Source organism: Bombyx mori, chromosome 2 (genome assembly GCF_030269925.1).
Source record: "Bombyx mori chromosome 2, ASM3026992v2".
Taxonomy (NCBI): Eukaryota; Metazoa; Arthropoda; class Insecta; order Lepidoptera; family Bombycidae; genus Bombyx; species Bombyx mori.
Window position 1 is genome coordinate 6,633,950 of NC_085108.1, and position 67,517 is coordinate 6,701,466.

Consider the following 67,517-nt stretch of genomic DNA (forward strand, 5'->3'; position numbering starts at 1 on the left):
TGCCCCACCCTTCGCATTACTGCTTCACGGCAGAAATAGGCGGGCAGGAAATATGTGCTTAGCAAGAGCGAATTAAAGATTAAAATGATCTTATCGTTAAGGATATTTGAGCAAAGTTATAATATTCTTGTATCGTCAATGGTCCTTGACGCGCGCGCGAGTTATCAAGTTAATTGGACGTCTTAGACTCGGTGGAAATTACATTCAAAGATGCTGTGAAGAATTCTTAAAAAAAATGTTTTTGATGGTATAATTAGAACAGTTCTGTAGCGAAAATAATGAGTATACATTATCACACACACATTATCGATACACAATATAATTCATATACTAGTAGTATTTATCGTGCTGGGAAGAATTTTATCGAGAATCCACAAACTAAGATGAAGTAATGTTGTCACGCAATGTTATTGACCCCATATATCAGCTGATTTTAAATACATTGCGGGTCGACTTTTTTTCATCTTATATTCTTTTTTTTTTTTTATTGCTTAGGTGGTTGGACGAGCTCACAGCCCACCTGGTGTTAAGTGGTTACTGGAGCCCATAGACATCCACAACGTAAATGCGCCACCCACCTTGAGATACAAGTTCTAAGGTCTCAAGTATAGTTACAACGGCTGCTTCACCCTTCAAACCGAAACGCATTACTGCTTCACGGCAGAAATGGGCAGGGTGGTGGTACCCACTCGCGCGGACTCACAAGAGGTCCTACCACCAGTAATTACGCAAATTATAATTTTGCGGGTTTCATTTTTATTACACGATGTTATTCCTTCACCGTGGAAGTCAATCGTGAACATTTGTTGAGTACGTATTTCATTAGAAAAATTGGTACCCGCCTGCGGGATTCGAACACCGGTGCATCGCTTCAACACGAATGCACCGGACGTCTTATCCGTTAGGCCGCGACGACTACAAAATTATATTCGCCAAAACGTGACAATTTACTTAATTTTCGTAACTCGTCTACCTAATCTCGCGTTCAAACTTGGCTCACGGGTGCTCATAAACGCTAAACCGCCAACACCACACTCCGATTTGAGCCACGAAGCATTCTCGATTGCATCTTAATAACCTATTCTACTCTCCAAGCCGCATACAATTTGTATGTACAATAGTTATTTTTGTAACCACGTGTGTGGTCTGAACGCGTGAGAATTTCAATACAGTGTAGATGTTATGTACGGGGTAGCGGGTTTGATTCTGTGCCTTGTTTACTAATGTAATCAAAGAAATTTGCTAACTTAAGCATACCCTACAAAACCCATTTGAAAGTCGTGGCCTTATAGATAAGACGTCCGGTGCATTCGTGTTGAGCGATGCACCGATGTTCGAATCCCAGGCGGGTACCAATTTTTCTAATGAAATACGTACTCAACAAACGTTCACGATTGACTTCCACGGTGAAGGAACAACATCGTGTAATAAAAATCAAACCCGCAAATTTTAATTTGCGTAATCACTGGTGATATGACCTCTTGTGAGTCCGCACGGATAGGTAACACCGCCCTGCCTATTTCTGCCGTGAAGCAGTAATGCGTTTCGGCTTGAAGGAAGCCGTTGTAACTATACTGAGACCTTAGAACTTATATCTCAAGGTGGGTGGCGCATTTACGTCGTAGATGTCTATGGGCTCCAGTAACCCTTTAACACCAGGTGGGGTGAGGTCGCCCACTCATCTAAGCAATAAAAAAAACATTCGAATTAAGACTTGATTATTTTAAAATTGGTAATAGAATTATTTAAGCCCTTTCTTGACCCAGAGTGGCCATGAAAAATACAAGTATATAAAAGTTATCCGAAGCTTAATTAACAAATCAGTCCTAAAAATTAGTTTCAACTAGTTACAATTCGTCTTAATTAGAGTATGTGTTCATTAATAAATATCGCTTGCAATGGATGGCAACTAAAAATGCGCTACAGAAATGTGAAATTAATTTTAATAATAATGTCCACGCGAAAATCGAAATTTGATAAACTTTACTTTCCATATGCGCTTTATGATATTCAGCGAGCTTTTTCTTGACCGCAAAAGCTCGCGTTTCGTTACGAATTACTCGTGTTGTTCGCCCAGTAGTCGAAATTCGACCATAATTAATTGAAATTATAAGTTTGAACATTATTTTGGTTCTATTGTCAGACTATACGTCTATAATCACAGATTTCGCGAAGGCTATAAACAAATAATCTTAAAGACAAACAATATTAATCTATTCTCAATTTGACCATTGACTTTAACAATAAACAAAAAATATTTATACGCGAGTGTGTCAAATATATGTGTAATTTTTTGTGTGTGTGTGTAATTTTTTTGTTGTTGATTTAATGATTTTTTTTTTGCATAATTTAATTAAAATATTAGCATTCTGCATTTCTTCTCTACATTCTCTATAAGTGTGGCAAATTTCACACTCCTTTATCAGCGCAATTTTCGTAAAAAGTGGTAGGTACAAAGTTTTTGCTTCACGTATTATTAATATATAGATAATAATATAAGTTCACCGAACACAAAATTTCAATTTGACCTATTATTTCATTCCAATCGATTGCAATGTCAAACAAGTGACATTCATCTCATTACGTATAATATTAATACGTGAAGCAAAAACTTTGTATCCCTTTTTACGAAAATTGCGCGGACGGAGGAGTATGAAATTTCCCATACTTATAGAGAATATAGAGAAGGGGTGCAGAAAGTTAATATTTTTTTAAAATAATGCATAAAAGATACATTAAACCAATAAAGAAAACATTACATATCCTGGCTGAGCCTTTGCTCGCCCACCTGTCCTGGTAAAACTGGAAAGGTCTCCGGGCCACCAGTAATCCTTCAATCATAAAAAAAAAACATTACACACACTGCCATGTATTTGACACACACACACACATATATACTCTTTGTTTATTGTCAAACTTTAGTTAATGCTTAAAGTATGTGGTCAAATTGAAAATAGGTTAATATTGTTTATCTTGAATATTATTTGTCTTGGCGAAAGCTGTGATTAGTATAATAGCCTTTGACAATATACCTAACCATAACAATGTTCAAACTTATAATTTCAATTAATTATAGTCGAGTTTCGACTACTGCGGGACCACTAGTTAATATAATAATTCACTAATTGAATATTTGTAACTAGTTCTGAACTGGTCTGTAGAATAAAACATTCGGATAGAGACATTACGTACGCGGCGTGGCGAATTCCGATAGAATAATTACGTAAAGGCGTACTCGATTATTAATAACTGAATTATCAAATCGATTTTTATGGAGAGAGCATTTAAGTGAATCGCAATTAAGCATCTCGAAGCGTGAACGTTAGATAAGGTTAGCGATGTTTAGATCAAATGTTCACGATTGACTTCCACGGTGAAGGAATAACATCGTGTAATAAAAATCAAACCCGCAAAATTATAATTTGCGTAATTAGGTACTAGTGGTAGGACCTCTTGTGAGTCCGCACGGATATTTACCACCGCCCTGCCTATTTCTGCTGTGAAGCAGTAATGCGTTTCGGCTTGAAGGGTGGAGCAGCCGTTGTAACTATACTGAGACCTTAGAACTTATATCTCAAGGCGGGTGGCGCATTTACGTTGTGGATGTCTATGGGCTCCAGTAACCACTTAACACTAGGTGGGCTGTGAGCTCGTCCACCCATCTCAGCAATAAAAAAAAAAGATAAAGACAGAATAAGTTTTGTTAATACGCTTTCATTAGCTTCAGACGTATGTATGTTAGTATGTAACGGAATCTTTGAACTTGATTTTGATCCCCTTCAAAACGTCGGATTAACTCGAAATTTGGCAAACCTATTAAGGACCGATGACAATTCAATATTTAAAAAAAAACAATTGAAAAAAATTGAAATTCAACTAAACAATGGAAAATAAATAATAGTTTAATAAAACTAAAAAAATACGCTTTTTTAGAAAATCATCATCATTCAGACAGCCCATAGAGTTTCTCGCCGGATCTTCTCAGTGGGTCGCGTTTCCGATCCGGTGGTAGATTCTGCGAAGCACTGCTCTTGCTAGGGCCTGTGTTAGCAACACTCCGGTTTGAGCCCCGTGAGCTCATCTACGCGTCAAGGAGAAGCTGAAATAGCCTCTCAAGGCTATCAGCATAGGTAGGACTAAAAAAAAATGTCAAAATAATCGTGTTCTCGATTATGAGTATAAGTTTCGATTTTCGATTTTCGTGATGATTGCGAAGGGAATGTAAGTAAATTAATTCGTGCCGTTGGAATTCTGAAGCTTTTTTGGAATTAATGAACTTACTCCCTCTTCTCCCGGCGTCCCTTGGTACAGTTCCTCCATTAATCCTCAAAGATGAGGCGGTGGAACGCGCCGTGATCTAAAACCGACCAAGACACAGTTCTCCGACAATCACGCTATTTTTATTTCGCACGAGTAGATAAGCTTACATCGCTTGCTCTAAATACTTTTTTTTATTGCTTAGATGGGTGGACGAGCTCACGGCCCACCTGGTGTTAAGTGGTTACCGGAGCCCACAGACATATACCTACAACGTAAATGCTGTCACCCACCTTGAGATATGAGTTCTAAGGTCTCAGTATAGTTACAACGGTGCCCCGTCTTTCGAACGAAAACGCATTACTGCTTCACGGCAGAAATAGGCAGGGTGTTGGTACCTACCCGTGCGGACCCACAAGACGTCCTACCACCAGTAGGTAACTTCCTAAGTCTCTAACCAAGTCTCTTACTTCCATTGCCCACCGGGCATGGTCAACGTGCCACTTCAAGACGCTTGCCAATTACATTCAAGTAAATTTGTGTAGGTAAATGAAGTCTTGATTGTAATTTAAGTCCCCGAAATAGTAGATGTTAGTTCGATTACAATTTAAATAATTTAATTAATCACTACAAACGACGCGCCAATTACTAATTGCGTGAACCTAAACACGACAACAATAGCTCACCTATAACTTAATTACTAAAGGGAATAAAAAAACCTTATTTAATAATTTATCAAAATGGCCGCCGACCCAGGTCTATCGATATAATAATTCTGTCAGGTTTTAATTGAAATTCTGTGGCGTGCGTACAAACGCGACCGCAGTATTATTGATACATTACGATCGCGCAAAAGAGCCGAACCGGCAATCCACGGCGGAATTACAAATCTCAACCGGCCCACTAAATACACAATCAAGTTAAATCAATCGGAATCTATGCGTCCCTTTCGGTATCAAGGCCTTACTGCAAGCCAGAGAGAGACGCTGCGTTTTTACATCGATCAGAAGGCGGCGACCGCCCAACATGAGGTCGGGGTAGGGTGAGAAGCTTGTTTGTTCGGGGGCGTGTCCCCCGAGACAGGCGAGGGGCGCAGTCGCCGCGCCGCCGCCGCCGCGAGCGCAGTGCCACGTCCGCGTCAAACGCAAAGTGACGTTTCAATTTGACAGCTCCGGCTGTCTGTCACGCGCCCGGCGTCTACACGACGAAAAAAAAAAAAGAAAACAAGTGTCGTCCGTCGTGTCGAGCGGCAAAGGATCCATGCTAATGAGCCTCCGTATCGATTAATATTAATGACATTCGAAACTCGCGTCAAACAGTCGACCGCGTCTCGAATTCGAATCGGTCGCGGACATTAGTGGAGGCATTTAAATCGCGCGCCACACGGAACCGGGGACCCGCATTGTGTTCTTCGTCCCAACGATGAACAAACACCGTCACGGCTGATAGAGACGCGTCGCGGGTGGCTCGCTGCGTGACAGGTGGAACACGAGAATGGCCTTCGAGGACCGCTGCAGCCCTAGCCAGGCTAACAGTCCGGGACCGGTGACGGGGCGAGTCCCGGCGCCGCACGCCGAGACCCTCGCATACAGCCCGCAGAGCCAGTACACTTGCACCACAATAGAATCGAAGTACGAACGAGGCTCTCCGAACATGACAATTGTGAAGGTGCAGCCTGACTCCCCGCCTCCCAGCCCGGGACGCGGTCAGAACGAGATGGAATACCAGGACTACTATCGCCCTGAAACGCCCGACGTAAAGCCACACTTCAGCCGGGAGGAGCAGAGGTTTGAACTGGACAGATCGAGGGGGCAGCGGCTGCAACCCACCACGCCGGTCGCCTTCTCCATAAACAACATCCTGCACCCTGAGTTCGGCTTGAACGCCATCAGGAAAACGAACAAAATCGAAGGTCCCAAGCCCATTGGACCGAACCACAGTATCCTCTATAAGCCTTACGATTTATCCAAACCGGACTTATCGAAATACGGCTTTGATTATTTGAAGAGTAAGGAAACGAGTGATTGCAACGCTTTGCCGCCTTTAGGAGGGTTGAGGGAGACGGTATCGCAGATCGGCGAACGCTTGTCCAGAGACAGGGAGCCTCCGAAGAGTCTGGAGCAGCAGAAGAGGCCCGACTCCGCGAGTTCCATCGTCTCGTCGACGTCAAGCGGCGCGGTTTCCACCTGCGGAAGCTCGGACGCGAGCTCCATCCAGTCCCAGAGCAACCCTGGCCAGCTGTGGCCAGCCTGGGTATACTGCACCAGATACAGCGACCGACCTAGTTCCGGTGAGTGCAAATTTTAATATCCTGCGCCATTTACTCTAATTAGATTTGCTGACGAGGCCCAAAGGCCGCGATGTTGTTTTATTTAGCACTAGCTGACCCGGCAGACTTCGCAGTGCCTCAATCGATAAATAAAAGACCTAAGCTTTTGTATAAAATAAACATAGGACAAAAAAAAGGAATCCGTCCGACGGGGACACATCCAAGGAAAAACAAAATTGTTATTTTTATTTAATTCCGAGCATTTTTTATATTTATCTACCTTTTAAACCTTCTCTGGATTTCCACAAATAATTCAAGACCAAAATTAGCCAAATCGGTCCAGCCGTTCTCGAGTTTTAGCGAGACTAACGAACAGCAATTCATTTTTATATATTTAGCATTAATGACAAAAATGTTATAGCAAATGTTCTTTAGTGGCTGACGGATTTGGCTCCTTAGATTTTGGGTAAAACAAGTTTGAAAGTGGTCATTGTTAGGCCATGCGAACAGGAAATATTATACTTTTTTATTTGCTGTAAATTGATTGATGCCTAGTCCTTACCGGAGATCCTGCGACGTTTGACCAGAATGACATCAATGTGACGTTACGCTATGCTAAGCTTTTGTTTTATTTAACTTCAAACTGGAAGACCTGTTCACGGCATCAAGAGGTAGGCAATTGATTGTATTATTTTTGGCTTGTTTGAGAACGTATGTTACGTGAAATATGAATATAAGCTTCATTACGTATTGTTAAGATAACAGCGTTCTTTGGTATGTATTACTGGTGGTAGGACCTCTTGTGAGTCCGCACGGGTAGGTACCAGGTAATGCGTTTCGGTTTGAAGGGTGGGGCAGCCTTTGTAACTGTACTGAGACCTTAGAGCTTATACCTCAAGGTGAGCGGCGGCATTTACGTTGTAGATGTCTATGATCTCCAGTAAACACTTAACAACAGGTGAGCTGTGAGCTTGTCCAACAATCTAAGCAGTAAAAAATATATGTTTGTTTATATGTAACAGAATCTTCAAACAACATTTCCACCGACTCCAAGACGACCAATTAACTTGACAATTCCCGCGCGCGTCAAGGATCATTGACGATACAAGAATATTATAACTTTGCTCTAATATCCTTATTAATGTCGATTAAATATGAAATCAATCGGTTATATTTCGGTATAATATATAAGCGTGTTCTTTATTTACTTTAAAACAGTATACATCTATTATTTTCTGGTCATATTAATGTGATATCGGTATTATGTTTTACTTTTCTAGAATCTTTCAGAATATATCCTTCAATATTTGAAAATCGGTCGAGCCGTTCTCATATACCGTCTTATAAATGGCAATTGACTTTGTAGGCAGCGGCTTGGCTCTGCCCCTGGCATTGCTGAAGTCCATTGGCGACGGTAACCACTCACCATCAGGTGGGCCGTATGCTCATCTGCCTACAAGGGCAATCAAAAAATTTAACAGAAAAATACTTATAGCTTAGATAAGTGAACGGCGTTAAGTGATCACTGGAGACCCTCACAATGCCGTCCACCACCTTGAGATGTGACGGCAAAGTCTCAGCAGTACATTAGGAAGGTTACTCCGCTTTTCAACCGAAAGACTTCGGAAGAAGTAGGTTAAAGGTGTTGGTACCTACCCGGGTGGTACCACCGCCCTGCCTATTTCTGCCGTGAAGCAGTAATGCGTTTCGGTTTGAAGGGTGGGGCAGCCGTTGTAACTATACTGAGACCTTAAAACTTATATCTCAAGGTGGGTGGCACATTTACGTTACGTCTATGGGCTCTAGTAACCACTTAACACCAGGTGGGCTGTGAGCTCGTCCACCCATCTAAGCAATAAAAAAAAAGTAGGTTGAAAGTGCTACCCATCCGGGCGGGCTCACAGGGCGCTGTACCGCCAATAGACTATTAATGACATAGTTATTATCACTTTAACGGGTTTTCTCTCATGATTTTCCAAATGAATGCGTTTCCGATATTACGGTTTTTGCACGCGCCATGATCACGGATGAACTGAAGACAGCTAAGAGCTAAGAGCAGACAAATGTCTACCATCTTCCTAGTTACGGGTGTTACCTCTATAGCAATTTGTGTCGTCGTGGCCTAAAGGATAAGACGTCCGGTGCATTCGTATCGAGCGATGAACCGGTGTTCGAATCCCGCAGGCGGGTACCAATTTTTCTAATGAAATACGTACTTAACAAATGTTCACGATCGACTTCCACGGTGAAGGAATAACATCGTGTAATAAAAATCAAACCCGCAAAATTATAATTAGCGTAATTACTGGTGGTAGGACCTCTTGTGAGTCCGCATGGGTAGGTACCATCGCCCTGTCAATTTCTGCCGTGAAGTCGTTGTAACTATACTGAGACCTTAGAACTTATATCTCAAGGTGGGTGGCGGCATTTACGTTGTAGATGTCTATGGGCTTTAGTAACCACTTACCACCAGGTGGGCTGTGAGCTCGTCCACCGATCTAAGCAATAACAAAACACTCGATGTCGCGTCCTAACGGCATAGATAGTTACTAGATTATTCTGGGAAAGTTAGCGATACCGTAATTCCGAAAATCGTGGTAAGAACCGACCTAATAACATTGTTTACGAGATGAAAAACTGCATTAACATAATCATCTCTTATTGTTATCAAAGAAACATTAGTGAATTACACTTTTTTTTTAATCAGATTGCTTCTGCCTCATTAATCCGTGCCGACGGCAAAGTTACGTGTTCACAATACCTTTATTATTATTTTTTTATTGCTTAGATGGGTGGACGGCTCACAGCCCACCTGGTGTTAAGTGGTTACTGGAGCCCATAGACATCTACAACGTAAATGCGCCACCCACCTTGAGATATAAGTTCTAAGGTCTCAAGTATAGTTACAACGGCAGTCCCGCCCTTCAAACCGAAACGCATTATGCTTCACGGCAGAAATAGGCGGGGCGGTGGTACCTATCCGCGCGGTCTCACAACAGGTCCTACCACCAGTAATTACGCAAATTATAATTTTGCGGGTTTTGATTTTTATTACACGATGGTATTCCTTCACCGTGGAAGTCAATCGTGAACATTAACTTGAATACAAAACTTTAATAATTTTAGGTTCAGTAATGACCTGTTTTTATTTCTGACTAGCTGACCCAGCAGACTTTGTAGTGCCTCAATCGATAAAAAAAAGAGCTAAGCTTTTGTATAAAATAAACTTAAAACAAACAAAAGCAATTTGTCCGACGGGGGACACACCAAAGGGAAAACAAAATTGTTATTTTTATTTAATTCCGAGAATTTTCATATTTATCTACCTTTTAAACCTTTTTTGGATTTCCACCAAAAATTCAAGACCAAAATTAGCTAAATCGGTCCAGCCGTTCTCGAGTTTTAGCGAGACTAACGAACAGCAATTATTTTTTATATTATATAGAGATAATCTTAATAGCGTCTGATTTAGTTATCAAAAACGAAGTTTACCTATATTAGAGCAATATTGCTGTTTGAATAGAAATAATGTTGAAAAACGCGATTCTCTTCTTTCACGACGCGTAATCTATATATTAATACGCGAAGCAAAAACTTTGTATCCCTTTTTACGAAAATTGCGCGGACGGAGGAGTATGAAATTTCCCACACTTATAGAGAATATAGAGAAGGAGTGCACAATGATAATTTTTTTTTTAAATAATGCATAAGAGATACATTAAATCAATAAAGAAAACATTACACACACTACATACCATGTATTTGACGCACACACGCATGCATACTATTTATTGTCAAACCTTTATTCTTGACGTCTGTTGTCAAATTGAGAATAGATTAAATATTGTTTGTCTTTATTAAAAAAAAATTATAGTGTAGTCTTGGCGAAATTTGTGATTATAGAAGTATAAAATACAATCATAATAGTGTACAAACTTACAATTCCAATTAATTATAGTCGAATTTCGACTACTTGGGACACTAGTTAAAACTAATTATATTAACCAGCTTCAAAAAAGGAGGAGGTTCTCAATTCGACTGTACTTTGTTTATTTTTTTGTGTTTCTTACCTCATAACTTTTGACTGGGTGAATCGATTTTGATGATTATTTTTTTATTAGAAAGATGGCGCTTTCCGTGTGGTCCTGTTTCAATTTAGTCCAGTTCTGATAATGGTATCCATGAGAAAATCATATAAGTCTTAAATTTGCATTAAGTACGTGCGCGACAAATAGATAAATAACTCAATATCATCTGTTACGCTTGCGGGAAAATTTCTTAACCCGTCGAACGCCACATTAAAAATCGGGTATTTTCAGTTTCAGATTTATTCCCAGTTATTATTTTAGTTTTTTAATCACACGTGTACCATTAAAATTTGATGTATTTTTCGATGAGATTTTTTATGTTTAATTTTAAGAAATCATTGCAATAAACATAACCCAACGTCGTCAAATACATGGTAGTGTGTGTAATGTTTTTTTTATTGATCTAATTTATTTTTTTATGGATAATTTTAAAAGTATATTAGCATTCTGCACACCTTCTCTTTATTCTCTATAAGTGTAGGAAATTTCATACTCCTCCGTCCGCGCAATTTTCGTAAAAAGGGGTGTGCAAAGTTTTTGCTTCACGTATTAATATATTATTTTTTTTTTTTTTTTTTTTTCCTACCTAAGCTGATAGCCCTAGCGGCTATTTCAGCGTAGCCTTAACTTTAGTAGGTGAGCTCACGGGGCTCAAACCTGACGATGTTGCTAACACGAACCCTAGCAAGAGTCGTGCTTCGCAGAATCTACCACCGGATCGGAAACGCGACCCACTGAGAAGATCCGGCGAGAAACTCAGTGGGCTGTGTCTGAGAGTTAATTTACTCGTCGAGCCCTTCGTCGCAAGCGACGGGTTCGACGAGAACGGTGACCGGTGCTTGAAGTACCTAAAAGCACCGTTAGTGGATCAGGAGGATCCGAGATGACGTGTTTAGGGCGACGTCGACTGCTTTCCATTCTGTCCGCAGGATCGGGAATGTAGTTACCGGCGGCCACGATGAGAGGGTTCTCGTGTCGTGCCGCTTTATCGAAGTGGCGCATGGACGCCGACTGCAGATACTTACTGATGGACTCTAAGTCCAGGTCGTCATGGAGGTCGACGTTCCTGACGAACCACGGGGCTCCGACGGCTATCCTGCAAAAACGGGATTGAATAATTTGAAAGGATTTTAAGTGTATGCGGGCCGCGTGAGCGAACACTACACTTGCATAGGTCATGACGGGGCGTATGCAAGTTTTGTAGAGTGTCACCTTATTTCTAAGGGACATTTTACTTCGCCTACATATCATCGGGTAGAGACGTCCTAGGATGAAGGCGGCACGATCGCGTACCGTCTTGATGTGGGGGCGGAATGTCATCCTACTGTCGAGGGTGACGCCTAAATATTTGACCTTCGGGGCCCACGGTATGGGCTGGTCGTACATCGTGATTGGGCGAACGGCGGGGGCGGGGGTGTTGACGCGCCTAGTCGGGAGAGGGATGCTCAGCGTGGTGTTCGGAGGGCGACCCCTTTTGAAGAGCACCGCTGTGCTTTTCGTGGGGTTAATGTCGATGCGCCACTTCCGGAACCACTGTCCCATGGTGGTAGCTGCGGTCTGAAGTCGTCGATGAAGCAACGCCTTCTTCCTACACGAGTAGTAGATGGCGGTGTCATCGGCGAAGAGCGCCAGATGGGTCTCCGGAGACCGGGGTATATCGTTGATATACAAACTGAATAGTAACGGGGAGAGGGCGGAGCCTTGCGGGACTCCGGCTGTGACGTGACGGGGCCGGGAACGCGTTCCCTCGACTCGATATCGGAACGAACGGTTCGACAAGTAGTCTCGTATGATGAGTAATATATTATTAGAGGCGACTCCCTCTTAAGTCAAAGTCTATGGGCGGAGCCCTTGACGACGAGCACTCACGTGGACTCGTGACGTCATCTGAAGGGGCAACTCGTCATCTGGAGGGGCAACCGACCGACCAGCGGGGACATCACGCCACCTCGGATCACTTTTGCTAGCAGCACGCGCAGCGTTCACTTGTCTTAGATTTAATATTCTGTGTCGATCGTTCCTACCCACCTTTGTATTTTTTTTATTTATTTAAATTATTAAGCCGTTGCTAAAATCAGAAGTGGGATAGGGCTTGTGCCCTATCCGCTTTTGGGTTATCCTGGCGTACAGTTTGTTTTTAAAATTTGCATTAAATTAACAACGTAATGACCGATATACGTGTAACTGGAAGCAGGGTAGGAGGACGCTCGCATTCGCCGAATTTTCGAGACCAATTAGGAATAATATTGGCGCGTTTAATTGCTTAAAACTCAAATGTGAACGTTGCGCGTGAGTCGAGCCCGCTAGGGTCGCAGATAGAAGACGCACGTCCCTCGACCGCGGACGGTGGTGGCGCCGGACCCGTGGTGGCGTTGGGAATCACATCACCGCCGCCGTCAGAGTCCCGCGCGTACGACGCTACAGACAGGATCATCGGAGCATTAAGTGCACTGTCCAAAGTAAGGTCGAACCATTTTTATATTTCTAATTTTGACCCCAGCGTTAATGATATCGATTCTTGGTGCGAAGTAGATTTTTTTTTTGTCGGATACCCTCTTATGAAATGTAATAAATCACCAAGTAACTAGCTCAACGACTTTATCACAACCGACCTTACGGTCTATTTTTATTGACGCGATAGAACATGCTCGAGACTGAATGCTCAGTTTCGATGGGTGGAAATAACATTCGAAGGGTTCAAAATGTTACTAGTCGGCACACTCCATCAATACGTCAATTAGACAACAGTCGGACTGTCCAGGTCGGTGATCATGCAAACGGGACGCCGTGTTGTTCCATCGCCATGTCGATTGTACCCGCGTTTGAGAATAGATGTAAAATAGTTCCACCACGCGTTGTGACAATAAAAAGGCAACTACCACATCAGCACGGATGTTAACCGAATCCATTAGATTCGTAAATTCAGATCGAGCTCATGGTTACTTTATTTCTAAGTTTTACCCTGCCGTGCAATACATAGACACATTATGTAAGGAAGTAGAATGGGCTAGATCCTTAACTGGGAAGGCACTGAGTACTTGTCACGAGTTTTGGGCTGTCTTAAGAGTGATGAGCGTACTTGGTTACAAGTGTGATTGTCTAGTGACCGGACGTGGGGTAACTTTGTAAAAGACTTTAAGCCGTTGGGTCCGCAAAAGTTAGACTATGCCAATATTCTTTATAATGCTATGCAATTAGCATCAGATTGCTTTGCATCATACGTCGAGTGGGCCAGGAGATCGTTGCTCTGTATTAAGATGGTCAGAGGTCTGACTGACAAACTCGGAACTTTAATAATGATACGGGGCATAATGGGCCCTCTGGTTGACTCGCGAACGCTAGTCTACAGATTCAAGATTTGATTTAATTTTTGGTGGAGGTCAGGTTAGGCCGAGTCCTCGTAGGGTTCAGGCACTAGTTGAGACACCAGTGACGCGTAATGTCAAACATTCTTGGGGTTGACTGCATGCTTCCAGAGATTTACGTGGTAACATAGTTCACGTAGATGTTGTAACGTGGTAACATAGTTCACGCAGAGATTTACGTGGTAACATAGTTCACGTAGATGTTGTAACGTGGTAACATAGTTCACGCAGAGATTTACGTGGTAACATAGTTCACGTAGATGTTGTACCGTGGTAACATAGTTCACGCAGAGATTTACGTGGTAACATAGTTCACGAAGAGATTTACGTGGTAACATAGTTCACGTAGATGTTGTAACGTGGTAACATAGTTCACGCAGAGATTTACGTGGTAACATAGTTCACGTAGATGTTGTAACGTGGTAACATAGTTCACGCAGAGATTTACGTGGTAACATAGTTCACGTAGATGTTGTACCGTGGTAACATAGTTCACGTATATGTTGTGACGTGGTAACAAAGTTCACGTATATGTTATGACGTGGTAACAAAGTTCACGTAAAGGTGTGACGTGGTAACGCAGTTCACGTTACGAGTGTATTAGCTTGACATGTTAACTTGGCCATGTCAACCAGACTTTACTCTCACAGTATATTATACACCCGATATGGTAACAGTGCCGTGTCGTCAGTACATCTAACGTAACTCAACAAGGCCTACTATACATGAACACACTGAAATGTGATGTAAAATGCTCACAAAAACTACTAACTTTTACTAATGGTTCATGGTACCAAAATCATTATTGTAATGCAAACAATCTATTTCTATGACGATATCATAGAACACCCCGATAGCAACGCTGTGCACACAGTGAGTCCTGCATCGTCAGAGATTGAAGACGGTCATGACATCGAGGTGAACGTGGACGTCCACCAGTCAGGAGAGGCCGTATTAGAGGCGACTCCCTCTTAAGTCAAAGTCTATGGGCGGAGCCATTGACGACGAGCACTCACGTGGACTCGTGACGTCATCTGGAGGGGCAACTCGTCATCTGGAGGGGCAACCGACCGACCAGCGGGGACATCACGCCACCTCGGATCACTTTTGCTAGCAGCACGCGCAGCGTTCACTTGTCTTAGATTTAATATTCTGTGTCGATCGTTCCTACCCACCTTTGTATTTTTTTTATTTATTTAAATTATTAAGCCGTTGCTAAAAATATAGATACTATACTAAGGCGTCGCGGCCCAAAGGATAAGACATCTGGTGCGTTCGTATCGAGCGATGCGACAGTGCCTGGGTTCGAATTACGCTGAGAGCTTACTACTAATTTTTTTAATTAACATAACCCCTTTAAAAATGTTCGTGAATAACTTCTGTGATAAAGGATTAATGTCGTGTAGTAAAAATTAAATTTATAAAAATATGATTCCCCATTCGAGACGTTATAGACCTCGAGTTTCAAGATACGCGGCTGGTATTAACGTTGTTATTGACTGCGGGCTTAACGTAACCTAACACCAGGTTTGCTGCGAGCTTGTTCACTCTTCTGGTGGGGAGGATCGCTCAGTCTGGCGTCTTCGGTCAGCATCCTTTTTTCTACCTACGCTGATAGCCTTGAGAGGCTATATCAGCGTTGCCCTAGCGTGTAGGTGAGCTCTTGTGGCTTAAGCCGGAGGTGTTGCTAACACTGGTCGTAGAAAGAGCAGTGCTTCGCAGAATCTACCACTGGTTCGGAAACGCGACCCACAGAGAAGATCCGGCGAGAAACTCAGTGGGCTTTCAGAAGACCAGGTGGCCCTATAAAAAAGAAGAATGAAATAAATAGCGCAGATACCGTTATAAAAACTTGATAATCTATAATGAAGTCCCTGAGGAATTTCGCGAGAACGTTATCAATATCGTTAAATGAAAATACATAATTACGTATAATTGTGAATAATCGTCTCGGAGACCGTCCGAACTCGATAATAACTTCTCTTTTTAAAACAAAACTTAATAAATTACAAAGTTATTTCTCTTAACTAGAAGCCGCATTAAACGCGCGGCCATTTTATTTTGCATTTAAAAAAAAAATTGACAACATAATTACATTGCTCGCTCCATAAACGTTCAAACTTCACACCGAATTCACCTTTACGCTTAAAGGCATACGGGAAAAATTTCTATGGCAATAAATCTTTAACATTTTCACACGTTGACACTTGCCTTTATTCCCTTTAGTGGTTTACCAAATTAAATTTACCGTTGAAAGGCTGTATCGTTGCTTTAAACAGAGGACGTAAGGTTGAAAATTCTATAGATTAAAATTTTCAAATTGTTTTTTTCGTATAATAATGCTGGACGCAGGTGAAATGAAATAATTTAGTGACAATTAAATTCGCGCGGTAATCAGCCGTGCGGCGGCCATATTGGTTTCCGTAATGGCGGAATATAGCAGTTAAAAAACTATTTTTTAAACGTTTTTATTTATTATTGGATACTGATATCTTTGTAACTTGCCCTGGAAAAGCTCGATCTTGGAATAGTTATAGTCAAACATTACATCATAATCGATATTAATTACTATTTCTTCTCGAAATAAAGACGGAAGATTTGGATTCTTTTACATAAAATAAATAGTACATTTATATTTTAATAGTACATGTCTCTCTCTTATTTCATTAGGTGAAAATCACATTTCGTTGGGATAAAAAATTCATCAAAACCAATATGGTAATCAAAAAGCACTTTATTTTAAATATAGAGTAGACTTCAAAAGTGCATGGATAATATTCATGTACATAGTACAGTAAAATATCCTATGAATCTATTACCAACGCCATCTGTTAATGAAACCTGTTGTTAATATCACATAATATTAGTTGAATTTACTCATCAGTCAGTGTATCTCAATACAGACAGCATACATTTTATATTCTTTAAATATGATATATTTACGATTTTGAAGTGGATATGTATGGATGTTCCACTATCTTGAATGGCTTTTAGTAAAACAGAATAAACAAACAGCGCCATCTTGTTTTTTTTAATTACTTAAGTTACAAATTTGTCTACACGAGCTTATCAGCTTCAATAGCATTGTTGGACAGTGACTGAATTTATTTCAATCGACAAATAAAAACATATTTCATTATAAGGTAAATACTCTTTAATCATAGACTTATGAAAACCACAGATTATATAGAAATGTTTTGACAACTACCCGCGTTGAGATCAAAAAAAGCTGTGACCAATTTTTTAATTTGTTAAAAAAAACTCCTATTTAACGCTTCAAACCGATAAATACGTTGAAATTATATTATAAATTAATAGATTTTTAAATGATTTCGAACAAAAAGTCCATATCTATTTTAATAAAATTAAAAAGCTAATTTTATCGATTCTCTTCGCGAATAAGATTTTTTGTTTGCTTTTAGAGTTTAATAGCTTTGCATTAGCCATGTCAACTATTTCACCAATTTTTTTAAGTCGGTAAATGAGAAAGCATAATTTACCCATTACCTAGAGCACTAATGAATTCTGACTTGGAGGATGGTACAAACACCACATTTGAGACATCGACCTCAAGATTAGTTTGGGTATGAGCGCTGATAATCAGCTAACACTAGGCGGATACGCGATTGATCAATTAAAGCCACGAAAAAAAAAGCAGGGTAGTCGTGAAACAAGCAAAAAACATTGGTACAGACTTTTTGGCGGCAACGCGAAGAGTGAAGTTGTGTGATTTGTTTTATTTTGTCTATTTAGTGTTTCTTCAGGTTTAAATGTGTAATAACGGTGGTTTATTAACTGTTTAATATCTGTGAAAGTACACAAATGTGGGAAAATGAAACAAAGCCGCTGGACGTAACTTCTCGGGATCGTCCAAAAAGTCCACTGAAAAAATCTCAGTAAATGACCACCATTTTACTGAGATTACATTTCATCCCATATCATCTAATCTCATTTCATTTAATTTCATCCCAGTTGATTAATGTCTCATAACCGAAATAATAGGAAAGGACTGGCAAACGATTGGCAAGGACAGAGATCAGTGGAAAGGACTGGAGGAGGCCTTCACCCGAGGAGGGGTCCATATCCAATAACAAAACTTAACTCGTACTAACATTCAGACAATATGCATTAATAACTAACTAAACACTAACAAATAAATACCACATTTCAAATGAAAGTTCAGGATAAGGAAATACAGGCTTTTTTATTTTTATTTATTCATGATTAATGCCTCAAATTAATCATCTTCATTTCATCTCATCTCATTTCACTGATTTTTCATAAAAATAAGGATATACAAATTAAAGTAAGACTTGACCTAAAGGTCTTAGTTACCAGGTCATAAAATCTCTTAAAAAAAAAAAACATTGGCACAGAATGTTTAGTGACGTCACCCACAATGTGAGAGCGCGCTCGTGATCGCATTTACATTGCTCGCTCGCTTAGCAAAAAATTAAATTCATCGACTAATTATGATATCGTTAATTACCCGTTGTTGTTACACATGTCGGGATTTTAGCCATTAACGCTAAGTTACACGTGTTTTTGTTAGCACGGAACAACTGTATCGTAATCATATCGCGCTAATAAGACTTGAATGGAAGAGGATATTTATTTATTACAAGGAGAACCAACAGCCTTTTTTTTCTACCTAAGCTGAGGGCCTTGAGAGGCTATTACAGCGTAACCTTAACTAGTAGGTGAGCTCATGGGGCTCAAACCTGACGACGTTGCTAACACTGGCCCTAGCAAGAGCCGTGCTTCGCAGAATCTACCACCGCATCGAAAACGCGACCCACTGAGAAGATCCGACGAGAAACTCAGTGGGCTGTGTCTGAGGGAGCACATCCAACTTACGTAGTATAATAATATAACAAATAATAGAAACGAACAGCCAATAAAAGATCCTCACCAACATAAACAAACTAAAACATTAGAAAAACTAAGAAATAAAAAAACAATCAGCAAGCAAGAAACAACATAAGCAAAGGAGGAATACACCAGACTAATTTAAATGTACACTTATACAGGGTGTTCCAGAAAGAATGGATAATCCTGAAACACCTCATAGTAGGAGCTATTTGAACAATAATAGCATGAAATATTAATGAGAATTCGTTCAGAGAGCAATGATAGGAACAAGTCCAAATTCTCCGCCAGTAGGACATTCAAACCACAGAGTTTCTCGCTGGATCTGCTCAGTGGGTCGCGATTCCAATCTGGTGGTAGATTAAGCGAAGCACTGCTCTAACTATCTTTATAATATTTTTGTAACACTCGCCCGTCAATGGATATCAAACAAAATCTACAACATGGCTAATTGGTGTAAAAGCAACAATATGGCCCATCCCACATGGCTAATTGGTGTAAAAGCAACAATAATCTCACTACCCAATATTGTGTTATAAATAAATTATACGCATCTCTCTCTCTCTTTCTCTCTCTCTCTCTTTCTCTCTCCCTCTCTCCCTCTCTGATAGCTTATCGACGTGGAGAATAAACGTTTTTGTCTGGGAATCGAACACACGACACGGTTCATTAACCGTAACAGCTCAATCCAATGATCCGTTACATTTACCAAAAATGGTGTACAGTGAGAAATTCCTACATAAACATATGTAATGAGACTTCTTTACACATAACGCATTGTTTTTTGTTTTTTAATACGCTTTTATTAGCTTCAGACGTATGTATGTTTGTAACGGAATCTTTGAACATGATTTTGAGCCCCTTCAAAACGTCGGATTAACTCGAAATTTGGTATACTTATTAAGGATCGATGACAATTCAATATTAAAAAAATATATTGGAAAAATTGAAATTCAGCTAAAAAATGATAAATAAAAAAATAGTTTAAAAAACTAACTAAATACACTGTAAAATGATTTTATTGTAAAAAAAAAGCGTGGGGTGCATGGTATCGGTAGTTATAAATATTTTATGAACAGATATGAGTAGAACGGCTATTTTATAATATCTTGAAATGCACCCCAGGCTTTTTTACAATAAAATAATTTTTTCTTACACTATTTTTAATTCAAATTTATTAAAATTTACTTTCTATATTTTAGTTGGATTTTCTATAAAAGCGTATTTTGTTAGTTTTTTTTAAACTATTATTTATTTTTGAATAAACTTAAAAGCGTTCGTGTTCTGATGCCGTAGGCGCACCGTGGACTCGCATCGACAAATATGAGTTCAATTTCTATGCACTTTTCATTTTTGATTATCAAATACCCTGTACAGTGAAGGAATAAAGTCGTGTAATAACAATGTACCCGCAAAAATCAGAAATGTTTACTGGTGACTCGTTGTGAGTTAGTGGCGGCAAGGATCAGTATCACCACCCTGATTACTTCTGTCACGTTGACATTCCGATCGCGTGGTAGATTCAGCGAAGCACTGCTCTTGCTAGGGCTAGTGTTACCCATTCTCTCAGATTGAGCCCGTGAGCTTACCTACCCGCCCGAGCGTAACTAGACAGCCTCTTAGGCTACCAGCGATTACTCAAGGGTCTACCACGAAGCTCTCAAACGTTCTAGAAAGATAGTACTGTTACCGCTGCAGACCAGATCGTGGCTTCTTATTGGTGGGATACAGCTGTCCCGACCTTCAAATCGTAAAGCTACACAGCCGATATAGACATGTTGGTGCCAGAATATGCTGGTATTATTGGAGTTCCTGCTCATTAAGCTCTGAATTTAGTAGGTTTTACGTACTGGAAGAGCCCGACCGCCACCGGAGTAGAGTTCATCTATACTACCTGGAGCCACTGCGGTCATCCACAGTGCGTTTCCAGAGGTCTATTTTGCCACGTACCATCCGGCTATGGAATGAGCTCCCCTCCACGGTGTTTCCCGAGCGCTATGACATGTCCTTCTTCAAACGAGGCTTGTGGAGAGTATTAAGTGGTAGGTAGCGGCTTGGCTCTGCCCCTGGCATTGCTGAAGTCCATGGGCGACGGTAACCACTCACCATCAGGTGGGCCGTGTGCTCGTCTGCCTACAAGGGCAATAAAAATAAAATATGGATTGGTAAATTCTAGATCAAACAGCTAACCTAACTTTAACACTCCAACGGAAAGTTGACGGAAAATCTAAGGGTTCTTGACTGTATCGTTTGACTTCAAGAGCAAAATCGTATTTAATTCCTCGTCATCAATCGAAACACTGGACGTCTCCTCATCTCTCTCCAAACGGCCGTCTGGTGTAGTGGTAAGTGACATGGTCACTACATAAGGGGGTCGCGGGTTCGAATCCCGCCAAGGGAAGATATTTGTATGATAAATATAAATGTATTTTCCAGGGTTATGGATGTATATCAAATATATGTATGTGTATAATAAAAATCTTAAATTTATTTCCGTTATCTGGTACCTGTAACACAAGTTCTTTACGAACTTATCACGGGACCAGTTAACGTGGCGTGATCGTTAGTAAATATTTATTATTTATTGAAGTGAAAACTTTTTTAGAATCGTTGTGATTTCAAACCGGATGCAACGGAAAAAACGACAGGTAAGAGACACAAATACAAAAATGTGTAGGATGAAGCCAGCAAAGAATGAGACAGAAATATACATACTATTTAATACAGCGCCATCTGTGAGATTTTTTAATACTAACGTGTGTATGAAAGGTCTTGTAGTGAATTTTAATTTAGGATTATACGTGAAATTAAAATATCAATTCACAGAGGGCGCTACCTTACAATTATTTACTAATGACAAAATTTTACATATACTTAAGACGTTTAGGATAATTGTATTTTAATTTTGGAAGGTTTCACTTCTACCACGTGTGAATTGCACACATTTTGTTTTATTTATTTATTATTATTTATCTTTGTTCCTGACTTTTCGATTTGCACTAACGGCGACATAGCCAAGTTTAGTAGTGCTGTTTATCGACCGACTTCTCGATACCGTGACAATTGCACGTTACCAAGAAACATAGGGATGCGATGTTTCAACATCGATGAAACATTAAAATATTGAATTCTTTATTTTATTTATAAATTTTTTAATTACATTACCGGTGGTGGGACGTCTTGTGAGTCCGCACGGGTAGGCAACACCACCCTTTACATTTATGTCGTAAAACAATATGTGTCCTGATTTGATAGGTGGGGTATTTATTATACTAGAAGACCCATATTTAGAACTCTTGTCTCAAGTTGGGTGGTTGGACGCCACAAATTGATGCTGCCAATGTCTATGCCACCTAAGTGGTACAAAAGATCTTCAGCTACAAATCGAAACGCATTACTGCTTCACGGCAGAAATAGGCAGGGTGATGGTACCTACCCGTGCGGACTCACAAGAGCTCCTACAACCAGTAAAACAACAATTTTCATAGAAAAACCCGTTCGGTAGAGCAATCAAGAGACGCGAGGACTAAAACCCCGTATACAATACCATTATTGGTGTCTCAGTGGATTGTGATTCCATACCGCTTGTAGATTTAGCGAAGCACTGCTCTTGCTAGAGCCAGTGTTAGTAAGCTCTCAAGTTGAGTCCGTGTGCTCAATTACCATTAGCGAGTAGGTATAGTATGATGCCTGTAAAATTATAGATGAAAACCGAATGTATTCTTTCATTATTTATTAACATATACACACATACAATTCAAGCTGATTTACAGCGCGTTAAAACGAAATGTCGATATAAATTATAATTATCGGTAATCGATCTAATTTATCGACGGTCACGTCACTAGCCAACAATACATCTTTATTTTTAATGGCTTCTTTTATTGATTCCGATAAACCGTTTTTATAAATACTTGTCGGGCTTAATGGCTTTTTGAAACTAATTATTGCCCGCGACTTTGTTTACGTATGATTTTATTACTGTTTAAAACCTTGGGGGTCATAATATATCCAAAAGCGATTTCAAAATGTTCGCATGTTTATTTATTTATTTATTTTTTATTACTTAGGTGGATGGACGAGATCACAGCCCACCTGGTGTTAAGTGGTTACTGGAGCCCATAGACATCTACAACGTAAATGCGCCACCTACCTTGAGATATAAGTTCTAAGGTCTCAGTATAGTTACAACGGCTGCCCCGCCCTTCAAGCCGAAACGCATTACTGCTTCACGGCAGAAATAGGCGGGGTGGTGGTACCTACCTACCCGTGCGGACTCATAGAGGTCCTACCACCAGTGAAAGAATTTTTCAAATCGGTTCAGTGGTTTTTCGGAGCCTATTCAATACAAACAAACAAATCTTTCATCTTTATAATATTAGCATAGATGACTGATCCTCAATATCAATTGGCTTTTGATGTTCAATAAAGCATCTATCTCTCTTTTCCTCTGTACAATTTTTGACGCGTCGTCTGATTAATTTCTACATCAAGAGAGATTGATCTTGAACAGGATTGGATCTCTGCTGATGGACGCTGGGTTGGCTGGGTAAGGTTGAACTCTGCTCCGTAGGAAGCTATCACTCTAGAAGTAAAAATCGAGACCGTCCCTCTCAAACATGGGATTTATCATCACAGTCGATTACTCATGGCAGTATGGCCGTGGTTATGTGGAATCCAAGTTTTTGTTATTGTTGCTTATATGGGTGGACGAGCTCACAGCCTACCTGATGTTAATTGGTTACTGGAGCCCATAGACATCTACAACGTAAATGCGCCACCCACCTTGAGATATAAGTTCTAAGATCTCAAGTATAGTTACAAGCGCCCCTTCAAACTGAAACGCATTATGTACTGCTTCACGGCAGAAATAGGCGGGGCGGTGGTACCTACCAGCGCGGACTCACAAGAAGTCCTACCACGAGTAATTACGCAAATTATAATTTTGCGGGTTTGATTTTTATTACACGATGTTATTCCTTCACCGTGGAAGTCAATCGTGAACATTTGTTGAGTACGTATTTTTATTAGAAAAATTGGTACCCGCCAGCGGGATTCGAACACCGGTGCATCGCTCAACACGAATGCACCGGACGTCTTATCCTTTAGGCCAAGCCTTGACAGCTGCTCCCCATAGTTAGCGCTTGCCGCACACACTCGTTAAGTGAGATTTTAGTAGTCACTTGATCAGTCATATTAGGTAGCAATAAAATATCGACAATCGAAATTCATCGATACTTGTAAATCACTAGACGTATTTCACTAGAAAGCGGCCACCGGGAGCTTCGCTGTTTTTGCTCTAAAGTATCCTTTAATAACTTGATTTCGCTCTGATCACGTGGCCTACAGAGCTTTTTAGGTTGTCGTCGTAAAATCTTATGAGCATACCTGTGTTGTAGGGGAATTGGACGGGGCTATTACGCAAAACTTAAGACTCGTCTAGCCATAATTATTAACCAAGGCATTACAGTAAATAAACCAATAAACTAATAAGCCGTTATGAAATCATGTTTGTGGTCTAATTGTTTTCATTTATACGGTTTGAGTTAATAAAATGAAGTATTTATTTGGAGTAATGGCCGCTCAATTGACGATATTCGACAATAATTAATTGAAATTCTAAGTTGGAACATTAATACGGTTCTATTGTCAAAGATTACCTATTATACTTCTTTATTCAGAGATTTCGCCAAGACCACACTATAGACAAATAATATTAAAGACAAACAATATTAACCTATTCTCAATTTGACCACAGACTTTTACAATAAACAAAAGAGTTTACTTAATTGTATTTGTGTGTGTGTCAAATACCTACATGGTAGTGGGTGTAATGTTTTTTTTATTTTAAACAAAAATATTAGCATTGTGCACTCCTTCTCTATATTCTCTATAAGTGTGGGAAATTTCATACTCCTCCGTCAGCGCAATTTTCGTAAAAAGAGATACAAAGTTTTTGCTTCACCTATTAGTATAAAGATAGCAGTGCTGGAGAAGAATGCTTGGAGTTTCTTGGACCGAGTTTTGTACAAAACATCTCGATATTCCAGCTACGCCCGGACGGGTTGGTGAGCTCACGGGCTCAACCTGAGAGAATTTGCTAGCAAGAGCAGTGCTTCGCAGAATTTGCCACCGGATCGGAATCGCGACCCACTGAGAAGATCCGGCGAGAAACTCAGTGGGCTAAAATTAGTGCAGTAGAATCAAGCATGGAGACATAGCAGGACATCGTGAGACGCGTCAAGTCTGTCCCCTCCAACTCTATATGACGATTACGACCACTCTGTTAAGAGTGACACAATTGAGGAAGAAGTTTGTATTGCAGACGGCATTTGAAGGTGTCAACGTCTTGTCTTATTCTGCCGCAATCAGTCATTTGTTTTGGTTTGAAATACGCCACAGCTGGTTTATGTAATCAGACTGTGACATGTCACTGAGTAGGCATTGACATTCATTATGACTTGTGACACTAGTCAGGGTTCACGCTAGCCTATCCACTCGATCCAAGCGATCAATAAATAATTGTATATTACATTTATTTTTGTCCGATTTCAGAAACCGCACGGCCATTTATCGCCACAAAACCGCTAAATTGACCCGATGAAACGATCGCGTAACTATCGCTAAGCTGTCGTGATTACAGAGATAGAGAGCCCAGTGTTTTATATAATTAATTCCTACATCCACACGACGAATACATCATTCGCACTAATTGCTGTACAATTAAGCCTTATTAAAACGGAGGCATGTAATCTGAGTACCGTTTTAACTATTTATTTACCTTTCAAGCGTTAGTTGTACACTCAATAACTTGATATGTTTATTACTCGCTTGATTGCGACCGCTTGAGTAATGCATTGCGTAGTGGAGGTTGAATCTATATATTAATACGTGAAGCAAAAATTTTGTATCCCTTTTTACGAAAATTGCGCGGACGGAGCAGTATGAAATTTTCCACACTTATAGAGAATATAGAGAAGAAGTGCACAATGCTAATATTTTTTTTTAAAAATTCTGCATAAAAGACACATTAAATCAATAAAGAAAACATTACACACACTACATACCATGTATTTGACGCACACACGCATGCATACTATTTATTGTCAAACTTTTGTTCTTGACGTCTGTTGTCAAATTGAGAATAGATTAAATATTGTCTTTGTTAAGATTTTTTATAGTGTAGTCTTAGCGAAATTTGTAATTATAGAAGTATAAAATACAATCATAATAGTGTACAAACTTACAATTACAATTGATTATAGTCGAATTTCGACTACTGCGGGACCTCTACTATAGAATAGAAAAGTCATTATAGAAATATCAGAAGTTATAGTATAATTAAGTTAATAAGGGGTTACGTGTCTAGTGGAGTGCAATCGTGCGTGCTAAGTGTTTGTTTTTGTATCCATTTTACCATAAGTTTTTTTTTTTTCAGCGAGCTTATGTTAATGATGCTTAGTTGGCTCACGTTACAGCCATTGAGGACCCCTCTGATATTTCTTATGACGAAAAACGACTTATTACGGTATTACTCTCGCACGGAACACTCTAGAATCCGATGGCCACGTCTTTACGGATCCATCAGATTCATTAACCTCAGCATTGAATGCCTTTTTTTCTTATTGCTCAGATGGGTGGACGAGCTCACAGCCCACCAGGTGTTAAGTTACTAGAGCCCATAGACATCTACAACGTAAATGCGCCACCCACCTTGAGATATAAGTTCTAAGGTCTCAGTATAGTTACAACGGCTGCCCCACCCTTCGAACCGAAACGCATTACTGCTTCACGGCAGAAATAGGCGGGGTGGTGGTGCCTACCCGTGCGGACTTACAAGAGGTCCTACCACCAGCCTTCAGCTCTAGGAGCAGGCTCAGGGACCCCGGTAACTGTATTCGTTGAACTTGGCAGAGAGTAGAACGAGGAACCTAACATATACATCAACCCGCTGAGTTTCTCGTCGCGTCTTCAGCGGGTCACGATTCCGATCCGGTAGTAGATTCATTCGTGAAGCAGCTGCTCTTGAGTTGTTAGGTCTCTTTTGCAGGCGCTTGGACAGCTGTTAGCAAATCACCACACCTTCAGGCCGAGCCTTTGCTCGCCCACCTGTTCTGGTAAAACTGGAAAGGTGTTCAGGCCACCAGTAATCCTTCGTTCCTAAAGAAAAGTCGGCTTATACATGACATAAATGATGCCTCAAAATGCTAGCAGGACCTCTTATAAGTCCGCACTGGTAGGTACCACCACCCCGCCTATTTCTGCCGTGAAGCAGTAATACGTTTCGGTTTGAAGGGTGGGGCAGCCGTTGTAAATATTCTGAGATCTTAGAACTCATATCTCAAGGTGGGGTGGCGGAATTTACGTTGTAAATGTTTATGGGCTCCAGTAACCACTTAACACCAGGTGGGCTGTGAGCTCGTCCACCCATTTAACCAAAAAAATAATTTTACGTAAATAAAACCAGCGATTCCAGATAGTGCCAATGTACTGACAATATAAATGTGTTATCTTAGCACAAAATCTCGATCTCTGTGCAATTCATCATGCGATCTCTCGTACGACAGTTGCAAGTCTGTCGTCTCGGTATATCTAATAGGTCCCTCTGTCGGAGTAGTGTTGTAACCAAATTTGGGAAGATTGGTGTTTTTTTTTAGCGAATTTCGCTTCAACATATAGCAACCCGGGTTTTGAGTTTTTTGTTTGCTTGCCACAACAAACTCAGAAAGCAGATAGTTTCAAATTAAAGTCAACTAATCTAACGTTAGTAATAATAGAAATAATATTAATATTTGTACAGAAGGATTTTGTTCCTTAAAGGAAAATGCACCATCGAAATTCGATCATAAGAACTGCGTTACACAAGCGTAACTGTGAATGTGTTGAATGCGAGCTACATGGTAGGCGATGTGGGTGTGTTAGGCTTTATTTTCGTTACGGAATTTCTTGATTCGGTCGCTGCGCTCAAAGCCCGCGATAAAAGCTATGCAATAGCTTAAAAATTGTACAGCGTCATCCCTGTTATAAAACAAAAGACAACCTACAAATATTCTGTACAGATAGAGTGATTTCTTTTTTCGCAATGATTTTTTGATTATGAATGAAAATATTTTAAGGACTCGTAGTTCAAGCCGTCGGTCGGAAATCGAATGTTTGATTATTTCCAATTCCTTCTAGAAAATGTAGCCGATTTCTTCAAACTACTTCTGTTTCGAAGCAATAACAATAATTACTTATCCTCAAAATCCATTAGCAAGTGAAAATTCCAGTCGAAAATCACCGCATTGGCTCCATCTCACATTTCCCTTAAAGTTGAAAAGAGAAAGAAATATATGGGGATGAAAAAAAAACGTGGAAAACTATAATTTTCAACCATAAAATCGACCCTCGGAAATCAATGTTCGAGCTTTAACTATTAAATGTAACACAAGAGAATGAACCTTAACTCCTAAGCCATTAGGAGCAAAAGTAGAATTTTGAGGGAAATAATTTTCTTGCGATAACCGACCTTATTTGTACAGACTTAAGGAGTAATAAATATTTAGGTAGGAGGGCGTTCTGTGAACATTGAATATCTGATCACCTATTGACGGCTAAGTTTTGGATGTGGCATATTAAATGTTTCTAAGTTGCTCTAATTTAACACAAATAAATTGTTTTCCCAATATTAAAAGTATATTCTTCGGTATTCGTGATTTCTAAACCTAATAGAAACTACTTTTACGGCTTAATCTCGACAGACACTTGTTCGCTACCACGAAAACTATAAAGCATTCAAAATGTCTCAAATAATAATCAGAGGAAACAAAAAATCCGAAATTAAAACCTTAAAATTATTTGAAATGACCAACATTACTTTTAATCATGTTCCTTTAAACATTCCTTGAACGATCTAAAATGGCACTAGGATAAAACTTATCATTTTCCTTCAATAATGCGTAAACGGATAGTACAGTAAAAAAAATGGATGAAACTACAATTAACGCCATCTGTTGTCAACAGGGTATTACTAATTGGGAATACTAGTAGTATTATTTTATAGTAAATAGCCACCAGTGAAGTGTTTATGGACGTTGTTCTTCAATATTCAATACCCACTATTCAGAGTGAAACGGTAGTTAGGTAAGAAGCGTTATATTTTCGCCAGCATTTTCCTATTACGAAGGCAACGAATAAAGTCAGCAACGCCGGCTAGTCTATTTTTAACTTCGGTTCGAATGTTCACAGGGTTATAGAGATTAAGGTTAAAATAAGTAAACAATTTTTTACAAACAAATTTTTACTCGTATCATATATTATTATGTATACTAGATGATGACCGAGCTTTACTCGTTTTTTTTTTTTTGATAACGCCATCTTTTTGTGTCTTTAAAGCGGTTAGTTGCCCTCAATTAAGAAAAATAGTATTACCATTCGCCAATAGATGTCGGGAAGAGTTGATTATTGAAAACACGAATAAAACAACATTTTCTGAAAATAAATCTTAGCTAGATTGATTTATCGCCCTCGAAATCCCCTGTATACTAAATTTTATGAAAATCGTTGGAGCCGTTTCCGAGATTCATATTCCCTCCGTGTGTCGTATTCCTCAGTTCTGAGGGTCGTGACCTTTACTGAGCACTTTTGTCAGGACTATGTTCTTCCATTCACTTCTGTCCTCCGCGCAGTGGATAGCGACATTGATGCTGGATTCCAAAGTCGTCTTGATCTGATCGGACCAGCGCATGGGACTACGCCCCCTAGGCCTCTTTCCTTCCACTTTGCCGGTGATGAGAAGTCTTTCGAGATTGTCACCCTTTTTTCTCGCAACGTGACCGAAAAACTCTAAAATCCTACGTAGGCAAATGGTGGAGAGTCTTAAGGAGACGCCTAGTTCTTCCAGGATTGATGCGTTTGTACGATGCGCCGTCCAGGGAATCCGCAGCATTTTCCTCCAGCACCACATCTCAAACGCGTCGATCTGACTTCGATCAGCCTTCTTCAGAGTCCATGTCTCCGCCCCATATAAGAAAATAGAAAACACAAGACTTGTTACAAGTTTACGCTTGGTTTTTATGGAGATGTTTCTATCGGACCAGATGCTATCAAGCTGAGACATGGCAGTTTTTGCTATCCCGATACGTCTTCGAATCTCAGGCTCGCACGATCCAGTATTCGCAATCATGGAGCCCAGGTATATGAATCTTTCTGTTGTTTCAAGATGCAGTGACCCCATGTGCTCCAGTTTGTTCATGCGGTCTATTACCATTACTTTTGTTTTGGATCGGTTAATGGCAAGACCAAGTTCGAGGCTAATTTTTTCAAGCTTGCTCATGAGAACAGCCATCTCGCTTTCATTAGCCGCGAGAAGATTGGTGTCGTCGGCGTATCGGAGGTTGGTCAATTTTACTCCACCAATGGTAACTCCACCATCCCAGCCTTCACAAGTCCGTCTCATGATATACTCTCCATAGATATTGAAAAGGACTGGAGATAACATGCAGCCTTGCCTTACGCCCTTCCTAAATTTAAAGGGGGCAGAGATTGTTTCCTCCACTCTAATGATTCCCTGGTTATTAATGTACAGGTTATGTAGCAGTAGGACCAGATGATTCATATTATATATATATTAATATACAAGAATTGCTCGTTTAAAGGTATAAGATAAGATTCAGCGACAACTTACACAACAAAGGATTATCATATTATCAAAATAGCAATCCAGAAAGTTCAATAAAAAGTTAGAAACATCTTGTGCCTCTGAAGACAAACATAGCTTTTCTGGCTTCGGATAACAGCCTGTAATAGCAACGATTGTATTATACAAGCTATTGTTCATCTACAATACGTAAATGATTATCTAATTTGAATAATTAGTGATTTTCGTCAAGTGCCAATAGATATTTTCTATGTTGTAATGTAAAAAAATCTATTGTTCATTGTGTCTCGAAGATTCTCTACAGAAAGGTCAAGATTCTTCTCGACCTGTAGCACTGCGCAACTAAAATAAGTCGAAAATGCCTATTCATAAACTTACTTGTGATTTACATATTTAAGACTGAGTAAAAACAATTCGTCTTGGGACACCTAACATAAATGATAACTTTAAACTAATCTAAGTTGAACCATTTAATATTGAAATTCTTTAATTTGAGAAAAGCTTGGGTTATTACTTAAATTTTATTATTTATTCTTTATTTGTACACACTGTTAATATAATACAGTAATTGCGATAAGATATAAAAAAATGGCGAGCTTAACTCAACAATTAAGTTATCTACCAGCTAACCGTTCTCAAAGAAGGAAAGCTTTACATGAGTGGGTAGATGAGTTTTATGTATATTAATTTGATAATGTAAGGAAAATTGTAACATAAATTAAAAAAGATATATAAATAGTTGAGCTACATAGGTTCTCAGTACCGCTGCCGTATGCGTGAGAGAAAGGGATGCCAGACAGACTGGCGCCGTAACGCGTTGCGTAACAATGCGGTTTACTCTCCCATAAGAAGTTATCAAAAACTAAGGGCCTTTTTATGGTTTTAAGATTAAAATGCATTCTTCTTGAGATTCGAGATTGCGTTCTTCTGTAGCAATAGTGAAATAATTGTTAATAAGTAATTCCGTGGCGTTTATGGTCACAATACCTTAGCACGTTCACAGCGTTACCAGACAAACAGCCGACACAAGGACTAATACTAATATGAGACAAATTCTACTGTTTTAATCGCGAATTTGTACACAGACCGTAACTCGCCTTGACTATTTGATAGATTATCAAAGTGAGCCCTTATATTAAATCTTGAATGTTACAAGCATCTTCTAGGCGTCGAACCTTCGAAGAAGGTGAGGTTTGGGTTACAGCACAGGCTATTCTTAGCTTTTCAATAGAGTAATTATGAAATAAAATATTAAAGACTTGCTTAGGAAAAAAGTTATCAATGTTGTACAATTGCTTACTTTACTCTCGATACAATATCATGATGATTCACCTTTGCAAAGTCATGGGATTATAATTTAATATGGATAGTACGAAAATACATGGCTGGAAATATAAACGGGAAGTATTGAAATTTTCAAAATTTATTTTGATGTAACTCATAACATACCACATCCGAAATTGAGCACACTTTAATTCGCGAATCAATGTAAAAACACAATCACTCATTACAAGTCCGATTTCTTAATGCGATTTCTTTAGCTTACCTTTCTTCTAAGGAAGAGGGTGATGTGGATTTTTTAACCGATTTCAAAACTGGAGGAGGTTCTCAATTCGACTGTATTTTTTTATTTGTGTTGTTGTTACCTCAGAACTTTATTTGTAGGTAAGCCGATTTGAGCATTTTTTCAACGATTTTGACATTCTATTTTTTATATATCTCACTTGGTCTCAATTATATCAAGATTACTTTCATTAATTATCTCCACGATTTGCTTGCACAAATAAATTATTTTTGAAATTTCAATTATCTCTTAAAAAAAATTTAACGTCTGCAGCTTTTGGGAACAGGCCGCGGGCCCAAGGATTATTAACTCCTATCAAATAACCCAACTAACTTAACTACGCTAACATAAACAAATAAATAACAAGGACTAGTTACACTGAAAGGTCACATCACGGTACCAGGCGCGCAGAAACTCGAGCAGTTAAAATACTTGCGAACACTAAAGAGCATTAGCCGACCGAATCGCGATTATAATTCATTTGTCCAGAACGCACGAATTAATTACGCACATTTAAATTGGCGGCGTTAACAGCCGAGGGTCGGAAGCGCTCACAACATTGCGCGTTTTCACGTATCGAACAAGTCCAATGAAGTAGGAAACCTATGGAAATGAAACGTCAACCAAAATTTCGTGCCACTGTGACGTCATCTGGCCACAAAACATGGCGGCTTTAGTGCTGTACAAAAGATTTCAATGTTATCAGGTTTTATCGATAAACGTTCTTGGCTCATTTTATTTTAAATATTGTTGAGTATTATTTATTTGTAGAATTTATACTTTAATGGGAAGTAAGTAGGTATATTGTTATGTGCAAATATGATATGATTTAGATGGGTGAAATCTAAGACAAGTTCGTCCTTCGAATTTGCCGAGTAAACGATATGATGATTTTTAAAAGTTGCTACACTGATTTTATAAAGTTGTCGTTTGTCGCAAAACATAAAGATATGGCGTAGTTCAAAGCCATCAGCCCATTTCTAGCATGCTAAATGTTATCGTATTTTGAGTACGTGTTTTTCTTAGACTATAACAATCTATTTTAATTGTTTTGCTGACTCTAAAGTCCGTAACATACTACCGCAGCGCACCCCAAGGAAGGTGCGCCGCACCATTTGAATCACTTTCGCTTGAGAGTGATTCAAATTTTAAACTTATCAAGGGACCGCGTGAAAAAAAAAAACACCTACAGAACATTTATTCATTAATTACAAACGTCATTCCTTGTGACTTCCTCTCTAAAATCACTTAATTATTAAATATTTAACAAATTTACAATAGTGTTTTACTCACTGCGGAATAAAACTATTTTATTTAAATAGTTCCGAAGAGATTTTGTCGGTAGCCTTTTTCCCGAAATATCTAAACAGAATGTCTAAATATGTTTTGATGACATATTTTAAAGTGGTATTTATGATTAGTGTCATGATCAATAGATTCCGACCGAAAAATGGATTTTTCGGATGAGGGCTCCATAATGAATTTAAATACATATAGATAATAGTTTTAGGGCATCGACTTTCTTGAGATCCTATAAAATACGTTTTAATTATTATTTTTGTATGTTTTAAGCATGATAAATTATGAAATTTTATATAATCAATCATATTAAATCGATATCAAAGTCAATAAATAATGTACAACCCAAAACAGACGGCCGAACTGACGTGACAATGACATTTGGCGCGCTAAACATGGCGGATTTTCGGCCTCATTAGACGGAGACGGAGATATTTACGTATATTCATGTTACATTTTATGTACGCACTGAAATACTGTTATATTGTTTTCCTGCGAGTTAAAGTGCTGAGTAAGAACGAGATAGATATATGTTTATGTATGTGCCTTCAAAATGGGTGCTATTTATATAAGCAATTGTACGTATAGAACAATATGTCGTGTCCCTACTATATAGGTCTATGAACAAGTCACAGATAGCATAAAATATTTTACCGCCAAAATTTAATATGTCAGATTTTAGAAAAAAAGAACACGACGTGCACAAATATTTTTCGTTTTTTTTTTAAGGGATTTTATGGCCTGGTGAATGAGACCTTTAAGTCATGTCTTATTTTAATTTATATGTTTGTGAAAAATGGTACTATGGAGTGAAATGAAATGAAGATGATTAATTTGAGACATTAATCAACTGGGATGAAATCAAATGAAATGAGATGAGATGATACCTATGGGATGAAATATAATCTCAGTAAAATGGTGGTCATTTACTGAGATTTTTTCAGTGGACTTTTTGGAGGATCCCGAGAAGTTACGTCCAGCGGCTTTGTTTCATTTTCCCACATTTGTGCACTTTCACAGATATTAAACAGTTAATAAACCACCATTATTACACATTTAAACTTGAAGAAACACTAAATAGACAAAATAAAACAAATCACACAACTTCACTCCTCGCGTTCCCGCCAAAAGTCAAATATTCTTCGTTTCTTTTTGAGTACACAGATTATACATTATAACAATCGGACATAAAAATCGTCCGGGAAGAATCCAGCCCAGTAATATCCCGGGCCCGCCCACCGCGTTACGCTCGTTACCGCGAAAACACTCCGGGAAACGTTTTCGCGGGACTTTGTTTAATTAAAAACACGAATAAAAAACGCTACAGGCCGTTTTATCGGGTGATAAACGACGCGGGGCTACCTACGAACGGTAATATTTTTGTTTTCACACGAGAATTTCAACTTTAATCGCTTGGTAGGTTAAAGACGAAAATCCCTTGCATCGATCGCGGTCTTAATTTTTTTTTTTTCAACGATCCAAAAGATTTGTGTAGTATACGTTTCCTGTTCTATTTTCGAATTGCATAAATTTTTTTTTTGCATTTCCCTAAAGACAGACTTTTGGATAAATATCTATATATTAATACGTGAAGCAAAAACTTTGTATCCCTTTTTACGAAAATTGCGCGGACAGAGGAGTATAAAATTTTCCACACTTATAGAGAATATAGAGAAGAAGTGCACAATGCTAATATTTTTTTTAAATAATGCATAAAAGATACATTAAATCAATAAAGAAAACATTACACACACTACATACCATGTATTTGACACACACACGCATGCATACTATTTATTTATTGTCAAACTTTTGTTCTTGACGTCTGTTGTCAAATTGAGAATAGATTAAATATTGTTTGTCTTTGTTAATATTTTTTATAGTGTAGTCTTGGCGAAATTTGTGATTATAGAAGTATAAAATTCAATCATCATAGTGTACAAACTTACAATACCAATTAATTATAGTCAAATTTCGACTACTGCGGGACCTCTAGTATTATTTAATTTTCTAAATAACAATTGTCAATTTCACTTTTTCGATCGAAACAGAACGTTTCGCGTCTGAAGTTAAAGTACTTATTTATTCGAATACTATCGCCACTGTAAAATTAAATTTCCGAATCTGAAACATGTTGCTCACGATCTGATATGCGATTTATAATGACAGTGTTAAAGTGTGAATTCGTTTGCGAAAAGGAAAAAGTAAAGTTGGCAGTTAGCGGAAACCGCAGAAGTGTTTATTGTGCGGCCATTTCCCTTTGATAGCGGTGCTGCCAGCGCTCGGAATATGAATTGAAAATTTATTCTGTGCAGTGTTGTTAGCGGTTTCAAAATTTACTTCTAAAAGCTACGACATTTGTTTTTTTGTGTTTTTGAAATGAATTATTAAATATATATATATATATATATATATATTTACTAAAACATTTCTAAGTGATTGTGTTTTTTTTTACCTACACGTTTATTTTTGATAGCGGCCCGCTCTGGCTCCGCTCGGGTCTTTAACAAAAATTTCGACGATATTTGACGTTGTTTTATTTTTTTAAATATGCGGCATAACTATAATAGTTAGAAATAGGCTGTCGCAACACTTTTTATAAATAATAATATGCTCTACAAAGTCGTAGTGCATTCTTTTATTCTATCGTCAATAGTTTTCGCAGGGCACGCGATGTAAAGAATATATTAGGATTTTTTTTACACCGTGGGTTACATTATTGGAATTTTAGTAAGGATCCCTAATTTTTTTCAAAAAAGATTATAGCCTATGTCACTCGGAAATAGTGTAGCTTCCAAACAGTGAAAGAATTTTTCAAATCGGTTCAGTAGTTTCAGAGCCTATTCAATACAAACAAACAAACAAATCTTTCCTCTATATAATATTAGTAGAGATTATTAATTGTTTTTCTTGAAAAATCATCAGTTAAAATATTGGGCATTAAAAACATTTTAGACAGATACTCTGACAAATATTACGAAGCACACGTATTTACTTATTCAAATGAAGTTTAAAGATTAAATCTTAAAAAAGATCTACCGGTCCCTTATTTGATTTAAAGTCTGACAACACCGAAAAATTTATAGGTCCTTATAATATCGCACGCGAACCAAAGAGATCTTCTAAAATAGATTATTATTTTATTTTAAGCTTAGGAGTAGGTATTGCGTTTACAGAACGTTAAGAAATTGGAATATGACTGCTTTTTTTTGCAATTATTCATTTATTTAATTAAGCATCATTAAACATTACTGGTGGTAGGACCTTTTGTGAGTCCGCGCGGGTAGGTACCACCGCCCTGCCTATTTCTGCCGTGAAGCAGTAATGCGTTTCGGTTTGAAGGGTGGGGCAGACGTTGTAACTATATTGAGATCTCAGAACTTATATGTCAAGGTGGGTGGCGCATTTACGTTGTAGATGTCCATGGGCTCCAGTAACCACTTAACACCAGGTGGGCTGTGAGCTCGTCCACCCATCTAAGCCATAAAAAAAAAGAAACGATAAATAAAAGCGTGCTAAAAACGCTTAATAATCACCAGGAGAAAGTTTTTTTATGATCACGGTCAGGATATGAGACCGAAGTAATGAAATTATGTTGAAGGTTGAAAGGCTTTTTTTTTTTTTTTTTTTTTTTTCCACAGGAGAAAATCGCCGGATCCCCACCCGCGCGGCAGGTGGGGTATGTGGGAGTTGAACCTCACTAAAAACTCCTGCCGCTCACAACCGGCGCCCTACCTCGGACCGGGCCGGAGCCCAGTCGGGGCTATTGAAACGGCGGGACAGGGTTGACGCAGAGCACATTACATCCATCCCACCGTCCCACGGACGCCGGACCGGTGGCCGCCAGCGAAACGACCACCGGTTCCCTCGTTCAGCGGGCCGAGAGCCCGCTTTGATGGCGCCGCGTTACACCTTCCCCCAGAGCGGTCGGGGGAACGCGGTCTACCATCACCCGGCTTCCTATTGCGGGTGAGCGTGCAGAGCACGCCACCCCTCGTCTGGGTCCCTCCCCGCACAAAACGGGTGGGACCCCTAGCTCTTAGGGGGCCAGGTCACGGATACGACCCCGGTCCCGACCCCCTGCTCGGCGGCGGCGGGTTTCTGCGTAGTGAGGAGAGCTTTCCCTCACTCGCCCCGCCGCCTCCTTCTGCGAGATGGTGCACTCGCAGAAGTCGAGCATAGCCTTCCATGACTCATCGCTGCCAAGCATCGACGCCACGACGCCAGGCAGCGACAAGTCAGGTCCTATCTTTGCGACCAGGACACGGCGCTGCACCTCCCAAGCGGGGCAGACAGCGAGCGTATGCTCCGCCGTGTCCAGGTCGTGTCCACAATGGTGACACCTCGTCGTCGGCTCAGCCCCTATCCGGCGCAGGTACTTCCCGAAGCATCCGTGCCCGGTCAGCACCTGCACCAGACGAAAGGTGAGACGTCCCTCGCCACGATTCACCCAGTCATCAAAGACCGGGTAAACCGCCTCGACGGTCCGTAGCCCCCACGTGGGGTTGGCCAATCGCCTCGACCACGACTCGAGCACGGACCGCCGAGAATGGGCCTTCCGCGCCCGCAGCTCACTCTCGGGGACACGCGCCACGCCCCGAGCACGAAGCTCGCTGCGCCACCGATAGTCGGCAGCGAGCGACTCCGCCTCCAGCTCCCATGGCGGCGTCCCCGCCAAAACACACGCCGCCTCGAAGGAGACGGTGCGATATCCGCGGATGACCCTGATGGCAACGGTGCGCTGCGGCCGGCGCAGGAACCGAGCCATAGTGGCCCGGTTGCGCGGCTCAGCCCACACAGGTGCACCGTACAGGGCCATCGATCGCACCACCCCCGCGTAGAGACGGCGCACAACCTGATCCGGTCCCCCAATATTCGGGAGCAGCCGGCTCAAAGAACCGGCCGTCCCCATCAATCGGGGGACCAGCTCCGCAAAGTGAGCACGAAAGGCCCATCGGCTGTCCAACACGAGGCCGAGGTACTTCAACTGCACCCCGACCCCTATCCGGACGCCTCCAACCACGATGTGGGTGTCAACGGGTGGCGCCCTCCGCGGCCCGTGAAACCACAGAGCCTCGGATTTATTGAGCGCCACGTCGAGACCCAGCCTCCTTATCCTTCCGACGACGAGGGCCACTCCCGCTGTGGCGAGACGGGCAGACTCCCTAAAATCATCCCCCCGGGCCACGACCAACGTGTCGTCCGCGTAACAAATAACGCGGAGGCCCGGGAGGAGGGCGCCCCTCAGCACCCAGTCGTACCCGATATTCCACAAGAGGGGGCCGAGAACCGACCCCTGTGGAACACCACGCACGACCGGAAAGCGATGAAGGGTCCCACCGTACCCGGTACATACGACCGACCTGGCCCCCAAATAGGACCCAACCAGCCGGCGGAGGTAGAGGGGCACTCCATGCCTCTCCAGTGCCCCCCCTATCACGGTCCAGGGCAGAGTGTTAAATGCGTTGGCGATGTCAAGAGACACCGCCAGCGCCACCCCACCCCGAGAGACGGCCTCGTCCGAGAGGGACCGCACGCGAAGAATTGCATCCACGGTCGAACGGCCCTCCCGGAAGCCGTACTGCTCCGCCGACAGGTCAGGCCCCACCCCGACCAGGTGCCGAACGATGCGGGCAGCCAGAATACGTTCCAGCAATTTTCCCGCCTCGTCCAGCAGCACGATAGGACGATATCCGGCGGCTGTATCCACCGGGCGCCCCTCCTTCCTCAACAACACAAGTCTACCCGTCCGCCAGAGCGACGGAAACCGTCCCGACTCCAAGCAGCCATTATATAGCTCAAGGAGCCGGTCCCCCAGGGCACCGAGGGCCAAGGCCAATACCCGGCCGTGGACTCCGTCCGGGCCGGGGGCCGTGTCTTTCGCAGTCATCTTGACAACGGCCACCCGGAGCTCTGCCTCCGTAATACGGGGCACCTCAGCAGGAGCTTGGCCGTCGACGATGTCAGACGGCCCGCCCATAGCGGGAGGGACAAAACCCTCCCGCTCCTGCGGGAACAACGCCGAAACGATGTCCCGCAGCTGCTGGGGCTGGAGACGCTCAGTCATAGAGGGGGCCCACGGGCGCAACTTGCCGCGTACCAATTTGTATGGGCTCCCCCACGGATCCGCTTCGAGCGCCTCCAAGAGTCTCTCCATGTTCTGCTCCTTGGCCCGCCTGATGGCCAGCCGCAGGGCGTCCTTCGCAGCGCGATATTCGCGGTGCAGCCGAGCTTCCTCCTCCGCGAACGCGACGGGCTCGTCGCGCCGCAGGCGGCGGCGACGGCGGTGTCTAGTGCACCGGCGGCTCGCCCGAATGGAGACCGCACGCAGTCTTGCAATTTCGGGCGACCACCAGGGCGACTGTCGCCGTCCAGAGTGCCGAGAGCCGACCCGGGGCATCGAGGCATCACATATGCGGTGCATCGCGCCCCGGAACCATTCGGCCTCGGTTTCCACATCGACAGGTTGTGGGCGCTTGGGCGCCCACGCCGCCACCATAGAGGCCTCCACCAGGAGCTCCCTGTTCAGGAGCTTCAGTGCCCACCTAGGGAATGACCGGGATGCACTCTGCGGGGGGTCAACCCCGCGGGCACCTGCAGCCGGCGTCGGCGCAGGGGCAGAAAGATCGTACCGGATATACCGGTGATCGGACAACGATTCCGCCCCCACCACCACTCTCCAGCCGAGGATGCGCCGTGCGACGGGCGAGCTCGCGAACGTCAAGTCCACGATAGACTCGCCCGTCCACCGCACGCAAGTCGCGATCGAGCCCCTATTAACGATACAGAGACCGACCGCGACCGCCCACTCCTCCAGCAGCCTACCACGAGCGTCCGTGAATGGGGAACCCCAAGCGACAGACTTCGCATTGAAGTCCCCCGCCAGTATCACTGAACGGGGAGCGAGGTGACGAGCGATCACCTCTAGCCCGTCCAGGAACCGCTCGAACTCGACGGTAGGCCGATTCGGAGAAAAGTACACCCCGATCACGACGATATTTTCTAACTGTACCGCGACGATCCCGGGGCCCCTGGTCACCATCGCCAGGGGGGGGACCATCGCGGTTCTTCTGATATGTATGGCCGCCAAGCCATCAACGTCCCCAAACCAACAGTCATCCGCTGGGGGAACGAAGTATGGCTCGGCGACCACAGCCACGTCAATTGACCACTCCGCCATGGTCTGGAGCAACATGTCCTGAGCCCCAGCGGAGTGGTTCAAGTTTCCCTGCAGGAAGCGATAGGTGTGATCCATTAAGGCTGAACCACATCCATCGCTCCCTCCCCTACTCCATTGCCCCCGCTATCGGGCGCGAACGCCTCAGCGGGGGACAAAGTGCCGGCCGGTGCTCCCCCGGCCAACCGCTTCTTTTGACGCCGCTTAGCTTGGCGGCGCCGATTTCGTTCTGCATTCTTGCTGGCCGGAGGGCAGGCCTTGCCCCCGGCCCGGTGGTCAGCCTTGCGCCCGGCCGCCGCACATAATAAGCAATGCGGCGCAGCCGAGCACACGGCCGCCTTGTGTCCAGGCTGACCACAGCGAAAGCACAATCCGCTGCGGTCAACCGCACTCGCGCATTTAGCGAGGCAGTGCCCAGTGCTGAAGCATCTGAGGCACCGCCAGGCGCGTGGTTCGAGAAGGCGCACGCGGGCCGCTATCCAGCCCACGCGCAACCTGCCCGGTTCCCCCGACGGTCTACCGGGCGGAGGAGCAGCCAAGGAGGTGGCCGCCTCTACCGGGCAACGCACCCAAACAGAGCCAGCCCCGGTATAACCGAGGCGCAGCTCGCCTACAGTTATATTCTCCAGGGCGCAGTTGCCCCGGGCGGCAATAGCCGCCGCCACCTCATCCTTAGTGGTGCAGTCGTCCAGGCCGGTCACTCTCAATTCAGCCATTTTGACCGGCCTGTGCACTCGAACCTCTTCCTCAGGCAGAACCGTACGGAGCTTCGCCGCCAGACGCTCCGCGATGCCGGAACTATCGGCACCGGGACACTCTAGCAGCTTGGCCCCATTGGCCGTCAGCCTACAGCGGAGGCCCTCCCCCGCCCCGATCTCGTCCAGATCAATAGCCGCGCGCGCCCGGGAGACTACATCTCCGTATGACACGCCCTTGGCCTCGGCGGCCGGCAGCAGCGTTAAGACCACTGCCGCCGACCGCGGCGCGCGCGACGACTTCTTCTTCATCTTCTTTTTCTTGGCGGCCACAGGCGCTCGACCCTGTTGGGGAGCAGCCTGAGACGCCGCAGTGGCCGGTGCTCCACCCACTTGGGGAGCTGTCGGTACGGCCCTCTTGGCACCCCGCCGGGCCACCACATTCCACCCCTCGTCCATGTTAGACGGGGGCGGGGGCAGCGGACGGGGTTGAGGCGCTTGCGATGTGCACTTCGCGTTAGCGCCGCCCCCCCGCTTGGCTCTGTCTCGCCCCGGGCCCGCCCTAGTGGCTGGAGCCTGTACGGGGGTGGAGCGGGTCACTGCAGCACCCGACACCGCGGCATGTGTAGACGCAGGCCGTTCAGCGTCACTAGCGACAATACGTTTCGCTTCGAGTGCCGCCAGCCCGCCACCCAGCCTTTCCATTACAGCCTGGACGGTGCGATCGATAATCTCGTCCAGGCTGTAGCAATTCGGTTCCGGCAGGCCCACGATCCGTGGCCCCGCGGATCCCCGCTGCCGCTCGACGGCCGTCGCCTCCCTAGACCGCGGCGACGGGAGACGCGAACGCCGCTGTACCGCGCGCGATGGTGGCAGCACGGGCCACGGGTCGCCAGCCACCGCTGAGGGACAGGGACCCCGAGGGACCCCGGAGACCAGCGGCGACACCGCCGGCACAGATGCCGGAGGAGTCCGCGACCCAGCGGCACGTGGCAACGCGGGCGACGACCTCGTCGCGGCTACCCGCTTGGTAGCAGCAACCTTGTCATCGGGCCGCCGCTGCGCCTGTAGCTGTGCTCGGAGCCTCAAATTCTCCGCCATCAGCTGCACCACCTGGTCATTGGCGGAAGCAACCGAAGGCAGAACCTTCGAGACTCGCGAGACGACTTCCCGCAGCCTGCGGCCAGCAGCTTTGGTTTTGGCACTGGTCGCCGCATACGACTTGACGGTCTTCATGGCCCTGCCTATGACCAAGGCAGGGTCCCGAAGACCGCCCTCCTCCTCTTCTGTCGTCCGCCCGTCCAGCGAGGCGACAGACATCGACGCCGATGACGGCGCCGGTGACGGTGCGCCCTTCCCCCGAGCGGGTCTCCCTTTAGGGGGCGGCATCTCCTCCGCGGCAGAGGCCGAATCGGAGACTACCACCACTTTCTCCGGTGGGGCATCCGTGTCAGAGGACGACGTTAGCCCCCCCTTCCCTTCGCGGGAAGAAACTCCCCTCGATTTCCTCTTCCGCCTGACTTTCCCTTTCGGGCCAGCCGCCTCGCAGTCGCTGACGAGCGCAGAGCGCGTCGAGCCAGCGCTGGCACACCTCAGTTCGACGGGTTTTCCGCTGCCCGTCGCACAGCCCCCTTCATCGTGGCATGCTTTGCCCCCCCCAGAATACGTGGGGCAGCATGCTCCCACCGAGGTGGAAGCACGGAGGGATTCTCCACCTAGAGTGGTACCCTCCTGGGGTAATTTTTTCGTTAAGTCTGCCATCATTTATTTATTCCTTTATTATTTAACCAGGGGTCGGTCCCCTGGGACGGCCCTCACGACTGGACACCCTCCAGCCACTCATCCCATCACCGGGCACGTCACAGGCTTAGGATTAGGGCATTTTTATAGAGGTTTGCATCCTCGCGGCCCCTACTAGGCAGCGGCCCCCGCCCCCCACCAAGTGGGGATTACGGTATGGGACAACCCTTGGGACTAGACTCCCTCCAGCCATTCATCCCATCGTCAGGTGTCAAAAACTTGGGATTGGGGCATTTTTTATAGAGGTTCGCATCCTCACGGCCCCTGCTAGGCAGCAGCCCCCGTCCCCTACTCGGTAGGGATTGCGGTGTGCTTCTTCGAAGCCACGCCGGTAAACCGGTACCCCCCTTTGGGGGGCCTTCCCCTGTAGCCGCCAAGAGGCAGCCGGGGACATGGCAACCAGCGACCGGAAGGGAGTGCCCTCCGGTTCACTTCTCATCCATGTGGGGTCTACCATTACTGACAGACCCACACGTCCGACCACGGTGTGGCCACGCCGGCGTACCGGTACCCTCCTCTGGAGGGCCTTCCCCTTTAGCAGCCAAAGAGCTGCCGGGGACATGGCCTAGCATCCAAGAGGGCTCCAGAAGGGAGCCCTCTCCCGCTTCACACACACTTTGTCCAGCAAAGGTGGGAAACGGGAACACGGTGTGCAGTCTTCTTTGTTCACGGCACCCCTGTGCAGACAACGCTGCTCCACGGTATCGGGGTGCACGCTTAAGCCCCACCGCCGCGACAAGGCGAGACCACGTTCGGTGGGGGGTTGAAAGGCTTATTTAGCTTTGGCATTTTTGCAACTTTACCGGAGAGCAATGACTGTAGGTGGCAATTTGGGGGGAGGGGGGGGGGGTGGAGCTTCTGTCGCAATACCAACTGAGAATAGATGGCGCGCAAATCGCTATCTATTTTACTATCACTAAATAGTACAAAAAAAAAGTCGCTTTCTCTGTCCCTATATCCCTATGTATGCTTAAGTCTTTAAAACTACGCAACGGATTTTGATGCGGTTTTTTTTTATAGATAGAGTGATTGAAGAGGAAGGTTTATATGTACTAGTGGCCCCGCAGTAGTCGAAATTCGACTATAACTAATTGAAATTATAAGTTTGTACACTATTATGATTCTATTGTCAAAGACTTATTATACTTCTATAATCACAAATTTCGCCAAGACTACACTATAGAAAAATATTAATAAAGACAAACAATATTTAATCTATTCTCAATTTGACCACAGATTATTGTATCTTTTATCCATTATTTTGAAAAAATATTAGCATTGTGCACTTCTTCTCTATATTCTCTATAAGTGTGGGAAATTTCATACTCCTCCGTCCGCGCAATTTTCGTAAAAAGGGATACAAAGTTTTTCCTTCACGTATTAATATATAGATAATAACATCCATTAAATAGTGGAGAAATCAATAATAAATTACAGTTTCCGAAGCGAAGCGAGGGCGCGGTGGGTCGCTGGTTGTTAATAGATTAATGTTAAAATCCTGTTTTGACGTAATTTATGACCGGCGTTTTGCATTGTCGACAGGTCCCAGAAGCAGAAGGGTTAAAAAGAAAGCAGCGCCCGAAGAGAAGAGACCACGGACCGCTTTCAGCGGGGCACAACTCGCGAGATTGAAGGTAGGTAAAAAACGTTATTTTTATAGGTTCTTCAATATTACTGACTTGTTTGTTTAACATGTTGAAGGCCAGAATGGAAGCCATGTTTAGCCCAAAGGGTAGCCAGGGACCCCGGAAGTCATCATACCTTCTGACATCTCTCGGTAAATAATAAGCAGTCACTGTTTCCGTAAGTCGGAAGACGTGATGGCCTAAAGGATAAGACGTCTGGTGCATTCGTGTTGAGCGATGCACCGATGTTCGAATCTCAGGCGGGTACCAATTTTTCTAATGAAATACGTACTTAGATGGGTGGACGAGCTCAAAGCCCGCCTGGTGTTAAGTGGTTACTGGAGCCCATAGACATTTACAATGCGCCACCCACCTTGAGATATAAGTTTTAAGGTCTCAGTATAGTTACAACGGCTGCCCCACCCTTCAAACTGAAAAGCATTAATGCTTCACGGCAGATATAGGCAGGGTGGTGGTACCGCGCGGACTCACAAGAGGTCCTACCACCAGTAAAAAAGTGATCTAGCGTTCTGTTTGTTTGATGAGCAACATACCTAATCATGTTGACTCGTAAGGTCAGGTCGTCGGATGTCGTGACGAAACGCTAATATATCGCTTTGTCCTCAGCACGAGTTCGCCGAGAACCGCTACCTGACTGAGCGGCGGCGTCAGAGCCTCGCGGCGGAGCTGGGCCTCGCCGAGGCGCAGATCAAGATCTGGTTCCAGAACAAACGGGCCAAGATCAAGAAGGCGTCGGGCCAGAGGAACCCGCTGGCGCTGCAGCTCATGGCCCAGGGTCTCTACAACCACAGCACCGTCACGGAGAGCGACGACGAAGAGGAGATCAATGTTACGTAAAGGCGATGGTGCGATTTATTTTGGTGACGTCACGATAACGGTTTTCGTGAAATTTCAAATTTGGAACTTTCTCGTCTCTATTGTGTTTACTTTCTCGAATTTCAAACGAAGGAATACGTTAGGACGCGTTACTTAACCGGTACACACGGGGACCGTAATGCAAGGGAATTGAACATGTTTTTCGGTGGCAAATTTTTGGCTTATATGTCATAGAGGTTTTGCCTGAATTACGTAAGTTTGTTTTCGGGTTTAGCTACTTCCAAATGTTGCCATATGAAAATACATAATTTTTCGGTAAATTTCAGACAAGACCGCAATGTTTAATATTATTATTACTTATGTAACGTAGCCGCATTGAGTCTTACTGATTAATTAAAAAAAACAATAGATTATAAATAATTAATAAATAAATAAAACAAAAATGTTCCTAATAATGTAAATATATTTATTTGTATTTAAATAATGGCAATAGTCAAGTAATTGTTAAAAAAACATATATTATAGTACTAGCAGTTTATAGATGTTATAGTAATTTTAGGAATACGGTATTAACACTTGTTGTATTGGCAAAAAAATGCGGACTCATTTTGTTTTGACACAAGTCAAAATTGACAGCTGTCAGTTGTGACGTTTAAACTGGAGCCCACGCTAATTACAAACTGGACAAAGTCATCGATATAAAATCGAATCGTTTGGAATCACTCAAGTCTATGGAGTAGTTTCCGTGTTGTCCCACGGAGACCTCAAAAGAATTGTTCAAGATGGTCTCTTCTTTTTCTGTAATCGTCACCTCATCTTCCACCAGATCAGACTTCTTTGTACTGCTGACTACATTCAAAAATAGTTTTTTAAAATACGACTCTGACGTATAAAGTCCGGTCCACGGCGTTTTCTTTGGTGCTACCACCAGACCTTCGTCAAGCATGTCAAGGAGTCTTCAGAACTTGACAGCATTTTACCATATTCCTCTCAGTTTCCTCGGTAAAAGTACCCGAAAATACAATAAAATACCTATCTAAGGGTAGCAAAACGAATGAATAGTAACGAAAAGCTTAAAGATTATAACAAAAATACTTTAAATTAAGTAAACAAATAATGTTACTGGAAAAAAAAAAAAAGCATCTCTGATATATTTGAGCATATTTATAATAGTTTATTGGTTATAAGTTTACGTATTATTCGTTTACATTTCATAATTTATTTAATATTTCTTTTGGAAGCTTACGAAAAAAACTACTGAACTGATTTTAATTAATTGAATCATGGAGCTCGAAGGTTCATACTGTCGTTGTAACGAAGAAAAATAATGTTGGTGAATTACTGGAATAAAACGTTATTATAATTAATAAGGATATTTTTAATTAAATGATGCGATATCATAACCAAACAGATAAACTATTAGTTTAGCTCCTAAAATAATTTTAGTAAAAGTAGCAATGAATGTGTTAGAAAGCGTCGTGCCCTAACCGGTAAAACGCAACGTTTTAAACCGAGTTAACTAAATGAAAATAAATATTGTTTTATAACGAAAAAGCACGTTTTTCTTAATGCCGAACTAATCTTTTTTAATCAAGCGATCTCAACCAGGAAATTGTCGAAGCAATAAAAAAAAACATTGCAATTATTCCTCGATACGCGTGCTAATTTTTAAGTTAATCGGACGTTTTTTTTTGTGAAATCATATACTTTAAAGACTGATGGAGTTCGTGCTAATAAAAGCGTGCTAAAAATGTTTTTTTTGCGATAATGTTCAAAGCGAAGGGACTTTATGACGTATCGTCGTTGTCAAACCAAAATCTGCTATGTGCAAAAACTATATTTTGGAATAATGAGTAAAACCATTTTAGTATAAAATTTTATATCAAGGTGATTTTTTTAAGTACTATATCAAATGAAAGCTATAGATAAATATTAAAGATATAGACACATAACAGTCAGTCTTTAGAGTTCAGAATCTGGTACATCATAGATGAGTGACGGGACCTACAGGAGTCCGATATTCAGATAAACCTATTTATCGTCACATCTATTTTACTGGTGGTAGGACCTCTTGTGAGTCCGCGCGGGTAGGTGCCCCCGCCCTGCCTATTTCTGCCGTGAAGCAGTAATGCGTTTCGGTTTGAAGGGTGGGGCAGCCGTTGTAACTACAGTTGAGACCATAGAACTTATATCTCAAGGTGGGAGGCGCATTTACGTTGCAGATGTCTATGGGCTCCAGTAACCACTTAATACCAGGTGGGCTGTGAGCTCGTCCACCCTTCTAAGCAATAAAAAATAAATCATAAAATTGGAATTGGTGGTATCATTTCGCTGCAACAAAACCTTATGAATCTTGGGGAAAAAAAATCGAATAAAAAAAATCGATAAATCGAAACAAAAAAAAGACGATTTTTTTTTCATTTATCGATGCACAAAACAAATTACAACCATAGATATTATAAGTTTAAATAGTTAATATTACAATCTGGATTGCAATTCAAAACAATAGTGTTATCCTGTTATCAACCATAACGATTGGTAATTAATTAAACTAATTCACTATTATTGTATTAATATCGTATTAGTGTGTTATTTAATTAATAAAATAATTCAAGAAGTGCTATTAATTGGTAGTTTGTATATTTTTTTTTAATGTAAATAATAAGTAGTTTATTGGATATTGTATAGTGTTCACATATTTTTTTCGTTCGAATAAAAATGTTTATTTAAAAAAAAAGATATCTTGTGTTTGTTGTTTCAATATTTAAAAAATGGCGGAAATTGTTTTATGCTTTTTACTTTTCACCGATTTCAATTGTGAATATTATTATCCTGAAGTCATATATATGTACACCTCTACAATTGTAATTTCCCTCCACTGTATTTTCGTTGTAAATAATAAATATACTAATTACTTTAGCGATATTAGCCGATTTGTAAGGTATTACGTGAAAAATAAATTATATTATTATGAGAGTTTAATCGTTTTTTATTTATCTATATATTAATACGTGAAGCAAAAACTTCGTATCCCTTTTTACGAAAATTGCGCGGACGGAGGAGTATGAAAATTTCCACACTTATACAGAATATAGAGAAGAAGTGCACAATGCTAATATTTTTTAAAAAGAATGCATAAAAGATACATTAAATCAATAAAGAAAACATTACACACACTACATACCATGTATTCGACGCACACACGCATGCATACTATTTATTGTCAAATATGAAATATTTTGTTCATATTTTGTTCTTGACGTCTGTTGTCAAATTGAGAATAGAATATTGTTTGTCTTTGTTAATATTTTTTATAGCGTAGTCTTGCCGAAATTTGTGATTATAGAAGTATAAAATACAATCATAATAGTGTACAAACTTACAATTCCAATTAATTATAGTCGAATTTCGACTGCTGCGGGACCTCTAGTAATTTTTATTACACGATGCTACTCCATCACCGTGGAAGTCAATCGTGAACGTGACCTAAGTACTTCTTTGAATGAAAAAATTGGGCGTCTTATTCTTTAGACCGCGAATTACCTGTCGTAGCCATTCAAGGGCGCACTCAAACAGTCAAAAAGATTCAACAAAACACGTACGTTCGAAGTCGTCGTGGCCTAACGGATAAGACGTCCGGTGCATTCGTGTTGAGCGATGCACCGGTGTTCGAATCCCGCAGGCGGGTACCAATTTTTCTAATGAAATACGTACTCAACAAATGTTCACGATTGACTTCCACGGTGAAAGGATAGCATCGTGTAATAAAAATGAAACCCGCAAAATTATAATTTGCGTAATTACTGGTAGTAAGACCACCCTGCCTATTTCTGCCGTGAAGCAGTAATGCGTTTCGGTTTGAAGGGTGGGGTAGCCGTTGTAACTATACTGAGACCGTAGAACTTATATCTCGAGGTGGGTGACGCATTGACGTTGTAGATGTCTATGGGTTCCAGTAACCATTTAACACCAGGTGGACTGTGAGCTCGTCCACCCATCTACGCAATAAAAAAAAAATACGTACATCTATTTAGAAATCGGCATCAGCATTTATTAATACGCTTTCATTAGCTTCAGACGTATGTATGTTAGTATGTAACGGAATCTTTGAACATGATTTTGACCCCCTTCAAACCGTCGGATTAACTCGAAATTTGGTATACTTATTTAGGACCGATGACAATTTAATAGTAAAAAAAAAATGAAAAAAAATTTTTTTTTTTTAATTCCTACCTAAGCTGATAGCCCTAGCGGCTATGTTAGCGTAACCCTAACTTTAGTAGGTGAGCTCACGGGGCTCAAACCTGACGATGTTGCTAACACGAACCCTAGCAAGAGCCGTGCTTCGCAGAGTCTACCACCGGATCGGAAACGCGACCCACTGAGAAGATCCGGCGAGAAACTCAGTGGGCTGTGTCTGAGAGTTAGTTTACTCGTCGAGCCCTTCGTCGCAAGCGACGGGTTCGACGAAAACGGTGACCGGTGCTTGAATTACCTAAAAGCACCGTTAGTGGATCGGGAGGATCCGAGATGACGTGTTTTGGGCGACGTCGACTGCTTTCCATTCTGTCCGCAGGATCGGGAATCTAGTTACCGGCGGCCACGATGAGAGGGTTCTCGTGTCGTGCCGCTTTATCGAAGTGGCGCATGGACGCCGACTGCAGATACTTACTGATGGACTCTAAGTCCAGGTCGTCATGGAGGTCGACATTCCTGACGAACCACGGGGCTCCGACGGCTATCCTGCAAAAACGGGATTGAATGACTTGGAATGATTTCAAGTGTATGCGGGCCGCGTGAGCGAACACTACACTTGCATAGGTCATGACGGGGCGTATGCAAGTTTTGTAGAGTGTCACCTTATTTCTAAGGGACATTTTACTTCTCCTACATATCATCGGATAGAGACGTCCTAGAATGAAGGCGGCACGGTCGCGTACCGTCTTGATGTGGGGGCGGAATGTCATCCTACTGTCGAGGGTGACGCCTAAATATTTGACCTTCGGGGCCCACGGTATGGGCTGGTCGAACATCGTGATTGGGCGAACGGCGGGGGCGGAGGTGTTGACGCGCCTAGTCGGGAGGGCTGAAAAAAAAAAAACTGATATCAGTAGTTATAAATATTTCATCATCATCATCAACAGCCCACAGTCGTCCACTGCTGGACATAGGCCTCTCCCAATCTACACCACTGAGCCCGGTCTGCGGCTCTCCTCATCCACTTCTTGCCGGCCACCGTGCGGAGGTCATCGCACCATCTAGCCAGATTATAAATATTTAATGAACAGATATAAGTAGAAGGGCTATTTTGATCATATCCTGAAAAGCACCCCATGCTTTTTTACAGTATAAATTTTTTCTTAAACATTTTGATTTTTTAAAAAAATTTTTGTTGGTTTTTCTCTAAAAGCGTATTTTGTTAGTTTTTTTTTTTAAATTATTATTTATATTCGTGTGTTTAGAAGCGTTCGTATCGAATAAATCATAAAGTAATTCGCGATTAATATATTCCCACCGAGCAGAGCCCGCGTGTCGTAAACAACGTCCAAATATAAACTTGTTTGATGTTTTAATGTTATTTTTTTCTGGGCTAAACGCAACAACCATCGTCGATGTCATTAAACGTGTCAAGAGCATCGTTGATAGACTGTCAAGCGTGATTATTACAAATTCGAATGCCGTTCCTATTAACTATATACATTTATTTTTACTTGACGTCCCGCAGTAGTCGAAATTCGACTATAATTAATTGGGATTGTAAGTTTGTACACTATTATGATTGTATTTTATACTTCTTTAATCACAAATTTCGCCAAGACTACACTATAAACAAATATTAACAAAGACAAACAATATTTAATCTCAATTTGACAACAGACGTCAAGAACAAAAGTTTGACAATAAATAGTATGCACGCGTGTGTGCGTCAAATACATGGTATGTAGTGTGTGTAATGTTTTCTTTATTGATTTAATGTATCTTTTATGCATTATTTAAAAAAAATATTAGCATTGTGCACTTCTTCTCTATATTCTCTATAAGTGTGGAAAATTTCATACTCCTCCGTCCGCGCAATTTTCGTAAAAAGAGGTACAAAGTTTTTGCTTCACGTATTAATATATAGATTTAATACAAGCAGCCCGCTCCGGCTCTGCTCGGGTCTTTAACAAAAATTTCAACGATACTTGACGTTGTTTTATTTTTATAAATAAAATAACACTTATTGCGTCATAACTATAATAGTTAGACATATGCTGTCGCGACACTTTTTGTGAATAATAATGTGTTCTACAAAGTCGTAGTACATTATTTTATTCTATCATGAATAGTTTTCGCAGGATACGCGATGTAAAGAATATTTTAGGTATTTTTTTTACACCTTGGGTTACATTATTGGACTTTTAGTAAGGATCCCTAACTTTTTTAAAAAAAAATATAGCCTATGTCACTCGGGAATAGTGTAGCTTCCAAACAGTGAAAGAATTTTTCAAATCGTTTCAGTAGTTTCGGAGCCTATTCAATACAAACAACCCCCGTCATGACTTACGCGAGTGTGGTGTTCGCTCACGCGGCCCGCACACACATAGACACCCTCCAATCCCTACAATCCCGCTTTTGCAGGTTAGCTGTCGGGGCTCCGTGGTTCGTGAGGAACGTTGACCTACACGACGACCTGGGCCTCGACTCAATTCGGAAATACATGAAGTCAGCGTCGGAACGATACTTCGATAAGGCTATGCGTCATGATAATCGCCTTATCGTTGCCGCCGCTGACTACTCCCCGAATCCTGATCATGCAGGAGCCAGTCACCGTCGACGCCCTAGACACGTCCTTACGGATCCATCAGATCCAATAACCTTTGCATTAGATGCCTTCAGCTCTAATACTAGGGGCAGGCTTAGGGACCCCGGTAACCGTACTCGTCGAACTCGACAAAGAGGTCGACGTGCAACCTAACCCATGCATCAGCCCGCTGAGTTTCTCGCCGGATCTTCTCAGCGGGTCGCGATTCCGATCCGGTAGTAGATTCATTCGCGAAACAATTGCTCTTGAGTTGTTAGGTCTCCTTCGGAGGCGCTCGGGCAGTTGTTAGCAAATCCCACCCCTCTCGGCTGAGCCTTTGCTCGCCCACCTGTCCTGGTGAAACTGGAAAGGCCTTCGGGCCACCAGTAAACTTTCAATATTAAAAAAAAAAAAAAAAAAAAAAAATACAAACAAACAAACAAATCTTTCCTCTTTATAATATTAGTATAGACTGGCGACCAGCTGTCGTTTCGCTTCGGATATATACTTATATATATATATATAATATATTTATTATATATTTATTGAATTATTGATTTTATTGAATTTTCTTTAATACAAATCTGATATTTGCAGCATGCATTCTATCAATGTTATTATATGTCAAACGCCATAAGGTTACATTCATTACAAAACTTAATATAATGGTTAAGTTTTCTTAAATTTTGTAATTTTCCGCGCAATTTTCAAAAAAAAAAAAATCTTCATAAAGCCTTCTCCTGACAATAAAATCACATAAAAAAAAAAGAATTATCCAATTTGTTGCCGGCGTTCTGAAGTTATGACAATTCAATATTAAAAAAAAAAATGAAAAAATTGAAATTCAATTAATAATAGTTTAAAAAAAACTAACAAAATACGCTTTTATAGAAAAACCAACTAAAATATAGAAAAAAAATTAAGAAAAATTTTGAATTCAAAATAGTGTAAGAAAATATGATTTTATTGTAAAAAACCGTAGGGTGCATAGTATCAGTAGTTATAAATATTTTATGAATAGATATGAGTAGAAGGGTTATTGGAATGAAGTTCCTTACGGCAGGCTTGGAGGGGATAGGAATTTTGCTGCGCGACCGAACTGAAAAAAATGTGATAGTAAAACCGTAAGAAAAAATCCGTGGAAAAAAGTGCGTGGAATAAAACCGTTAAATGAGACGTGCGCAGGCGCGACAGTCGCATACACAAGCGAGTAGTGTATAATACCTTTCTCTTTCTCCTTCTTTCTTTTCGTTCTCTAATCCCTTCTCTCTCTATTTAGTAATTATTTCTATTTCTATGTAATTTTATGTTGTCAACCAAAAATAAAGAGACATATTTTGTTATTTTAATTGATAATTTGAATTACTATTTTTTTTATTTTACGTAATTTATTATTTCCTAAATACTTTCCCGTACTTAAATAAAAACTAATCAGCAAAATTTAAGAGAAAAACCAAGAAAACCTACATAAAAATGAGCACCATTTCTTTTTTTGCAAATTGTGTCAATTCTACATTCGCCGAAGGAACTTCGTTCCTACCTGGTGTCCCACGACACCACATCTTTAATTTTTTCAAAATATCCTGCTTTTTTACAATAAAAACATTATTTCTTACACTATTTTTAATTCAAATTTATTAAAATTTGTTTTCTCTTTTTTAGTTGGACTTTCTATAAAAGAGTGTTTTGTTAGTTTTTTTTTAAACTACTATTTGTTATTTAAATAGATTTCAATTGTCTATTTCTACCATTTTGTTCGAATGTCAAATTCGTCAATTCCGAACCGGCAGTACTTAAATTTGTTTTTTTAATGCTTAGTATTTACGTAGATAAAGTTAAAACTAATCAGTTTTTAAAAACTGCTATTCACTTTTTAATTGTCATTATATCGTGAACACTGTTTGGTTTAATTGGCATTTCATTTAATACGCGACATTTATATTTGTAATTAAAGGTCCGTTTTATTTGTTATTAGCGTCAACAGTTCGATGTTTTTAATTGAACTTCAATTAAGCTTACTCCGTTCAAAATATATATAGAAGAAGAAAAAGAAGAAGAATTCTTCTTCTTCAAAATATATATAATTTTTAATTTTCAACTTTAACTCAGTGCACAATGTTTACATCTATATTTGTTTTCTATACGTTTTTTTATATGTAACAATTTTTTCATTATTATTTAGATGGGTGGACGATCTCACAGCCCACCTGGTGTTAAGTGGTCACTAGAGCCCATAGATGTCTACAACGTAAATGCGTCACCCACCTTTAGATATAAGTTCTAAGGTCTCAGTATAATTACAACGTCTACCCCACCCTTCAAGCCGAAACGCATTGCTGCTTCACGGCAGAAATTGAACACTCAGACTCAGCCCACTGAGTTTCTCGCCGGATCTTCTCAGTGGGTCGCGTTTCCGATCCGGTAGTAGATTCTGCGAAGCATGGCTCTTGCTAGGGTTCGTGTTAGCAACGTCGTCAGGTTTGAGCCCCGTGAGCTCACCTACTAGTTAAGGGTCCGCTGAAATAGCCTCTCAAGCTTAGGTAGGAAAAGGCAGAAATAGGCGGGGTGGTGGTACCTACCCGTGCGGATTCACAAGAGGTCTTACCACCAGTAATTACGAATTATTTCATTGATATTTCGCGAAGTAACTAAATACTTTATTGCAACAAAAACACAACGTTATACACACACAGCGACCTGAAATAATCGCTCATTTAATTTTAGTTGGAACCGCAACACCCTTAGATCATAAGTCTTTTCTCGTGACACATATAATTGGCTCCTAATTAGCGGGGCTCGGTTCGTCCATCACGCGCAGATTAATTAAAATCTAAATGATCCTTAAAGATATTTTTGACGGGGCCACAACATAAATAATACTGGATTCCAGTGAACTGCTTACTAGGAATATTAATTAATTATTGTTGGAAAATTGGACAGGGAACTGTGGATGAGATCTGAGCAGACTGTATTAGTGTGTGATTTGTGCAAACCAGAGTTAGATGTGTTTGATAAAATCCGATGATTAATGGAAGCGAATGTCTTCGGAACTAGAGGAAATTTTATCAATTCTATCGGTCTTACGGTAGGGTATGTCTACTTTACGTATTGCTCTTTTTGCTGTAATAATATATGTATTTACTTTTCGAATTCTCAATCAAATTATTCTGAAGGCTAATTTATTTTATTTTTTTTATTTTTTTTATTTAGATCAGATTTTGCATCCATATTACACTCATGAACATTTCATTTATACTAGAATTAAATAAAAACAATAACTACAATCTCGGACTAAAACAAAATCAACAATAATAATAATTAAAACAAAAAATCAAATAATAATAATAATAAAACACAAAATCAAAATTTACATCAAAACTATCTTAACCTAAAGGCTGGTTTGGATCCAGAGTGCTCAACATGCACACATGTCCAGTGTTGCATTATTGGGCAGTCCAGATCCATTCGTGAGGCGATCAGCCGTAGGTAGCTGTTGCAACTGATAATTAGTTTCTTATAAAAAAAAAACGTATAGAAGACAAAACTACATACCCGATCCTGTAGACCGAATGGTAAACCGTCGACGTCGCCCAAAGCACGTCATTACGGATCCTCCTGATCCATTAACGGTGCTTTTAGGCACCACAAGCACCGGTCACCGTCCTCGCCGAACCCGTCGCTTGCGACGAAGGGCTCGACGAGCGAATTAACCCACAGACACAGCCCACTGAGTTTCTCGCCAGATCTTCTCAGTGGGTCGCGTTTCCGATCCGGTGTTAGATTCTACGAAGCACTGCTCTTGCTAGGGTCAGTGTTAGCAACTCTCCGGTTAGAGCCCCGTGAGCTCGCCTACACACGTTAGGGTAAGCTGACATAGCCTCTCAAGGCTATCAGCATAGGTAGGAAAAAAAAAACATAGATATAAACATTTTCCACCGAGTTTGTCGCTAGATCTTCTCGGTGGGTCGCGATTCCGATCCGGTAGTAGATTCTGCGAAGCACTGCTCTTGCTGGGGCTAGTGTTGGCTAATTCTCTCAGGTTGAGCCCGTGAGCTCATCTACCCGTACGTGAGTTAGAATAGCCCCTTAGGTTACTGACGATTAGGTAAAAAAAAAGACCAACCCCTCTCTTCCCGGGCTAAAGTATCCAAAGTGTAAATAGTCTGATGTTTGCCAATCTATACTTATCTATACTAATATTACAAAGCTGAAGAGTTTGTTTGTTTGAACGGGCTAATCTCAGGAACTAATGGTCCGATTTGAACAATTATTTCAGTGTTAGATAGCCCATTTATGGAGGAAGGCTATATATCACGCTAAGACCAATGCAGGCAGAGCACCAATAAAGAATGTTTCAAAATCGGGGTTATTTTTACGTTTTGAGAGCTTCCGCTGCGTGCGCTGCAGAAACGGTCAAAGTTTCGCCAAAATAATGTACAACAGAATTGTTCCCCTTTAAAAGATCTAAAAAAAAGTCCGCGACAGCATATGTCTATATGTTAAGGTTGGCTCACTATAACATTTTTATGCTAACCAAATTTGTTCTAAAATAAAGCATTATGTGTGAACTATTCCACGCGGACGAAGTCGCGGGCAAAAGCTAGTCTTTGATATAGGACGGAAATGTAAAAAAGATTATGCCTCGATATGGACATATGTACATATAATTTCTATTCTATTTTGTCAGCCCACAGACGTCCACTGCTGGACATAGACCTCTCCCAAGCTACAAGATAATATTAAAGATAAATATAATAGTTGATAGATAATTTTCAGTTTTCGCTATACGTGCACACAATTACTTTTAAGGTTGAATCTGGCGCTTTTAACTATTACTAGAGAGGTCCCGCAGTAGTCGAAATTCGACTATAATTAATTGGAATTGTAAGTTTGTACACTATTATGATTGTATTTTATACTTCTATAATCACAAATTTCGCCAATTATATAATAATTTATTTCACACTGTAAAAAATATTAACAACAATATTTATTCTATTCTCAATTTGACAACAGACGCCAAAAACAAAAGTTTGTCAATAAATAGTATGCATGCGTGTGTGCGTCAAATACACGGTATGTAGTGTGTGTAATGTTTTCTTTATTGATTTAATGTATCTTTTATGCATTATTTTGAAAAAATATTAGCATTGTGCACTTCTTCTCTATATTCTCTATAAGTGTGCAAACTTTCACACTCCTCCGTCCGCGCAATTTTCGTAAAAAGGGATACAAAGTTTTTGTTCCACGTATTAATATATAGATAATTTTATTTCCGACGTTTTAAATACTTCACAGTTCCCGTGGTCATGGATCTTCTTTTTTTTTTCTCCAACCTTATCCCACTAGTGGGGTCGGCACAGCTAACTTTTCTATTCCATTCTCTTCTATCAGCCGTCATCTCAACCCTCACTCTTCTCTCTCTCATATCGTCATTCACACACTCCATCCATGTCTTCTTCGGTCGACCTCTTCCCCCTCTGCCTTGCACTACCATTTCCATACATCTCCGTACATCTCCATACATCTTACATTTACAGAACAAGATTACAGTTAAGGAATTTGCATTAATAATTTAAATAACTTGATGCATTTTGTCGGCGTAATATTTGCCTTTTAAGCCAATAAAGCGGATTTAAAAGTTTCCTCTGACCGCGCACCGAAGAGCTTAAAAATAGTGCTTCTATAAATATTACGAGAGCTTTTACTTGACGAATGTTTTGTGCTGAAGGATTTACTAACAAGTGTACGTCAGCGAGATGGTTTTAAATCGATGAGTAGCTTGCGGGCGCGGTTTCTCTCGCTTTCGATAAAAATATTTTTTTTATATTGCATCTATACTAATATTACAAAGAGGAAAGATTTGTTTGTTTGTATTGAATACAAACTATTGAATTGATTTGAAAAATTCTTTCACTGTTTGGAAGCTACACTATTCCCGAGTGACATAGACTATAATATTTTTCGAAATTTTTTTAGGTATCCTTACTAAAACTCCAATAATGTAACCCAAGATGTAAAAAAATTACCTAAAATATTATTTATATCGCGTGCCCCGCGAAAACTATTGATGATAGAATAAAATCATGTACTACGACTTTGTAGAAAAAATTGTTATTTACAAAAAAGGTCGTGACAGCATATGTCTAACTATTATAGTTATGCCGCAATAAGTGTTCTTTTATTTAAAAAAATAAAACAACGTCAAATATCGTTGATATTTTTGTTAAAGACCCGAGCGGAGCCGGAGCGGGCCGCTTATATAAAATAAAATAAAAACAACCTTATTTCCTTATCCTTAACGTTCATTTCAAATGTGTGGTATTTATTTTTTAATGTTTAGTTAGTTATTAATGCTTATTGTCTAAATGTTAGTAAGAGTTAGTTTTTGTTATTGGATATGGACCCCTCATATTTTATTTATTTTATTTTATTTATTGGGTACCAACATTTTATACATCAGCACAGAACATTACAGGTATCATAAACATTGATTTCACACTAAATGCTAACACAATTACAGGTACCGACTGCATGCACTGAAAAAAAAAGCGGTTCATTATATAAAAAATTTCAGAGGTGTCAAGGGACACCCGGATGGAACGAAGTTCCTTTCGATTAATTAGTGAAAGAATTGTAATTTTTTTTTAAAGTTATAATAATAAATTACGGCATTATGAAGAAGAAAAAAACAATACTATGAACTAAATTACTATTGTTGAAACGCTATCTCGAGAAACTGTACTCATTACGCGGACCAATCGGATACGAGCAATGTCACGCGATAAGCGCCTACACGTTGATTGGTCAGAATGACGGATATAAAAAGTGTCGTGACAACTTTTCGTAAGAATTTTTTCCGTCTAGCCCCCTTTCACAAAGCGCGATAAGGAACTTCGTTCCAAAAAAAAAAAAACAAAAAAAAACTATATATAACATTAAATGAAGACCTTACATTATTACACATTTACTACCAAATACGCTATTACTTAATTGCGTAAAAGTTCATTCAGCAAGCTTGTAGACTTCTCGTCTAATATTGCATATAAGTTACAGTAATTTTCAGAGGAAGTGTGAAAGTAGCCTCGGTAATTAACAAATGAAAGAGCGGACGGTTAGTGGTATGGAGATGTGATGCGTAGAGAGAAGATGCATGTGACTTTTTTTTTTTTTTTGGAGATGTATGGAAATGGTAGTGCAAGGTAGAGGGGGAAGAGGTCGACCGAAGAAGACATGGATGGAGTGTGTGAATGACGATATGAGAGAGACAGGAGTGAGTATTGAGATGACGGCTGATAGAAGAGAATGGAATAGAAAAATTAGCTGTACCGACCCCACCTAGTGGGATAAGGTGGGGAAAAAGAAGAAGATATAAGTTTCAGTAATTTCCAAAAAAAAAATGTATTGCCCTTGTAGGCAGACGAGTATACGGCCCACTTGATAGTGAGTGGTTACCGTCGCCCATGGACTTCAGCAATGCCAGGGGCGGAGCCAAGCCGCTGCCTACCATTAAGTATGCTCCGCAAGACTCGTTTGAAGCAGGACAAGTCATAGCGCTCGGGAAACACCGTGGAGGGGAGCTCATTCCAAAGACGGCTTCACGGCACAAATAGTCAGGCTGAAAACAGTACCTAACTCTTAACAAATCATAAAACTATTCGAACTAGAGGTCCCGCAGTAGTCGAAATTCGACTATAATTAATTGGAATTGTAAGTTTGTACACTATTATGATTGTATTTTATACTTCTATAATCACAAATTTGGCCAAGACTACACTATAAAAAATATTAACAAAGACAAACAATATTTAATCTCAATTTGACAACAGACGTCAAGAACAAAAGTTTGACAATAAATAAATAGTATGCATGTAGTGTGTGTAATGTTTTCTTTATTGATTTAATGTATCTTTTATGCATTATTTAAAAAAAATATTAGCATTGTGCATTTCTTCTCTATATTCTGTATAAGTGTGGAAAATTTCATACTCCTCCGTCCGCCCAATTTTCGTAAAAAGGGATACAAAGTTTTTGCTTCACGTATTAATATACAGATATAAAATGCGGACGTGCTATATTTTGTTATTCGTAGCGAACGTTACGACTGGCTCCGTTTTGTTCGGTTGACAGGAGCTGTCGATGTAGTTAATTAGAAATGATTTATAATGTCTTTGTGTCTATTTCGTTTTAATTTAGCGGTTTCATGAACAAATTATGCGTTCATTTCTACGAGGTTGAGACGAGAAACGAGCCGGTAGTTGGGTCGTTTTCGAATTTGGGGCCAAAAGCGAGTTATCTATATATTGATACGTGAAGAAAAACTTTGTATCCCTTTTTACGAAAATTGCGCGGACGGAGGAGTATGAAATTTTCCTCATTTATAGAGAATATAGAGAAGAAGTGCACAATGCTAATATTTTTTTTTAAATAATGCATAAAAGATACAATAAATCAATAAAGAAAACATTACACACACTACATACCATGTATTTGACGCACACACGCATGCATACTATTTATTTATTGTCAAAATTTTGTTCCTGACGTCTGTTGTCAAATTGAGAATAGATTAAATATGGTTTGTCTTTGTTAATATTTTTTATAGTGTAGTCTTGGCGAAATTAGTGATTATAGAAGTATAAAATACAATCATAATAGTGTACAAACTTACAATTCCAATTAATTGTAGTCGAATTGCGACTACTGCGGGACCTCTAGTTTGATTTAATTCTCTCTAACCTTAACGTAGTTGTCGTTTTGAAGTCGTCGTGGCCTAAAGGATAAGACGTCCGGTGCATTCGTGTTGAAGCGATACAACGGTGTTCGAATCCCGCAGGCGGGTACCGATTTTTCTAATGAAATACGTACTCAACAAATGTTCACGATTGACTTCCACGGTGAAGGAATAGCATCGTGTAACAAAAATCAAACCCGCAAAATTATAACTTTGCTTAATTGCCGGTGGTAGGACCTGTTGTGAATCCGCACGGGTAGGTACTACCACCCCGCCTATTTCTGCCGTGAAGCAGTAATGCGTTTCGGTTGAAGGGCGCGGCAGCCGTTGTAACTATACTTGAGATCTTAGAACTTATATCTCAAGGTGGGTGGCGCATTTACGTCGTAGATGTCTATGGGCTCCAGTAACCACTTATCACCAGGTGGGCTTTGAGCTCATCCACTCATGTAAGCAATAAAAAATAAAAAAAATAGTTTAATTTTCTCTAACCTTAACGTTACCGTAATTATAAGTACTAGAGGTCCCGCGGTAGTCGAAATTCGACTATAATTAATTGGAATTGTAAGTTTGTACACTATTATGATTGTATTTTATACTTCTATAATCACAAATTTCGCTAAGACTACAACTATAAAAAAATATTAATAAAGACAAACAATATTTATTCTATTCTCAATTTGACAACAGACGTCAAGAACAAAAGCTTGTCAATAAATAATATGCATGCGTGTGTGCGTCAAATACACGGTATGTAGTGTGTGTAATGTTTTCTTTATTGATTTAATGTATCTTCTATGCATTATTTACAAAAAATATTATCATTGTGTACTTCTTCTTTATATTCTCTATAAGTGTGGAAAATTTCATACTCCTCCGTCCTCGCAATTTTCGTAAAAAGGGATACAAAGTTTTTGCTTCACGTATTAATATATAGACAATAAATTCGTTGTCATGACCACAGGCAGGTCCTGTAACTATATATTCGTAAACACTGTTAAATTAAGAGTTATAATATATTAAAAAACAATCCCAAATCTCATTCGTATCACTGTTTCGATCTTCAAATTCTAAATTGTTTGCTATTTTTCCAGTAACGCGTGTTGAAATTCGGCAATTTCATTTAATCAGTATATAATACAATAATAAAGGAAAACTAACTGGATGTTAGAACATTATTAAAAACAAAAGAAGTACGATTTTTAAGCTTTTTAAAAAAGTTCCTATTTAAATTGTCATCCGTGTTGGCGTTATCAAATGCGTAAAATGAAAATTATAAATGAATAATGTAGCAACAAAATGTAGGCATAATTGTAATAAGGTCTATTTTACTTATTATCAGCTAATTTTACAACGTGCTTACAAAGGATATTCGGATAGATACCGACATATTGTAATTTCCTACCTAAGCCTTAGATAGATAGCTTTAAGAGGTTATTTCAGCGTAACCTTAACTAGTAGGTGAGCTCACCGGGCTCAAACCTGGAGACATTGCTAACACGAATCCATGCAAGAGCCGTGCTTCGCAGAATCTACCACCGGATTGGAAACGCGACCCACTGAGAAGATCCAGCGAGAAAGTCAGTGGGCTGTGTCTGTAGGTTAATTTACTCGTCGAGCCCTTCGACGAGAACGATGACCGGTGCTTGAGGTACCTAAAAGCATCGTTAGTGGATCGGGAGGATCCGAAATGACGTGCTTTGGGCGACGTCGACTGCTTTCCATTCTGTCCGCAGGATCGGGAATGTAGTTACCGGCGGCCACGATGAGAGGGTTCTCGTGTCGTGCCGCTTTATCGAATTGGCGCATTGACGCCGACTGTAGATACTTACTGATGGACTCTAGGTCTAGGTCATCGTACAGGTCGACGTTCCTGACGAACCACGTGGCTCCGACGGCTGTCCTGCAAAAACGGGATTGAATGACTTGGAATGGTTTTAAGTTGTATCCTTTTTATCAATTCGTATGTACCGATTTACCGATTAGGTTTTCGCGAATAAAGAAATCTTTAGCCGCGAATATAGGAATTGAGTCGCTTTTTTTTTAATTCGCTAATATTTAAACGGGAATGGAGGAAGCGCGATTAAGGAACTTTACTATAGGTACTAGTGTACTACCATTACTAAAACCGCTTAACGTCACAACGGGCTGCGTGCTCATTCAATGAATTACGCAATAAAAAAATTGTTCAATACAAATAACAGTCACTTTACATCTCGACCTATGCTCATGGTTTATGCTCACGAACGCCATCGCAAACACGAGTATTTTGAGTATAAATTAGTAATAATTTCCGTTTTTGTCTGAGGTACCCGTGTTGTTCGACTGAAGCCCTAATGAAAATCAGGTCGAATACACCTCAAATGTTGTTTCCGGTTCGCGGTGCTGGAAATGTTCTAATTAAAACAACTTTTACAGTTTAAATGTCGCCTTTTTTTATGTGCAATTTTCGGCGGCCATCATCAAAGAAATCGTGATTTAATTATAAAATCTATAAATTAATACATGAAGCAACAACTTTGTACCAATTTTTACCAAAATTGCGCGGACGGACGAGTATGAAATTTCCCACACTTATAGAGAATATAGAGAAGAAGTGCAGAATGTTAATACTTTTCTTAAATTATGCATAAAAAATACATTAAATCAATAAAAAAACATTACACACCTACCATGTATTTGACACACACACATATAATTTAAATACCTACTCTTTGTTTATTGTCACACTTTTGTTATTGTTTAAAGTCCGTGGTCAAATTGAGAATAGATTAATATTGTTTGTCTTTAATATTATTTGTTTATAGTGTAGCTTCGGCGAAATCTGTTATTATAGAAGTCTTTGACAATAGAACCCTAATAATGTTCGAACTTATCATTTAAATTAATAATTATGGTCGAATTTCGACCGCTGTGCTACCAATAGTTTGTTTTAATTGGCTCGAGAAAACTGAAGAAAATACTGTCGTTCTTTTGTTTGGCTCTATGGCTGAGGGCTAACAATTGGATATCGGCTGGAACTATGTCGATGCGTTTTTCCAGGAGTCCAATAGCAACCGATTCGCAGACAAAGCACGATGGATTAGTCTTTTTTATTTTTGTTTTATTGCTTAGATGGGTGGACGAGCTCACAGCCCTCCTGGTGTTAAGTGGTTACTGGAGCCCATAGACATCCACAACGTAAATGCGCCACCCACCTTGAGATATAAGTTCTAAGGTCTCACGTATAGTTACAACGGCTGCCCCACCCTTCAAACCGAAGCGCATTACTACTTCAAGGCAGAAATAGGCACGGTGATGGTGCCTACCCGCGCGGACTCACAAGAGGTCCTACCACCAGTAAAAGTAGTCTAAAATAGTTGTAATTGAAGTCGTCGTGGCCTAAAGGATAAGACGTCCGGTGCATTCGTATGTAGCGATGCACCGGTGTTCGAATCCCGCAGGCGGGTGCCAATTTTTCTAATGAAATACGTACTTAACAAATGCTCACGATTGACTTCTACGGTGAAGGAATAGCATCGTGTAATAAAAATCAAACCCGCAAAATTATAATCTGCTTAATTACTGGTGGTAGGACGTCTTGTGAGTCCGCGCGGGGAGGTACCACCAACCCTGTCTATTTCTGCCGTGAAGCCGTTATAATTATACTGAGAACTTAGAACTCATATCTCAAGGTAACCACCAGGTGGGCAATGAGCTCGTCCATCCATCTAAAAAAAAGAAAAAAGAAAAAGGATGTTTAGAAAATAATCAGAGTGTTACATATTTGAAAAATGAAAAAATCCACAAACTTCCTATACCTGTTTTAACGAGATCATGATCGGCAAACATCGTGCGCGCTCGGTAAACGTCGGGCGCCTTCGGCAAACACCCGATGATTGGTGATAATTGCAAAACTGTAACGTTAGCATTGGTTAGTTTGCCTTTCTCGTTTGAGGAAATTCGGAGTTCCTTTTAACCGAGGACTGGTGATTTTGGGTGATTCTGACATTTTGTTTGTGTTTTTTTTTTAAGCTATTGCATAGATTTTATCGCGGTCCTTGAGCGCGGCGGCTGAATCATGAAATTCCGTAACGAAAAAAACCTTACACCCCTCACTCCGCCTACCATGTAGCTCGCGTTCAACACATTCACACGTTGCGCTTGTGTAGTGATTGTGAATAAGCGCGCGGCGTAACGTCGCACTGCATGCGCATCATGAAAAGTCTGCCTATCTCTCTCTCGCGCGGTCTAGCTTATGAGTGTGAAGGGGACAGTTAAGGTTTTGTTTTTATTAATGTTTAATATAGCGTGGTCTTGTTTTATTATTGTTTTAATATTAAATTATCATTGTCTAATTATAATTGCATAAGTTGATAAATAATGCTATGCAATAGCTTTACCGCGGCAGTTCCCGAGTGCCACACTTTTTTTTGTCCTACCTGTGCTGATAGCCTTAAGAGCCTATTTCAGCTTCACCCTAACGTATGTAAGTGAGCTCACGGGGCTCAAACCGGAGTGTTGCTAACACTGACCCCAGCAAGAGCAGTGCTTCGCAGAATCTACCACCGGATCGGAAACGCGACCCACTGAGAAGATCCGGCGAGAAACTCTTTTGGGTGATTCCGACATTTTCGGTAAAGATCATTTATTTAAGAGGATGATTCTGTAAATGTTAAATTTTGTTCGCGTAACTAATTGGCAGCGTCGTGTGGGTGTCGTCACGTGCAAAATCGAAATTAGGTTTTCATTTCTTGATCCACAACTGCAGCGATACTGAATACCGAATTATATACAACCGGAATCTGATCCGGGCGGCAAACTGGGATTTCTTGGTACAGTAGTCAAGGTCTGACCACTCAGTATCACAAATAAAAGCTATGTTTGGTCACAGCGAAAGTTTTTTTTTTACTTAGGCGGGCGAGCTCACAGCTTAAGTGCTTACTGAAGCCCATAGACATCAACAACGTATTGTCACCTATCTTAAAACATTAGTTCTAAGGTGTCAGTTTTGATACTAAAACGGCAGAAATAGACAATGTCCACCAAACTGGTGGTAGGACCTCTTGTGAGTCCGCACGGGTAGGAACCACCACCCTGCCTATTTCTGCCGTGAAGCAGTAATGCGTTTCGGTTTGAAGGGCAGGACAGCCGTTGTTACTATACGTGAGACCTTAGAACTTATATCTCAAGGTGGGTGGTGAATTTACGTTGTGGATGTCTATGGGCTCCAGTAACCACTCAACACCAGGTGGGCTGTGAGCTCGTCCACCCATCTAAGCAATAAAAAAAAGACGCCCTACCACCAGTAAAGTTTAACCAGTAAGTCATGAAATATTAATACGGTTCGAAATCTACGGACGTACCAATAAACAGTAGTAGGTAAGTTACGCAAGTAGAGCATACTCCCGAACGACGTGAGACCACACACGACGTCTTAAACACACACAGGCCTTAATATGGATAGCCCGCATTGTAAATTTACCGCATGCGTCTTAAAGCGATCAGGATATTCGCCAGAGAATCGTTAACAGCGTTCTCTGATGGAACAGGATGGTATTGGCAAGTCCATAGACACAACCGGCTGAGTTTCTCGCCGAATCTTCTCAGTTAGTCGCGATTCTCATCCGGTGGTAGATTCAGCGAAGCACTGCTCTTGCTAGGGCTGGTGTTAGCTAATACGTCCGGTCAGAGTCCGTGGGCTACCGGTCCGTGCAAAGTTGGATTAACCCCCTTTTTATTGCTTAGATAGGTAGACGAGCTCACGGCCCACCTGATGTTAAGTGGTTATTGGAGCCCATGGACATCTACAACGTAAATGTTGCCAACAACCTTGAGATATGAGTTCTAAGGTCTCAGTATAGTTATAACGGCTACCCCACCCTTCAAACCGAAACGCATTATTGCTGCACGGCAGAAATAGGCGGGGTGGTGGTACCTATCCGTGCGGACTCAGAAGACGTCCTACCGCCAGTTTCGAGTCACGTTACAAAAAAATACTTAAATATTTTTGATAAACAAAATTCACGGGGCTATCCATGTGCGTCCGACGTCTTATAATCGTCAAGAGATCTCACGGGAGCAATAACACGGTTCGTATTAATAAGGATCGCGAGCACGGCATGTGCGGTAACGCGGTGCAGTACCTACTGCGCGACGCTTTACTGCAATGCAGTCGCGTAAAATAACAATAATTATTAATAGCCGGATACAAATCGCGCACGGTCATCCGGACCCTAATTAGGATTCCTTGTGTTATGGGCACCGAAGACTGACATGCATACTTCTTCTTCTTCTTCTTGCTTCGGTTTTTTGTTGTTTTGAGCGACGGCACACGAGACGTTAAGTGGACGCGTCAAACGCCAACGCTCCCGCTCCACTCTTCAATCCAGAAACTTTTTTTTATTGCCCATGTAGGCAGACGAGCATACCGACTCACCTGGTGGTGAGCGTCACCCGTGGACTTCAGCAATGCCAAGGACAAAGCCAAATTGCCACCTACCGTATTCTATATAATTACATCAATAAAAACGATTG

General features: G+C 41.2%; 1 protein-coding gene across 1 annotated transcript; it reads left to right on the forward strand.

Moving 5' to 3' along the window:
- Window positions 1–5,376: 5,376 nt before the first annotated feature.
- On the forward strand, window positions 5,377–47,377 carry LOC101739896 (segmentation polarity homeobox protein engrailed-like). The gene is made up of 3 exons (NM_001044085.2): window positions 5,377–6,547; window positions 44,564–44,655; window positions 45,274–47,377. Exons 1-3 carry the CDS (start codon window positions 5,752–5,754, stop codon window positions 45,502–45,504), a joined length of 1,119 nt encoding a protein of 372 aa, NP_001037550.2. The 5' UTR covers window positions 5,377–5,751; the 3' UTR covers window positions 45,505–47,377.
- Window positions 47,378–67,517: the final 20,140 nt, after the last annotated feature.

Coding starts and splice junctions, on each gene's coding strand:
- LOC101739896 (NM_001044085.2), top strand. CDS start 5,752: ATGGCCTTCGAGGACCGCTGCAGCCCTAGCCAGGCTAACAGTCCGGGA. Junction 6,548..44,563: donor CAGCGACCGACCTAGTTCCG/GTGAGTGCAAAT, acceptor CATTGTCGACAG/GTCCCAGAAGCAGAAGGGTT. Junction 44,656..45,273: donor CACAACTCGCGAGATTGAAG/GTAGGTAAAAAA, acceptor CTTTGTCCTCAG/CACGAGTTCGCCGAGAACCG.